The 56,853-nt window shown below is 46.0% G+C and overlaps 7 protein-coding genes across 17 annotated transcripts; 4 read left to right on the top strand and 3 right to left on the bottom strand.

Moving 5' to 3' along the window:
* The first annotated feature begins 2,602 nt into the window (after positions 1–2,602).
* Positions 2,603–8,800, top strand: TMCO6 (transmembrane and coiled-coil domains 6). Of its 5 annotated transcripts, none has more exons than XM_025445080.1 (12): positions 2,603–2,714; positions 3,002–3,114; positions 5,331–5,446; positions 5,552–5,735; positions 5,985–6,089; positions 6,266–6,351; positions 6,582–6,698; positions 6,914–7,025; positions 7,141–7,327; positions 7,477–7,571; positions 7,983–8,150; positions 8,397–8,800. In XM_025445080.1, exons 2-12 carry the CDS (start codon positions 3,094–3,096, stop codon positions 8,508–8,510), a joined length of 1,305 nt encoding a protein of 434 aa, XP_025300865.1. In that variant the 5' UTR covers positions 2,603–2,714; positions 3,002–3,093; the 3' UTR covers positions 8,511–8,800. The 5 variants fall into 5 exon arrangements, with proteins under 5 accessions (XP_025300865.1, XP_025300863.1, XP_035569750.1 ...); XM_025445078.3 differs by having other exon boundaries at positions 2,691–2,853; XM_035713857.2 differs by having other exon boundaries at positions 2,714–2,849.
* On the bottom strand, positions 8,761–10,882 carry NDUFA2 (NADH:ubiquinone oxidoreductase subunit A2). The gene is made up of 3 exons (XM_025445086.3): positions 10,676–10,882; positions 10,447–10,553; positions 8,761–9,063 (listed from the first exon to the last, which is right to left on the bottom strand). The coding sequence occupies exons 1-3, from the start codon at positions 10,774–10,776 to the stop codon at positions 8,972–8,974; spliced, it is 300 nt and encodes a 99-aa protein (XP_025300871.1). The 5' UTR covers positions 10,777–10,882; the 3' UTR covers positions 8,761–8,971.
* Positions 10,883–10,964: 82 nt separating this feature from the next.
* Positions 10,965–23,497, top strand: IK (IK cytokine). Its single transcript, XM_025445069.3, has 20 exons — positions 10,965–11,105; positions 11,644–11,710; positions 13,536–13,628; positions 14,102–14,161; positions 14,973–15,140; positions 15,339–15,453; positions 15,907–15,977; positions 16,073–16,119; positions 17,365–17,528; positions 18,760–18,868; positions 19,219–19,258; positions 19,419–19,614; positions 19,869–19,887; positions 20,751–20,829; positions 21,107–21,187; positions 21,452–21,509; positions 22,624–22,712; positions 22,909–23,017; positions 23,188–23,222; positions 23,307–23,497. Exons 1-20 carry the CDS (start codon positions 11,090–11,092, stop codon positions 23,332–23,334), a joined length of 1,644 nt encoding a protein of 547 aa, XP_025300854.1. The 5' UTR covers positions 10,965–11,089; the 3' UTR covers positions 23,335–23,497.
* A 1,864-nt stretch (positions 23,498–25,361) lies between these two features.
* WDR55 (WD repeat domain 55) lies at positions 25,362–30,584 on the top strand. Its single transcript, XM_025445082.3, has 7 exons — positions 25,362–25,657; positions 28,794–28,894; positions 28,977–29,064; positions 29,155–29,334; positions 29,431–29,530; positions 29,616–29,785; positions 29,870–30,584. The coding sequence occupies exons 1-7, from the start codon at positions 25,461–25,463 to the stop codon at positions 30,189–30,191; spliced, it is 1,158 nt and encodes a 385-aa protein (XP_025300867.1). The 5' UTR covers positions 25,362–25,460; the 3' UTR covers positions 30,192–30,584.
* DND1 (DND microRNA-mediated repression inhibitor 1) lies at positions 30,421–33,375 on the bottom strand. 2 transcript variants are annotated; one of them, XM_025445083.3, is made up of 4 exons: positions 33,084–33,375; positions 32,834–32,951; positions 31,983–32,444; positions 30,421–31,360 (listed from the first exon to the last, which is right to left on the bottom strand). In XM_025445083.3, exons 1-4 carry the CDS (start codon positions 33,105–33,107, stop codon positions 30,903–30,905), a joined length of 1,062 nt encoding a protein of 353 aa, XP_025300868.1. In that variant the 5' UTR covers positions 33,108–33,375; the 3' UTR covers positions 30,421–30,902. The 2 variants fall into 2 exon arrangements, with proteins under 2 accessions (XP_025300868.1, XP_035569752.1); XM_035713859.2 differs by having other exon boundaries at positions 32,834–33,375.
* A 134-nt stretch (positions 33,376–33,509) lies between these two features.
* Positions 33,510–48,774, bottom strand: HARS1 (histidyl-tRNA synthetase 1). 3 transcript variants are annotated; one of them, XM_025445070.3, is made up of 13 exons: positions 48,600–48,774; positions 48,237–48,326; positions 41,516–41,635; positions 38,862–38,957; positions 38,103–38,228; positions 37,316–37,423; positions 37,068–37,166; positions 36,746–36,839; positions 36,405–36,532; positions 36,069–36,311; positions 34,566–34,682; positions 34,241–34,391; positions 33,510–33,930 (listed from the first exon to the last, which is right to left on the bottom strand). In XM_025445070.3, exons 1-13 carry the CDS (start codon positions 48,687–48,689, stop codon positions 33,854–33,856), a joined length of 1,539 nt encoding a protein of 512 aa, XP_025300855.1. In that variant the 5' UTR covers positions 48,690–48,774; the 3' UTR covers positions 33,510–33,853. The 3 variants fall into 3 exon arrangements, with proteins under 3 accessions (XP_025300855.1, XP_025300856.1, XP_048957864.1); XM_025445071.3 differs by having other exon boundaries at positions 34,245–34,391; positions 48,600–48,773; XM_049101907.1 differs by lacking the exon at positions 34,241–34,391.
* Positions 48,771–56,424, top strand: HARS2 (histidyl-tRNA synthetase 2, mitochondrial). Of its 4 annotated transcripts, XM_025445074.1 has the most exons (14): positions 48,771–48,885; positions 48,978–49,128; positions 50,323–50,397; positions 50,836–50,955; positions 51,077–51,172; positions 52,131–52,256; positions 52,364–52,471; positions 52,728–52,826; positions 53,115–53,208; positions 53,531–53,658; positions 53,753–53,992; positions 54,354–54,470; positions 54,675–54,821; positions 55,631–56,424. In XM_025445074.1, the coding sequence occupies exons 2-14, from the start codon at positions 49,018–49,020 to the stop codon at positions 55,688–55,690; spliced, it is 1,521 nt and encodes a 506-aa protein (XP_025300859.1). In that variant the 5' UTR covers positions 48,771–48,885; positions 48,978–49,017; the 3' UTR covers positions 55,691–56,424. The 4 variants fall into 4 exon arrangements, with proteins under 4 accessions (XP_025300859.1, XP_025300860.1, XP_048957873.1 ...); XM_049101916.1 differs by lacking the exon at positions 48,978–49,128 and having other exon boundaries at positions 48,833–48,885; XM_025445075.3 differs by lacking the exon at positions 52,728–52,826 and having other exon boundaries at positions 48,809–49,128.
* The last annotated feature ends 429 nt before the right edge of the window (positions 56,425–56,853 follow it).

The following is a 56,853-nucleotide window of genomic DNA, read 5'->3' on the forward strand; positions in this document are numbered from 1 at the left end:
CTGAAGCCTGGCTCCTTAGCAAATATTATCATTTTAGGGGAGGCACTCTGGATGACAGTTACAAGCGAAGAGGGGCAGTGATGATTTTGCAAACATCCCTGACTCACACTTTGATTCAACAAATATCTATCATTTATCTACCAAGTGTCAGGACTGATACAAAGCCCAGGGATGCAGACATGACTATCACACAGTCTCTCAAGTATTCCAATAAGTGGGGGAGGCAAACACAGATCCAGACTAGTCCACAGGGAAAAGGACTCACAGAGGAGAAACTAGGGACTTGTGGAAGCTGTGGAGAAAGGAACAGCTAGCTCTGTATTAGAGAGGACATGGGGCTGTTTTTTACAGGGTTGACAGGGCAGATAAGTACAAAACAACAACAACAACAAAAAAACAAAAGCAGGATGGGCAGCTGTAACGGTCTGGGCAGACATTTTGCCTGGTAACTTGTCTTACCTCCCCTACCAAAGGAAATATGTAGGTGTTAGAAACAGCCTGTCTGGTGACAAAGGAGATAAGACTCAGACTCTATCCCCAGCCAGAGCATGGTGCACAGCAGTTGCTTAGTAAATGGCTATTCTGGAGCTAGATGGATGTTGGGCCTGGAAAGATGTAAGGGTAGGATGTTGGTCTACAGATATTTAACTAGGCAGTTTGTGGAAGAGATTAAAGGCAATTGACTCCAAGAGGTGGAATTAAACTCTAGGAAAGGAAGTTTGGTTTGCAAGTGCCAAATCCTAACCACTAGACTACCAGAGGAAGTTGATTTGAAGAAGTTTCCTTTCTTGGATTTGTTCTTACTTGTACATTTCCCTAAGTAATAGCTTTCTAAAAATTGGGGACCTCCAATAAAAATTCTTTTTTTAAAGTTTTTTTTTTTTAAGATTTTATTTATTTATTCATAGAGACAGAGAGAGAGGCAGAGACACAGGCAGAGGGAGAAGCAGGCTCCATACAGAGAGCCCGACGTGGGAGTCGATCCAGGGTCTCCAGGATCACGCCTGGGCTGCAGGCGGCGCTAAACCGCTGCGCCACCGGGGCTGCCCAGTTGTTTTTTTTTTTTAAATATATTCATGAGAGACACACACACACACAGAGAGAGAGAGAGAGAGAGAGAGAGAGAGGCAGAGACACAGGCAGAGGGAGAAGCAGGGTCCATGCAGGGAGCCTGATGCAGGACTCTATCCTGGGACTTGAGGCTCACGCCCTGGGCTGAAGGCAGGCGCTACTGAGCCACCCAGGGATCCCCTCCAATAAAAATTCTTAAGTGCTACCAGGACTCTATTCTGTTGGAGGTGTGAAGGGGGTTTGGGGAGGAAATAATTACACTGTAACTTCATGACAGTAAAAAAGGTTATGAAGTATATGGTGCTATAGGCTCTTAAGACCGGGACAGAGGTCCAGTAGTTCTGAGTAGGGGACATTGGGAATTGAGATATTGAGGGTGGTATTAATTAAGGGAAGGGTACTGGTTGGGGGGCCCCCAGGCAGAGACAGAGCTCTAGGCAGAACAACAGCCTGGGCAAAAGCCTGGAGAAGGAAAAGAGTAGGGTTTGTTTAGGGAACAAAGAGAAAATCCCAGGAGAGGTGAATAAGGCGAAGTGCCCTTCCAGTGAAGAAGCTTATTTTGTCACAATGCAGATTCTGAGGGTGAGGAACACGGTTTTTAAAAAATTCATCAGTGTTTTCCCAGTAACTAGTAGTTAGCGGTGCTCAAAATTTGGTTTAAGATTTACTTTATCGGGATCCCTGGGTGGCGCAGCGGTTTGGCGCCTGCCTTTGGCCCAGGGCGCGATCCTGGAGACCCCGGATCGAATCCCACGTCGGGCTCCCGGTGCATGGAGCCTGCTTCTCCCTCTGCCTGTGTCTCTGCCTCTCTCTCTCTCTCTATGTGACTATCATAAATAAATAAAATTAAAAAAAAAAAAAAAAAAAAAAAAAAAAAAAAAAAAAGATTTACTTTATCCCCAAAATAATGCGAATCACTTTGGGGCACAACAGTGAAATAATTGTATTTGTCTCATTTTCTTCATACGAACATAATAGGGATAATTGTCGTCGTGGAGAATATTCAAAAGGGAAATACAAATCCAGCGTTCATCAGTTGGAGTCCAGTTTTGGGTGAAATCTTCCTAGAATTCGGAGTAGTTTTGAATGTTCGTCTAGGGTATGTTATGTGTGGGGAGGTTATATTTGTTGAGTGGAAGGTGACGCATTGGACCCGTACGACGTTGAATTTCTTCCCGGAAATGGGAAAAAGAAAGACGTGAGGGCGCCTGTCTTGGGCTCAGGGCGTGATCCTGGGGTTCTGGAATCGAGTCCTGCCTGGCGCTCCCTGCAAGGAGCCTGCTTCTCCCTCTGCCTGTATCTCTGCCTCTCTCTCTCCTTCGGTCTCTCATGAATAAATAAATAAAATATTTTTAAAAAAAAGAGAGAGAAAGAAAAGAAAGACTTGAGAAGGAGAAATACCAATCAGAAGCAGAGGAGGTGCTGCGGGTCTCGCCCGCTTCTAGCTGTCGCCCCGCCCTTCCCTGCTCTTGCCCCACCCCATTTTCCCCTCCCTTCGCCCCGCCCCTCCCGCGGTCCGGCCCGCCGCACCCCTGGCCCCTCCTTCTCGCCCCGCCCCGCCTCCATTCTGAGCACCTCCTCTGAGCGCCCACTCGCACCTCCTTTTCCGCCCTGCGCGGCGGCTGCGCGGTCCGTGCAATCTTGTAGGTTCGGGCTTCCGGGTTCTGGGCTCGGAGCGAATTTTCTCCAGCTCCGCTATGTGGAGCGGCCGGCAGGGCCGCCTCAGGCCGGTGGGCTGCGCAGTGGAGGAGCTACGGTGCCGCTGGAGGGAGCGGGAGGCAGGTGCGGGAGGGCGAGGGAGACGGGAGGATGCGGGGCGCGGTGGTGGTGGTCTGGCGGTTGGGGTTTGGGTGAGGGGGCCTCCGGGTCGCTGAAGGGATTCAGGGTCCTAGGTGCCCCTTCTACGTTCAGCCGGCTTCTTTGTCCCCAGCGCTGCGGAAGGCGCGGAGGGAGCAGCAACTGATCAGTAAGAGGCTGCTGAGAGATGACGCCCTGGAGGAAACTGAAGGGGGATGTGTGGCCATGACCCTCGGAGAAGCCGAGGTGAGGGGACCTGGTACGCGGTGAGGTCTACGCCGCCGGGCGCCAAATTCCTTTAGAGGTCCGCGCCAAACCTGAACGCGGTCTCCTCAATAAATACCTCCATCCAGTGGGCCAAGCCAGAAACTGGGAGATCATCCTCTACAACTCTGTCCCTTGTCCCCACAGCAGTACGTCGAGCCCTAGCCGTTCTTCACCCCTAAAGAGCCCTGGCACCTTTACGATGGTGTACATCGCAGCTACCACCATCCTCTGCTCCGTAGACTAATAATTGCCTTCTAACAGGTCATCTGCATCTATGCTTTGCGGACTTCAAGTTCATTCTCCATATATCAGATGTCTTAAAAATCCACATCTGCTTCCTTCCTAGATGTATGATCTAACGTTTGCCTACCTCCAAGTTTGCCAGTTTACTCATCTGAGCCAAAGTTCCCCCTTTTCCATTTTTGAAAGACATATTGGGCTCTTTCCTATCTCAAGGCTTTACTGGGTCCTTTTTTGTGTTCTGTCTTGACAGCGTGTTTGCAGAATATAAATTGTACTAATTGTTTGCTTGTTTATCGTTTCTCTAACTAGACTTTAAAACCCTGGGAGTCTAGACCCCATCTTACTTTTCATTGAAAACTCAGATACCCTATAGTATCTGGCATATGGTGGATGCTCATTATTTATTAAGTGAATGACATGATTAGTTTTAGCTGATTTATTCATTCAGCAAGCATTAGGTACTCCCCTTATTTATATTGCCTGTGTTTATGTATGTTGTTTACATAAGCTCTCATGCCTAGGTTATACCATTGGTTCATTTTGTGCTTACTTTATGCCAGGACACTGATGGATATTGAGGTACACAGACAAGGAGAGTCCCCCCCCCCTTTTTTTAAAGATTTTATTTATTAGAGAACAAGAGTGCACCCCTCGGATGGGAGCTGGGGGAGGGGGAGGTCAACAGGGACCCCATCCCAGGATCCATGGGATCATGGGATCATGACCAGAGGCTTAACCAACTGAGCCACCCAGGTGCTCTGTGGAGAGTCCCTTTATTTGCGGTCCTAACAGCAGCCCAGTGAAGACACGTGCTACCACCTGTCATGAAGGAAACATGAGGCACAACAGAAACCCCTAAGTCTTCGAAAGGAACCCAGAAAGGGCTTATTTCCCAGATATCTGAAGGGAGTGGAGGGCCTGGGGAGGGTATCCCAAGGAAAAAAAAAAAAAGTGTGTGCAAAAGCTTGGAAGCATTAAAAGAACAAGTCACATTATGCTAGGTGTTGTTGGAGTATAGGTTGCATGGGGAGAATGGCTAGTGGGGTAGGTTGTGCCATCCTGAAAGGTTTTTTTTTTTTTTCTATTTTTATTATTTCTATTTTTTTATTTTAAAAGATTTTATTTATTTGAGAGAGAGAAAGCACAAGTGAAAGCAGAGGCAGAGAAACAGGGAAAAGCAGACTCTCAGCTGAGCAGGGAGACCACATGGGATTTGATCCTAGGACACTGGGATCATGACCTGAGGCACCTAGGCATCCCAAGAAAGGTTTAAATGTTATCCTTGAAATAGCTCTAAGACAGCAGGGAAGATGTTATTCCCATTTTTCAGGTTAAAAACAGATTTAGGGGACACCTGGGTGGCTCAGTGGTTGAGCATCTCTTCTGCCCAGGGTATGATCCTGGGGTCCCAGGATTGAGTCCCACATCGGGCTCCCCGCAGGGAGCCTGCTTCTCCCTCTGCCTGTGTCTCTGTCTCTCATGAATAAATAAATAAAGTCTTTAAAAAAAACAGATTTAGTTCTTGTAAAGGAAGTGGCAGGGCTGGTATTAAACCCAGTTCTGGGATCCCTGGGTGGCGCAGCGGTTTGGCGCCTGCCTTTGGCCCAGGGCGCGATCCTGGAGACCCAGGATCGAATCCCACATCAGGCTCCCGGTGCATGGAGCCTGCTTCTCCCTCTGCCTGTGTCTCTGCCTCTCTCTCTCTCTCTCTCTGTGACTATCATAAATAAAATAAAAATTAAAAAAAAAACAAAAAAACAAAAAAACCCAGTTCTGATTCGCCCTTCTTTCTACTGCAAGATTGATGCATATTAGCCACGTTAGTGTGAATGACAGGTTCTAGAGATGGTGGGACATTGGAGAGCTCACAGGTGAAGTGGGCAGAGTAGGACTATGCTTGCTTTCTGGCAACTTTGTGTTGCTGTCTCTCCCCTCCCTGCCCTGTGCTCCAGATCCAGCAGTTCCTCGGGTTAGCGCAGCGGGGGACAGAGGAAAAGGAGAGAGAGAAGGCTCTGGTCAGCCTTCGTCGAGGCTTGCAGCATCCTGAGACACAGCAGGCCTTCATCTTGTGAGTGGGGGTGGCGTGAGTGGGGGCCTGGGCCTCTGAGGGATGGACAGGAGTGTGGAGGGGATGGGCCACAGGCTGAGCAGGCTCTGGTACTCACTCATGTAGGCTGGAGGGCAGCATGCGGACCTTGGTCGGGCTTCTGACCAGCAACCAAGCCCTGTTGCAGCTTGAGGCCGCTCGGTGCCTTCATGAGCTCTCTCATTCTGAGCAGTCTGCGGTGGCTGAGGCCTGCCTGCCAGCTACTTCCTACCTTCTCACCTACCTCTCCAGTCACAGCTCAGACTTTATAGTAAGCCCTGTCCCTTCCTACCTTGTTCTTGGTTTGGATTTAAATATTGTACTTTTGTGTCTAGTTTGAGCTGGCACAGAGGGGGAGGAAAATTGGTTTCCCTTAATGTCCATAGCATTACATACACCCATCATCTTCCACTCCCTTTTGCCCAGAGCCTCAAGGGCAAGACTGTTGATCCTCTGCACTCCTACCCTCACTCTTGCTTGAGCCAGGCCATGCCCCGTGCTTTTGTTGTCCCACTCGCAGGAGCTCTGTCTGTATACATTGGGTAACCTGATTGTGGAGAGTGAGGCTGTGAGAAGGCAGCTTCTGCCACAGGGCATCGTTCCATCTTTGGCCGCCTGCATCCAGGTGAGCATCCATCTGCTTTTTCCCTCCTTGGGCAGCCCTCCCCTATCATGTCTCTACATGGCCCTCCTGCTTTGTTTAGGCAGCTCCAGCCTCTGCCCTGTGCTAAGGAGTTGAAAGTCACAGGAAATCTTATGACCCTGCTTTCAGAGTCAGATCTCTATCCTATCTACTTCTAGTCTCCCCATCTGACTGTGCTGGAAGCCCTTGGATATGCCTTGTCCCAGCTCCTGCAGGCTAAGGAAGCTCCAGAGGCGATCATCCCGTAAGTAAAATTGTGTCTTCAGATGTGGAGGCAGGCATGACCTACTTGGTGATGTAGCCTCTGGACACCAGATCCAGTCTTGTTTCCAAAACCTGCACATTTTAGCTTGATGTGTCTGGCTGGGAGAGATTTGAGTTTGGATACTTTCCCACCTGCTATTAGGGTTTGGGAAGAATGACTGGCATCTTGCCTTCTGTGGTTCCAACTCATAGCTCTCCTTCTGCTGGCAGCTCCGTTTTGGGCTCCACTCTCCCCCAGCATATCCTGCAACTGTTGCAACCTGGCCCAAAGCTGAACCTTGGAGTCGCTGTGGAGTTTGCCTGGTGCCTGCACTATATCATCTGCAGGTAACACAGACCATTTGCAAAAGTGCCACAGATCTTCCCTGGGGCTCCCTTCCAGGACACTCAGGTTTTTGAACTATGTTTTCTGGAAGCGCACTGAGTTTTCTTCCTTCTGTGGTCTTCTCTGCTTGAAGCCCAGGAAACCCACAGAACTAGGCCATTTGCCATCTTAAAAATGGGATTGACCTAGTAGTGACTACTTGCTTTCTATTGCCCAGCCAGGTCAACAATGCCCTGCTTATCTCCCATGGTTGTCTGTCCACTCTGGGCCTGCTGCTATTAGACATGGCTGGGGCTGTCCAGAGAACTGAGGATGCAAGGATGGAGCTGGTAGGTGAAAAGGGCAACTCACGATCTGGGCTACCCTTTTTCCTACTTTGTTCCCCCTCCAGTATGTAGGTATCCTCTTCCTACTGACAGGATACTTCCCCACTTGTGCTTGTAGCTGGCATGCCCTGTGCTTCGGTGTCTAAGCAACCTGCTAACAGAAGCAGCAGTGGAAGTTGTGGGAGGGCCAAATCAGCTTGAAGATGAGCGTGTCGTGGCCGCTTTATTTATCCTCCTGCAGTTCTTCCTCCAGAAACAGCCCAGCCTTCTCCCTGAGGGCCTCTGGCTCCTGAATAACCTCACTGGTATGTACCGTAATGCGCCTAGGCCTAGACCTTTAAGATTCTGGGTGTGCACCCTCATTGCCTGGGCTGAGGTGGGTAGGATTGGAGCGGGGCAGGGGGACAATTTCAGGCCTAGTTTAAGGGACTTTACTCTGAATTTTCCCTTCCAGCAAATAGTCCTAGTTTCTGTACCTCCTTGCTCTCCATGGATCTGATTGAGCCCCTCTTGCAGTTGCTGCCAGTTTCTAACGTGGTGAGCGTATTGGTAGGTATTGATTGGGGTCACTTAAGTCCAGGATCTTGTGGCAAAATAAAAACATTGGGAGCAGGCCTTTGTACTCGGAAGTACTCTTACCCAAGAGCTGGCAGGTGGTATGGTATGGATGACATTAGGGTCAGACCAGTCTAGGTGTGAGTCCTTAAACTGTTTTACTAGTTACTAACCTTGGGCAAATCACCTTACCACTTTGAACTTTTTAGTTGAAGTATAATTTTTTGAATTTTAATTCATACTGAGAATAGCAATGCTATCTGAGGGCAGCTGTGGGGATTACAAAACATGCATCTAAGTGCTTGGTACAGTGCCTGGCTGTGTGCTCAGCACTCCATGTATCTTAGGTATCATTAGTCTTTAGTTTTCATCTTTTGTGGGGACTATGTATACATGTCTCTGCAGGTGCTCACAGTTCTGTGCAATGTGGCAGAGAAGGGTCCTGCTTACTGTCAACGTCTGTGGCCAGGGCCCTTGCTCCCCTGCTTGATAGGCACGCTGGCCTTCTCTGACACTGAAGTAGTAGGCCACAGTTTAGAGCTGCTGCAACTGTTGTTCCTCTATCAGCCAGAGGTGAGTTTGGGCCCTGGTACCCCTGCTCTGAGGCCTCTGGTCTCCCCATGGCCCCTTTCCTTCCCATCCTATCTGTAGTCACTTCTCTGGGCCTGGCAAGCCTACATGGACTCCAGGTCAGAACGTCCCACTTCTTATTGGGAAGGCACTCTTCCAAATAGAGGTGGGCTAACCTGTAAGGCTGTGGGAATTGAATGTTGGGGCACAGGGCCCCAGGTGTTGAATCTTTTTCTTTCCTTCTTTCAGACTGCAGAGGCCTTTCTGCAGCAATCAGGGCTGCAGGTCCTGGAGAGGCATCAGGAAGCAGCACAGCTCCAGGATCGTGTGCATGCTCTCCAGAAGACAGCTCTTCATAGGTGACCTGCTTGATGGCACTCATTCTACTCATCACCGCCCCCCCCTTCCCCCCCGCCACCAGCTTTCTTGCCCATGGATCCCCTTTTGAGGATTTAGAACCATAATGACATCTAATGCTTTCTGTTCCTATGCCTAAGACAAGACCTTCAAAGCTCAGTTCCTTCTCTTTGACCCAGTACTATCCAGGCAGGAGGACCAAAGGGAATTTGATGTGGGCCTTCAAATCTTTTCCCTCCCCATTAGCAGCCAGTAGTTGTTGATGGGACAGAATAAAGTTTTATTTTTATATTAAACTGTTTTGCCTCAGTGGTTGCAGGTTAAGGGTTGAAGGGTAAAACGAGTATAAGAACATCCAGAGATAGCATTCTTCGGCACAAGAACAGAACACATTTTTTCACATTTTACTCAGTCCAACAAAGCCCAAGTTGTGGGGCTGTTGTTGCTCTTAACAATCAGTGGAGGCTTCAGGCTTTGCCACTTAGCACATTCTCCACGGCTTTGGTTACCTGATCAGCACTCAAGTTGTTCAAGGAGACATTCTTCTCTTGGCCAAATGCTGAGGGGAGAAAGAGGGGACTAAATATCTAGTATGCTCTGTGGGGGCAACCAAAACATTAATAAAAGGTCTTTGTCTTCAACTTAGTCTTGTTAGGATAGGAAAAGTAGTAAAGAGATATGATCAAGGTGTATTTGGGATGCCTAGAATATCCAGTGGGTCTCAAACACATCTAGGAAGCCCAGGTCCAAGTATTATTTTGGCTGATTCTGGGTGGCCGCAATGTGAAGGAAGATGTTTTAGGGCCATTTTTAGGGGCCTGATAGGTATTTATTATTAATCACTGTGAACAGTGCTTTGCGTGAGCCTAGCCTTGGCTGGGTGCGAAGTCTATGGCTCCTACAGTCCTAGTATAATATACTAATCTGTGTCCATCTCCTTCCTTAGTCTACTGGCTTTTCCTTCTTCCAATTTTTAACGCATACTACAGTTATCTACTGTTAGAACCAGTCTAACTTAGGTGTGACTTCCACCCGACATTCCTAGAGGGAAGGTGTAGTTAAAAGGTGATTACAATACCTTTATTCAGTAAGTGTAATATGTCCTGTGTGCTCACTACGAATCAAGTAATATGACAGTTAATTTTCAGATTGTGGTAAACTTAAATAGAGAATATGACAAAATTGAGCTAAGGACAATGTTACATAATTTGCCAGGGAATACCTCATTGAAGAGGTGATAAGTAAGTTCAGATCTGAATAACAAACACGTGAATTCTAACCAATTAGCCATGAAAATCTGGTAGAAGTGCACCCTAGGAAGGGGGTACATGTGTAAAGGCTCAACTCTGTTGTATCCTAGCTATGTAACAGTTATGTCCCATAAAAATATTTTTGGTAAGCTCTGCCTAACATGGGGCTTAAACTCACCCCAAGATCAAGAGTCGCATGCTCTACTGACTGACCCAGCCAAGTGACCCTGTTCCAAAACAACGATTCACCTAATCTCTACAATGAGAAAAGAAAGAATATACCCCCTCATATTAGTTAAGATTAAACGAGATTTAGGCAAGAAGATTCTGAAGTCATTATATGTTTGTATTACGGAGGGTATCACACTACCTGAAATGACATTTTCCACCTAATGTATAAGGACTCACGTCAATGGAAGTTGACAAGCATCTCTTTCTTCTTACCCATCTGAACCCTGTCTTGAATTAGGAAAACGACGGTTCCTGGTCCCCATTCAAGACAGGGCCCGCCTCCACAGTGATGTTACTCCAGATACCAGCATTCTATAACCTTATATTTCGATAAAATGTAAATTTATCTGAAACAACGTCAATAGGAAGGCCGAAGTCCCGAGTTTTAGCCTCCCTACAGGTTTTTGCATGACCTTGGATGCCCTTCTCACGGTCCCAGGCGGCCCGCTTCTCTTGCTCACCGTAGCGGGCCCAGAGTTTGGGCTGCACATCGGAACACTCGCGGATTAGGATTGGCAGGTCAGGGTTCGCCTTCTTCAGCTCCACATAGTGTTTCTCGATGAATTCCCTATGGGGCAGGAGAGAAAGCAGTGCGTGCGGTCTTCGCACGGGCCTCCCCCAAACACCCGGGAGGTAGAGGTCATGACCTGGCGCCCCGAAGCCTACCGGCCCCACCACCTTGCACCTCACCTGACGCCCTGACTGCCGGACGAGCGCTGGCACAAGTGGACGCGAATCTCACGCAGGCCAACTTTAGCCCCAATTCTCAGGCTCGCTGCGGCACCCGCCATCTCCGCTGGTGCCTAACTCCCAGCCCAAGAACTTCCGGTCAAGTTCTCCAATCCGACCAGTCCCGGTCCCTACAGTTCCCGCGAGAGTTAGATGACGTAGGGCGCGGTAAGAGTTAGCCAATGCCTTAAAAGGATTGCAGAGGGAGTGGTCCGCTTTCTCTCCAATTTCTTCGCGAGTGGGCGGTGGCGGAAAGGTTTTGGAGCGCAAAGCACTGTGGGCTGGTTCCTGAGGTGCATGGTGGGAAAAAGCTTATCCCGGCTGTGTTGTCTTTGGAGCTTCAGTCCCTGCTGGCGTTGAAACACCGCCGACGAAATGCCGGAACGAGACAGTAAGGCTCGGGTCATCTGTCCATTATTACCTGCAGGATTTGGGACGCTTGGCACGTTGTTTTCACTTCACAGTTTAAGCCCTGTGTAGGTGGTGTGACGCTGGGACCTGGCGAAGCCGTTGGGTCTCGAATGAAGCCAGGCAGCTCCGGACTATTGTCTTTCTAAGCGTTGTCCTTGCCCCAAATAACCAGGGGTGTGTTTGTGAACTACTCGCTACCGCCAGCACCTGACTTTGGGCTGCGCCAGTTGATCTTAACACAGAGTATATTAGATGTCATTTTCCGGAAGTATCTGCTAATTCTCCAGCGCCGGTTTAGGGGCCCACTTCTCTGCCCCAGCAGCTCCTTGTATTTTCTCTCTTGGGCATTTATTACGTTGCATTGTCACTGTCGCTGTGTTTTTCTTCCTCATTAGACTGAGCAATTTGACACGAAAACATCAGTGTTGTTTACTAATAGAGTCCCAACTTTGGCACAGGAACTGACACGAAAGAGATTGATTAAATTAACGCCAATTTTTCTTTTTTTTTTTTTTTAGGTGAGCCGTTCTCCAACCCTTTGGCTCCAGATGGCCACGATGTGGATGATCCTCACTCCTTCCACCAGTGAGTGTTCCAATATAGTACTCTGGGCATGAACTGAGGGATGAATAGAGTGGTGTGGTGATGGTGAAATAATTCTAAATGCCTTGTCAGCAAGGATGGCGAAAAAAAATGTACCCTTTCCCCTTTATCTCTGAACTTTCATTGGATCAGGTCAACTGCATGAGAGTATTAGAGGGAAAATTCTGGCTGGGAGGGTGCCAGTTTTTAAAGTTAATGTTTAATTACGCATGATAATAGTTGATTCTGGTAGAAAATTAAAGTAGAAGTGAGGGAGGGTAATGATGTGTTTGATAATAATCCTAATTCCAGTTCCTTTCTTAAAGGTAACCACTGTTCCTTTTTTACGTCTTTTTTACCCCCTTACTTAAAAAAAAAAAAAAGGAAAAAAAGTAGTCTGTGTCACTGCCATGAAAATCATCTCCAGGATGGAAAATAAGCAAGTGGCAGTAGGTGTTTTATTTATATATACAAATAAAATAATGCTACTTAATTTTAATATTTCAACTTACAAATAATAAAGTCTTTTCCAACATGCATATACATATATATAAAGGGATTTTTATTTTTAAAGATTTGTTTATTTCTGAGAAAGAGAGTATGTGTGAGCAACACAGAGGGGCAGAGGGAGAGGGAGAAGGGAAGCAGACTCCCTGATGAATGAGGAGCCTGACGCAGGCTTGATCTCTCCAACTGGAGACTTGGAGATCAAGATCTGAGCCAAAACTAAGAGTCGACACTTAACCAACTGAGCTACCCAGGTGCCCCAAGGACTTTGTCCTTGACTAGACTTTCCTCAGGCTTCTCTGGGGTCTATTTTTGACTAGTCCTGCTAGGCTCAGTTTTAGCAAAGAATGCTGCTAAGACAATTTATGGAGAATCCCCTTAAGTAATCAAGTAGATTCAGTCAAGGGCCTCCCCCTCCCCTCCCATGGCTAACCAAGTTCCTCTTAGTGATTTTCTTTATAAATCCCCAGTTGTCCCAGTTTGTATTCAGAGTTGAGTTTCATTCCCTCTCCCCTGTTGCAGTAGTCTTTATTCCTATTACAGTAAATGTCTTCCTTGGGAACACTTAGCAGGATTCTTTGCTCAAACTGGGCATAGCAGGCTAAGGGGCAGCCTGTCAGAAGAGGGCTCAACGGGGCCTGACTAAAGTTTGGTCAAGGAGTGAGTCTTTGTCACTGTACCGATTAAAATTATCTTTTTTTTTTTTTAAGATATTGTTTATCTATTTGAGAGTGTGCACACACATACAAGTGAGAGGTGGAGAGGGAGAAGCAGACGCCATATAGGCATTGAGCCACAGGGCTCAATTGCAGGACCCTGAGATCATGATCTAAGCTGAAGGCAGGCAGGTGCCCCTAAAATTATCTCTTTCATTGCTCTTTGCCTCCCATTTGGGAAACACTGTTACCATTTAGTCTCTAGTTAATGGACATTTAGGTTGCTTTCAAGTTTGTATTACTTTCAAAGCTGAAATTGAACATTTTTTTACAAGCCTTTTTATACACCTATGCCAGTGATTATCGAATCTAAATATAGGTGAATGGTGTTGCTAGGTCATAGGATATACACACTTAAATTTTGATACAGGCAGGTTGCCGTCCCATTGGCTATACTGATGTACATTCCCCTTAGCGGAATATTCATTTCCCAAATTCTCACTCATACTTGATTTATCAGACTTTTTAATAGTGCTTTGAAGCATTAAGAGTGCTATGTTTTTGTTTTATATTTTCCTGATTTCTAATAAAGTTAACCATGTATTTTACATACTCCTTTCCCAATTCTTATTGGGTACTAATTTTTAAAATTTTTGCCTTCTAAGATCAAAACTCACCAATGAAGATTTCAGGAAACTTCTCATGACCCCAAGGGCTGCACCCACCTCTGCACCGCCCTCTAAATCACGTCACCATGAGTAAGTTCTGGGGTTTTCCAACCTGTTTCGCATCTCCTTTTTTTCCCCCCATCTCCTTCCTACAGAAAATCTACCAAACTAGTTGTCTTAGGAGCTGGAAGGCCAGTTCTTTTTCAAAGCCTATGATTCTGATTCTCTCCGACTGGAGATTGAAGCTCCAGTGAAGATGAGGGTGTTCTAAGATCTGACAGTGTGTTCCACACACCACTTGTACTATTAGAGTTGCTGCTAGTGTTTAAATGGGCAGCTTCCAGGGTCGATTCCAGCCCTGTAGACTCAGATACTTCAGGTGGTTGTGATACTTTCTAAAGCTTAGGACCACTCACCTACAAATGTAGACCTGGATCTCTGCATGGTTGAAGCTGTTGCTTTGTTCCATAATCTAGGCCTTTCTTCATTCTTCAAGGCCACTTGTTGGGGTTTTCTGGGGCTCTGGCAATATTTTGCCATTAGTGAATTTCTCTGTCTTCTAGGATGCCAAGGGAGTACAATGAGGATGAAGACCCAGCTGCACGAAGGAGAAAAAAGAAGAGGTGAAGGAAAGATAGAGGAATGTTGGGCTATAGATTGGATAGTGTTTGAGTGAAAGGCATAGGGGCTAGTAGTTATGAGGCTAGAGATTAAGATTTTTCTGTATTGTCTTGAGGTTCTCTAGTGGATAGGAGTGATAAGTGGGAATTTAGGACTTTGGAGTCAGACTGCAGGATTTCAGTCTCAACTTTACCAGTTCCTGAAAAGACAAAAGATAACTGTGGGCATAGTCCCTAATATTTCTAATTCTTGATATTCTAATGGGTAGAACAGAGAGTGATTTCGTAACTTTCATCTGGTTGTCAAGAGGATCAATTATGATAGTGCATGTAAGCATTTAGTGCCTGGGATATTTTAATTACCCAATAAATCCTATCTGCTGTTGTCACCACCATCATTATCATCATTATCTATAAGATACTAAAATTCCTGGACCTGGTATTTTGCTGGCCTTTCTTTTTGGGGAAGACCAGCAAGGAATGACTTATTTTTAGTTGAAATATGGAAGGTGATATAAATTTAGATAACTTCTTAGTTGTCCTATGGAAAAGTCTCATAACCTGTTAGAGACTCAGTGATACGGCATTAAAGAATTCTGAAGTGACATGGAATGTCCTGAGGCAGCATTGAAAGAGTATCTCTCTGAACTGGATGAAGCCATAGTTCTGATTTTGAGGATTATCCGAGGGTGACAGCAGTACTATCAGGACATATATGAGCTTTCACCAGACAGTTGGATGAAATAGGAAGAATTCTACTGACCTTGGGATAGCAGCTGGTGAGCCTTATGCATTTGCTTTTCCGTGGTCACAGTTATTATGCCAAGCTTCGTCAACAAGAAATTGAGAGAGAGAGAGAGCTAGCAGAGAAATATCGTGACCGTGCCAAGGAAAGGCGAGATGGTGTGAACAAAGATTATGAGGAAACGGAGCTGATCAGTACCACAGCTAACTACAGGGCTGTGGGCCCCACTGCTGAAGCGTGAGTACCCAGGCTGCCAGGGCATGATTCCCTCAGCCTCCAGAGTCTTAAAGTCACAGTGTGAATTCTTCCTAATGAAAAATGAGCTTTCCCCACTTTGGAGCCCGAGCTGGGCCATTTCAAGAGAGACACTTGAAAGGCACTTTGTGAGAGGCACTCACAAAGGACTGTTTTAATGTGGCTTCTTTCATTATACAGGGACAAGTCAGCTGCAGAGAAGAGAAGACAGTTGATCCAGGAGTCCAAGTTCTTGGGTGGTGACATGGAACATACTCATTTGGTGAAAGGGTTGGATTTTGCTCTGCTTCAAAAGGTGATCCTTGGTGGGTGGGTGGAGAGTAATCATAGAATGCTGAATGCTCTTCTGTGGGCCTTTCAAGGTGAAGGAGGGGAGACTGTTAGCCCACACCATAGAGAAGGGCTAATGGTTCCTCCTATGTAGGACTAAGTGCTACTCATCCTTCAAGTCTCAGCCTCAAGGGTTGTATTTTTGGGGGGGCAGCCATCCCTGATCACCCAAGTATGGTTAAACCCCACTCCTCACTTCCCACTTCCTGTACCCTCCATATCTCTCTTATTTCACATATCACAGTTATCACATTTTTTCATTTGTCTCTTCTGCTGTAAGCTCCATTAGGGCAAGGACTGTATTGTCTTGTTCAGTTTTAAGTCCTTGGTTTCTGGCACAATGTGGTAGATAGTGGTGTTAGGTAAATGTTTGTAAAATGAATAAATGTCTAAACCCTACATGCTTTTTTCCTGTTAGGTACGAGCTGAGATTGCCAGCAAAGAGAAAGAAGAGGAAGAACTTATGGAAAAGCCTCAGAAGGAAACTAAGTGTGTAAACATCAGGGAAAGCTTCTAAGTTTAGGTGAGTGGGACTTAAAGTAGGAACACATTTGGCTAAAAGGAAAATTCTTTTGTCTTTTCAGGAAAGATGAAGATCCTGAGAATAAAATTGAATTTAAGACGCGCTTGGGTGAGTATAGAATTTCTACACTAGAGGTTGTGCATTTTAGGTAAATTATAGGGAATTTAATGCTCTGGGCAGAATATGCTTCCCCTTCGTGTCATACTGTTCTCTTTCTTGCCCCCAGATTAGTGACTTCTCTTAGAATACTCTACTAGAACTCAGATGTGGGGTTAGTCATTTCGTGTATGTTATTAATGTCTTAATTAGGTTGGAAGGTCTTGCAGATTGTAGCTTATGCATTAAGGGAGGTAGCTTACAGCTTATGCATTAGAAGAGCTAGCGTGGTTGGTGATTAAAAGCTCAGAATTTGGGACACCTGGGTGGCTCAGTGGTTGAGCGTCTGCCTTTGGCTCAGGGCGTGATCCCAGGATCCAGGATCGAATCCCACATCGGGCTCCTTTCAGGGAGCCTGCTTATCCTTCTGCCTGTGTCTCTGCCTTTCTCTGTGTCTCTCATGAATAAATAAAGAAAATCTTTAAAAAAGATTTAAAAGATTATTCATGAGAGACAGATAGAGAGGAGAGGCAGAGACATAGGCAGAGGGAGAAGGAGAAGCAGGCTTCTCACAGGGAGCCTGATGTGGGACTTGATCCAGGGGCCTCCGGGATCACGCACTGAGCCAAAGGCAGATGCTCAACCGCTGAGCCACCCAGGCATCCCAATAAAGAAAATCTTTAGAAAAATAAATAAAAGCTCAGAATTTACAGTCAAAGACTGGGGTTTGAATCCTACTGATAAAACCATATGAGGCATGTGATATTAGGCAACTGACTTCACAAGTCTCAGTGCCTGTTTGTCTATCTGCAAAAATGGAGTTAATTCACCTCATGGCAGCAACAAAAAACAGTATATGCATTGTAATTATGTTGCACATGTAGCTGAGCTGATTTTCCCATCATTGTCAGTATCCCCTTAAGCCTCATCCTTCTTCCTCATGGGACCTAATACAATGTGAGGCCCATGGTACTTTTGAGAAGGCAATGTAAAAGAGTGGATAGGAGCTCAGGCTTTGGAGTTAGACAGGCTGGGCCCTATTCTTTATTCCGTTGCTTAGTAGTTGTGTGAATTTAGGTAAATTGCTTCACTCTCAGCTTGAGTATTCTGATCATTTAAAAGGAGATGATAACATGTACCTTACAGGGCTCTTGTGAAAATTGAGGCAATAGTATGTGGCACAGAGTAAGCACTTGCTAAATGGCAGCTGTTGTAGAAGTTTCTCAGTGGCTATGCTTCCTCCTCTTCTTTTCATAGGCCGCAATGTTTACCGCACACTCTTTAGGAGCAAGGCGTATGAACGGAATGAGCTGTTCCTCCCAGGCCGCATGGCCTATGTGGTAGACCTGGATGATGAGTATGCTGACACGGATATCCCCACCACACTGATCCGCAGCAAAGCAGATTGCCCCACCATGGAGGTAAGTGATCCAAGTCCTGAGAGCCTGTCATGTGGGCCTCAGACCTGGGAATCAGCCTCAGTTCTACCCTGGGCCTCATCCACCACATTTAACCCATCACTATGAGCCTGTTCACTTTTTACTTTGTAAATTTTCATTGAATCCATTCACTTATCTCTATCAACATTCCAGTTGAAGCTATCGTGTCTTATTGGAACTATTAAAAGATACCCCTATTTTGTTTCCTCACTTTCACTCTGGTTTCTTTCTACTATTTTATTTTTATTGAGTTGTAATTCATGTTTCATATAATTTGCCTCTTGAAAATGTACAATTCAATGGCTTTTAGTATTTGTAGAATTACGCAGCCATCACTCAGCGTGAAATATTTTTCATCACCCCCCCAAAAAAAATACCTCTGTACTTTTAATCATAACCCCACAATCTTCCTAACCCCTTTTCTATTGTGATTTTTACATATGGCCAGTGTGATCTTTTCAACATGTGAATTTTTGTCTCACCACACTTGAGAAGCTTTCAGTGATTTTTCGTTATTAGTATAAAGAGTAAAATCTTTGTTGTGGCCTCTGAGCTCCTGCAACGTCGGCCTTCTGAGCTTCTTTTTACCATGATTCCCTGTTTGTTCTCCAGTGAATCCCATGTTCTTGAATATGCTAGATTTACTGTTTTGTTTTTAGAGAGAGGGAGAGTGTGGGAGGGAGGGGAGGAGAGGTTGGAGGGGCTGAACGAAAGAGAGTCTTAAGCAGGCTCCACACCTATTGCGGAGCTTGATCTCACAATCGTTAGATCATGACCTGAGCTGAAATCAACAGTCAGATACCCAACCGACTGACCCACCCAGATGCCCTAGATTTCGCTTTTGACCCAGACCTTCATATATGTTACTCTGTGTGCCTGGAATGTTCTATGACACCTGTTTTCCCTATTTTTTACCTGGTTGATTATAATTTATTCTTGAGGGATCCCTGGGTGGCGCAGCGGTTTGGTGCCTGCCTTTGGCCCAGGGCGCGATCCTGGAGACCTGGGATCAAATCCCACGTCGGGCTCCCGGTGCATGGAGCCTGCTTCTCCCTCTGCCTGTGTCTCTGCCTCTCTCTCTCTCTCTGTGTGACTATCATAAATAAATTTAAAAAATTAAAAAAAAATAATTATTCTTGAATTCGTTGAATGAAAGAATGAATGAAGAGATTCTTGCTTTATGGGATAACACCCTTGCTGCTTGGGGTTTCAGGCCCAGACCACACTGACCACAAATGACATCGTAATCAGCAAGCTCACCCAGATCCTTTCATACCTGCGTCAGGGTACCCGCAATAAGAAGCTCAAGAAGAAGGATAAAGGTAACCTGGAGGGTTATGGAGAGAAACCTTAACCCTGGAGGGACATTATTGGGTGGAACCGAGGTTTCCTGGAGCCTTCTGTGTCCAGAGCATTGTGAGGCTCCAGAAGAGGAGAAGAAATGGGAGCATTGGAACATTAACAAGGAGATGGTTACTTCCAGGTTCTGTCTGTTTGACCTACCCAGGAAACAGTGGTCCACTTTGAGGCCTGAGGAGGGAGAGTATCGGGAGCTTTTGTTATCCCACCTTCTAAACAGATGTTTAAATGGGCATTTGAAGGTGGAGAACATGTTGGACTGAGTGGGAATCAACTCAGGAATGTTTTCTTTACTACTCCTTGTACATTTTAGGGAAGATGGAAGAGAAGAAACCCCCTGAGGCCGACATGAAGTATGTATCCCAGCCGTGTCACCTGATATGTGTGAGAAAAGGGCTCTGTGTTTCTTGTCTTTGGCATTTTGGGGAGGCCTTGACCTGAGAATCTGGAAAAATGGCCATGGAAAACGGAAGTGTGTATGACTTTGGCAGCTAGTGATCTCTGTTTTTCTAGTATATTTGAAGACATTGGGGATTATGTGCCATCCACAACCAAGACTCCTCGGGATAAGGAGCGGGAGAGATATCGGGAGCGAGAGCGTGATCGGGAGAGAGACCGGGAGCGGGAGCGGGACCGAGACCGAGAGAGAGAGAGAGAGGAAGAGAAGAAGAGGCACAGCTACTTTGAGAAGCCGAAAGTGGATGATGAGGTGAGAGATGGCCCTGGTACCAAGTGGTGGAGCTGCCCATCTCTGTGCCTGCCCCGCCAGATACAAGATTCATTTGTTACCTAGGTGACTTATGGCTCTGTAGTGGCAACGGGGCCAGCTAATCCAGGGTGGGAAGCATCCTGGAAATGAGGCAGGAAGTGGGTAGGGAGTTGATTTACAGATAATCAAGCAGGGGAGGGATGAGCGTGAATTCGTCATAGCACTACTCACTTCAGTTTCTGTTTTCTTTCCAGCCCATGGACATTGACAAAGGTGGGTGATACATGAGACATCTTGCGTTCGATCTGGTGGTCTTGCTTTCCCCTGGGCTGAGTCTATCCTAGAGCTCAGAGCTGGCAGAGGTTGAGACTGGGACTTCCTGGTCTGGGTTCTCATTAAGATGCTTGTCTGGCGGGCAACCCTGGTGGCCCAGCAGTTTAGCGCTGCCTTCAGCCCGGGGTGTGATCCTGGAGACCCGGGATCGAGTCCCACATTGGGCTCCCTGCATGGAGCCTGCTTCTTCCTCTGCCTGTGTCTCTGCCTCTCTCTCTGTGTCTCTCATGAATAAATAAATAAAATCTTAAAAAAAAAAAAAAAAAAAAAAGAATGCTTGTCTTGCTCCATAGAATAGAAAGATGAGCCTGGGTTATCTGCATCTTTTGGGCAATGGCAGGGCATATTTGCTCTGTTAGATACAGTTCCTCCAGTGGTGGGGTTCTGAAGACGTGAGTCAGGTCGAATCAGCAGTATTGTGTGTACACAACTCCATCTTAACCAGAGTAGCTCATTATTTTTATTGTAATTTTTTTTCAAGGATTCATTTATTTTAGAGAGTATGCACACACAAGTGGGAGGAGGGGAGAGAGAGAGGGAGAGAATCAAGCCAACTCCCCAGTGAGTGCAGAGCCTGACATGGGGCTGGATTCTACTGCCCTGAGAGCCCTGGAAGCCTGCTGCTCAACCAACTGAGCCACCCAGGGGCCCCAGAGTAGCTTATTAGTTGGAATTTGATTACAATTTTGTTAGCTAAAAGTTTTTTCTGTTGCCTAAAAAAAAAGTATTATAAAAACATTAAAAGTGTGTTGGGGGGTGGTGCAGAATTTGTAAGTTCCTTGTTTCATGATCTTTTCCCTTAGGACCTGGATCTGCTAAGGAGTTGATCAAGTCAATCAATGAAAAGTTTGCTGGGTCTGCTGGCTGGGAAGGCACTGAGTCATATCCTTTATTTCACTATGTTGCTGGATTCTAGAATAGTGTTATCCTGTTTTCATTCTAATTCCACCCACCTCCCTGCTTCCCCAGAACCCCCAGCCCCCACTTCACGCTTTGCTTTTTATGCTAAATTTTGACAGGGCTGCAGTCATGTCTTTCCCATTTCTCAGAGGACCCATTCAAGTCCTTAAAAGTTTTCATGTTGGGGCTTCTGGTTCTTGGCCCTTCCTTTTTGAAGCTTTCTGCTATACGTAGAATTATTTTCTTTAACATAGCATATGCTGAAGAAGCCAGAGGACAAAAAGCAACTAGGAGACTTTTTTGGAATGTCCAACAGTTATGCCGAATGTTACCCAGCCACGTATGTAAGACTGTTAAAGGAGGCTGAAATGATTGGAGAACAAGTTATAGAGAGGGGAATGAAGTGTAAACTTGATTACCTGGGACACAGGGATACTTCTTACTTAGATGAATTGTTCTTTTAGGTGCTGAGTGGGAGGTCTTGGGTTGGGGTAGGGGTCATTTTTAGGCATATAACATCTTAGCTGGGTAGGTTTCTGAATAAACTATAGGGGTCTGGGTCTGTACCATCTGTTTAATGTTTTTAACTGTTGCTTCTCTTTAGGATGGATGACATGGCTGTGGATAGTGATGAGGAGGTGGATTACAGCAAAATGGACCAGGTGTGGAGTTGGAAGGATGGGTAGGGATTCTTGGGCAGCTATTCTTCAGCACATACCCCCTTCCTGACTCCCAACAGATCTTTGTCTCATATTCTGGGCCATAACCTGCCCTCAGCTGACAGTAAGAGCAACAGCATTGTGGAGTCATAGGAAGCTTACCTTTTTTAAAAGATTTTATTTATTTATTCGTGAGAGACAGAGACAGAGAGGCAGAGACACAGGCAGAGGGAGAAGCAGGCTCCATGTAGGAAGCCTGATGTGGGACTTGATCCTGGAACTCTGGGATCATGACCAGAGCCAAAGGCAGATGCTAAACCGCTGAGCCACCCAGGCATCCTGAAAGCTTACCTTTTAAAGTGTCAGTATGAAAGCAAGTGAGATAGGCCAAAAATAGATTTTTATTTTCTACAAAGTGCTGGGCTTTGATTTCCATACTTAGGGAGTAAGCAAGACTTTAGTGCATAAATAGAAAGGGTAGAAGGAATTTCAGTGTTTACAAAACAAGTGAGTTTTATTCTAGCCAGGATTGAAGTGTTCTTAGTCTTAAAAATAACCTCATGGCACTTGGGTGGTTCAGAGAGTTAAGTGTAAGACTCCTGATCGCAGCTCAGGTCTTTTTTTTTTTTTTTTTTTTTTTTGCAGCTCAGGTCTTGATCACAGTGTCATGAACTGAAGCCCCACATTGGGTTCCATACTGGGTGTGGAGCCTACTTAACAAAAACAACCACAGCCCTGACAAATAACACCTTTAATGGTGAAGAAATTTCGTCTCCTTTTTCCTTGTTTCTCTTTATTGCAGTGCTTGAGCCTGGTTTAATTCCATGTTGGAGACTTGCTTACCCTGGTTCTGCCATTTATCAGTTTCATGACCTAGTTTCCTCATCAGGAGAATAGAGAGGAATATGGTTCTCTTTTAATAGAGTTTGAGAGAATTAAAAATGTGTTTGGTGTTCAGAATAATGTCTGGTACTAGTAAGCATTTGTTATTATTTATTAGGGTGGGATTTATGAATAATGAAACAGGATTGTGGGAGAACCTGGCTTTAGGTAAGGGCTAAAGAATTGTTTCCACTGACATTTCTTTCTTCCTTGTTCCCATTCTGTCTTCTAACAGGGTAATAAGAAAGGCCCCTTAGGCCGCTGGGACTTTGATACCCAGGAGGAATACAGCGAATATATGAACAACAAGGAGGCTTTGCCCAAGTGAGTCAGTACTAAATATGGCCAGGGAGTGATGAGAGGGATGATGAGGGGATGGGCCAGCCTTAACCCGAAGGTGTAGTCTGGCTGAGGCATTCCTAAATAGGTTCTTTAGTCACAGGGCCATCTGGCAATACCTTGGTACTGCTGTGCAACCTCTGATGCCTTCTTTCCTCCAACTGCCCTTTATTTTTCTCAGGGCTGCATTCCAGTATGGCATCAAGATGTCTGAAGGGCGGAAAACCAGGCGCTTCAAGGAAACCAATGATAAGGCAGAGCTTGATCGCCAGTGGAAGAAGATTAGTGCGGTAAGTGAGATCACCTCTTGGGTGGATTTCATCTGGGAGGAGACAGTGGCCTACAGATGAAGGAATAGGCAGGGTTGGAGAGCCAAGGAAATAGGGGAGAGGTCAGCCTGGTACCTCATGTGAGCTTAGATGGACAGCATAACTGTTGAGTGTAACTGTTCTTTTTGTAGATCATTGAGAAGAGGAAGAAGATGGAGGCCGATGGGTGAGCAGCAGTACTCTTCTGGGGCACTGTGGGAATTGCTTAGAGTATTGATCTTACATTGACTTATTTCTCCTTCCATTGCAGAGTTGAAGTGAAAAGACCAAAATACTAATCTCCAGTTCCAAGTCTAAAAATGATTCCCCAAAAGGAATGGGCTCACAAGTGCTTGCTTTCTGCAATTCCGAAAAAAGTTGCAAGGTCTCTTTGAATGTATATAAAATGTTATTGTATAATCATTTAGTTCCATTAAATCTAGTTGGGGAACAAAAATGGAATTATGTCCTCCTGAGAGCTTTAGAAATTCTTAGCACACATTGCTTGCTGCTTCTCTGACTGAAGGGATAATCTCGGGGAGGAGTCTTGGGGGATCCCTGTGTTAAGCAAGGTTTGGTGCTCATCAACACCCTGAAATGTCTGCCAAAGCCCAAGATGGATCCCTTGGCTTCTGTTTCTGTTTTTTTTTTTTTTTTTTAATTTTTTATTCATTTATGATAGTCACAGAGAGAGAGAGGCAGAGACATAGGCAGAGGGAGAAGCAGGCTCCATGCACCGGGAGCCTGATGTGGGATTCGATCCCGGGTCTCCAGGATTGCGCCCTGGGCCAAAGGCAGGCGCCAAACTGCTGCGCCACCCAGGGATCCCTCCCTTGGCTTCTGAATCATTCTGTCCCCAACATTTCCTCCTTTCTATTCATCACAAGCACTTTGGCCTGGTTCTCATAAGGGTTTTTTTCTGGCTGGATCCCTACCTGCCACTGCCTGCCCTAAGCCTAAGACTTGTAGGATCAGCTCATACGAGGAAAGCTAGAAGCCCCCCTTAACCTTTGCCTTTGGTCACTTTCAGCTTGATAGGGCAAGAGTGTTTGAGGAAGCCAGCTTTGTGCATGGCATTTAGGAGACTGAAATGGGGCGCTCTCTGCAATAGCACCCTGAATGCCTAATATGAGACAGTAAAGGACACCCTGGTTTCATGGTTGTAGACAGTGTTCCCAGTTAAGAAAAAGATCACAGAGACCTGGCTTAGATGAAGATACCTAGAGAGTCATTAAATTTAAGACCTGGGGGTTGGGGTGCGTGGCTGGCTCAGTCTGTAGAACATGACTGAATCCTGAGTTCAAGCTCTTCCACATTGGGCATAGAGGTTACTTAAAACAACAACTAAAAACAACCTGGGGGTTGACTGTCCATTTAAAATCAGTTTCTGCAGGGGAGCCTTGCTGACAGAACATGGGACTCTCAATCTCAGGGTTGTAAGTTCAAGCCCCACACTGGGTGTTGATCTTACTTAAAAAAAAATAAAGTCAGTTTCTGCAAATATCACCAAGCCTGGTGGACATGCTCAAGGTCCTCTGGTTGGTCATATGGTGAGTCACAAGGACCCCGAACTTCACATGGCAACTTTTCCATTCACACAGGACATACAGCTTCTCTGAGGTCCCTCGCCTCACTTTCACCTCTCCTTAAGCGGGTTGGGCATCAGCATATAAGATGTCTTAGAAGGCCTAGTCACACAGTGATGTGAGGCTCCTCTTCAGTCCCAGAAGCTTGTGTCCTTACTTGCCCCACCAAAGAGTGCTCCCATCTTTATGGAATCTTTGGTAACCAGAATGTTAACGTCGACAGTTGTGCCCATTTTTCTCTTCAGAACTCCTTGCCAGCTCTGAGCACTGCTGGCCTGGCCCACTTGAGGGTATGCAGCCAAAGTGAAGAAACCGCCAGGGCGCTGTTCCTGTTTCCCCAAAGATGTTGAGCACAGACCGCCCCAGTTTAAGCGCGTCCTCGGGCTGCCTACTGTCCACGACCTCTGCAAATCACATTCTCGCTTTTGCTGCCTCTGGACTAAGCTGAAGGCTGCTCTTTGGGTGTCACCAAGCCAGGAAAGGCTGGGGTCCCCTTCTCCTCTGCTCAGGGCAGTAAATCATTCCTACTAGTCACAGGAGGGAGTACCACACTGTCAGCATCGATCAAGATGAGGGAAAAGGACTTACAGTTCCCAAATTTAAGTGATGTGACCAAGGACAGCACTGATAGTACGGACATCTACTTGGTCCAGGAAAGGGCGGGTCCGGGGATTCGCTCCACCCACACCTACTCGCCAGCCGGCCCCGCCCGTTCCCGGCCCAGCGCCACTTCCGGCTCCGCCCCCAGGCGGAAGTGGCGTTTCGGGCCCTCCCCCAGTCCCGTGGGAGGTTTTTGGGCCCACAGCTCGGGTGCGGAGTAGCGCGGCCTCCTCCGGCTTATGGACCACGGTCGTGCGTGTGAGGAGAGGCCAGCCGAGGATGGGAGCGACGAGGAAGACCCCGACTCCACGGAAGCCCCGGTCCGCATCCGAGAAACTCCGGAAGACATCGTGCTGGAAGCACCGGCCAGCGGGCTGGCGTTCCATCCGGCCCGCGACCTCCTGGCGGCGGGGGACGTGGACGGGGACGTGTTCGTGTAAGTGTGGGGCAGGGCTCGGGACTGCGGGATCTGGGAGCTCCATAGGGATGGAGGCGGAATGAGGAGAGAAAGGTGCAGGGAGACAAATCTTTCAAGACACTTCTGGTCCAATTCGTTCAGTAACGTTTGGTTTTAAACCAGTTACCACACAGTCTCTTGCAACAACTGAAAGGAAGACAAAATGGCTGGAGTGTCCTGACAAAGCCCAGAGACAGTACCGGGACAAAAAGCGTTCAGGACAGTTATTTTTCACCGGACTGTATAAAGCCTGCCTGAAACGGGTGGAACACGCCGCACCTCCTCCGCCAGCTTTGCTTCTTGCCGGCTTTAATCTTTCAAAAACACAAATCCAACCACCTCTTGATTAAAATTTTTTTAAAAGATCTTATTTATTCATGAGAGACACAGAAAGAGAGGCAGAGACATAGGCCGCGAGAGAAACCGGTTCCTTTCCTCACCGGGAGCGTAATGAGGGACTCCATCCGAGAATCCCGGAATCAGGACCTGAGCCAAAGGCAGGAGCTTAACCACCGAGCCACCCACGTGCCCTCTTTCCTGATTAAAACCCTTCAATAGTTTACTTTTGTTTTAAGGGTCTTGGACGTCCAGTCCTCGCTCATTTTCCCCTTTAATTTCTGTGTTCATTCATTCTTACCTTTCATGTGGACCTTAAATCCACAGCTCTTTCGCAGGTTATTCTTTCTCTTGGAAAACGTTTTTCTCCTCACTTGTACCCAGTGTCCCTCAGATCTCAAGATCTATCTCTACACTCCTCCATTCCCGACTAAATGAGATTACCCTTTAGACTTAGCTACTCTGGCACCAGGTAATTTTCCCTCCTAAATTTCATAATGGTTTGTAATCCTACATCCATTTGTTTAATTATCTGAATGCCTGTCCTCTCAACTAAAACATTTTTTCAAAATTTTTTGACTTCACCCCATACCAGAAATACTTTATATATTATGTGTGATGCACCCTGATGTTTTCTGGCTTATTACATTTTTAACTGAAGGCACAAAGACCTAAAATGCTAGTTGCAGCCAGCTAATAGGTCATAACTAGAGTTTGAAAAACACTTTTCTGTAATCTTTAGTCTGTTTTATTCTCCATTATGTCTGCTTCTAGACCAGGCTAAGTGCTCAAAACATATTTGACTTTGAATAAGAGAAGTAGGCTGGAAGCAGTGAAAAGTCATTGAAGGTTTTAACTAGAAGAGTTGTGCTGTCATATTTACCTAATGACATTAAACCTCAACCTCTTCAGTCTCCTTGGGCAATTTAACGTCCGTATTTTCGTCTTCAAAAACGGGAATAATAACACAGGCATACCTCTGAGATATTGCAGGTTTTGCCCAGACTATTGCAATAAAATCATATGAATCTTTTGGTTTCCCCATGCATGTAAGTATACACTATACTGCAGTCTATTAAACGTGCACTAGCATTATGTCTAAAAAATAATATACATACCTTAATTGAAAAATACCTTATTGCTAAAAAATGCTAACCATCACGAGTGAGTCAATTACTAGTGACAGATAATCCTAATAAAAAAGTTTGAGGGGATCCCTGGGTGGCTCAGCGGTTTAGCGCCTGCCTTTGGCCCAGGGCGCAATCCTGGAGTCCCGGGATCGAGTCCCATGTCGGGCTCCCGGCATGGAGCCTGCTTCTCCCTCCTCCTGTGTCTCTGCCTTTCTCTCTCTCTCTCTCTATCATAAATAAATAAATAAATCTTAAAAAAAAAAAAAAGTTTGAAATATTGCAAGAATTACCAAACTGTGACAGACACACAAAGTAAGCAGATGCTGTTGGAAAAATGGCACCAATAGACTTTCTCTAGACAGGGTTAGTACAGACCTTGAGTTTGTAAAAAAATAAAAAAAAAATAAATGCAGTACTTGTGAGGCACAATAAAAGGAGGTCTGTCTATATCCACCTTGTAGAGTGGTCAAGTGTATAGTATGGCAAAAAAAAAAAAGTGTATACTCTGGACCTCGACTTTTACGCACCTCACTATTACTGCAGTTTGTCTCCTTCTCTCTCCCCAGCCATGCCCATTTGGTGGGTTTCTGACCTCTCCCGTGACCATTCTTAAGAGGTTCCTTTTCCCATAGGATTAAATTCATTTTTGCTTGGCCAATCAGGTCTCAAGTCCAGTTCAACCCATCTTTCCAGATTCAGCCATTTCACTCTCCTGCAGCTGGAACCCTCATTCCTTGTGTCTGCCCTAGAAGGGACATTGATATCTGCCTCCAGTATCTGCCAGGTGAACTACTTACTCTTCATGACCCAACTCACATCTTTACCTTAGCTTTCCAGGGCTCTTTTCTCATGCTAGGCACTGGGACAGAGCAAACAAACGGACCCAGTTCTGCTCACCTGGTACTCCTCAGCAACTAAGCCCTTTTCATCTGGCCCCTTTGAAGATCTGCTCTGAGGCAGGCACTGGGGATACACTCTGGACAGGTAGTTGCCTCAAAACTGAACTTCCAGGCTGGTGCTTTTCTGTTCAACTCCATTTTGATTCTACCTCCTTTTCAGCATGTGGACACAGTGTGCTGTAATTCGTTTTAACTTTTCTTTAGCTCCTAGAGACCTGGAGTACAACAGCCACATCTTGTTAATTTTTATATTTCCAATTTATGGGGCTGTTTTTTTTAACATTTTTGATTCTGTATTTGAGAGCCAGAGAGCACAAGCTAGGGGAGTAGCAAAGGGAGAGGGAGCAGACTGCCCCCCCCACCCCCAACCAGAGAGCCCAATGAGGGGCTGGCTCCATTCCAGGACCCTGGAATCATCACCTGAGCTAAAGGCAGATGCTTAACCAACTGAGCCACCTAGGGGCCCCTGTTCTTCTTCTGTCTTTATCAAGTATCTCATGCTCTCCATAGTGGTCCAGATCTAGTATTTTCCCAGGCTGGGTGATGTGGGGTCAGTTCACAAAGAAGTCCTAAACAAATGTACTTTGAGTTAAAGACGGAATATTTGAAAATGGAAAATTGGGATGGCAAGTTCCTTAGGTTTGGTGGTATACAAGCAGCAATTCCTAGTTAGGTGGATGGTTGCCTAGTTGGTCTTTATATTCCATGCTGGCAGGGTCTGGAGCCATTCACTCTCCTCCTCCCCCCTAGCTTTTCCTACTCTTGCCAAGAGGGAGAAACGAAGGAGCTCTGGTCCTCAGGTCACCACCTCAAATCGTGCCGAGCCGTAGTCTTTTCTGAAGATGGACAGAGTGAGTATTAGGGAAGGCAGCCGGCAATCTGGTGACAAGGGAGCAGTGAGCAGCACCATGACCTGAGCACCTTTCCCGCCAGAACTTGTTACTGTCTCCAAGGACAAAGCCATCCATGTACTAGATGTGGAGCAGGGCCGACTGGAAAGACGCATTTCCAAGGCTCACGGGTAAGGGGAACTTACTGTGTGTTGAGGTCAAGGGTAAGGTGGTAGGTTCCTCCTGGGACAAAGATGCTTCAAGAAGCTTTGTGTCTCTAGTGCCCCCATCAACAGTCTGCTGCTGGTAGATGAGAATGTCCTGGTCACTGGGGATGACACAGGTGGTGTCCGGCTCTGGGACCAGCGGAAGGAGGGCCCCTTAATGGATATGCGGCAGCATGAGGAATATATTGCTGACATGGCTCTGGACCCATCCAAGAAGCTGCTGCTTACAGCCAGGTACAACCTCAAAGCTGCATCCCTTTCCCTTCCCTGTTAAAGCTCTCTCCTTCAACAGGAGCTTTAGTCAAGCCTGCTGCTCTGCTCTCTCTACAGTGGGGATGGCTGCCTTGGTGTCTTCAACATCAGGCGACGCCGGTTTGAACTGCTCTCAGAGCCTCAGTCTGGAGACCTGACCTCTGTCACTCTCATGAAAGTACAAGCTGGTTTTGGGGTTTTGGGGATATGCTAGGGATCCATTTTGATGGGGCTCCACAAACAGTTTCCTTCTTTTCCTACAGTATGGGAAGAAGGTAGCCTGTGGCTCCAGTGAAGGTACCATCTACCTCTTCAACTGGAATGGCTTTGGGGCCACAAGTGATCGGTTTGCCCTAAGAGCTGAGTCTATTGACTGCATGGTTCCAGTTACGGAGAGCCTGCTGTGTACTGGTTCCACTGATGGAGTCATCAGGTGAGAGAAGCCAGGACCACCCTCAGATCACACCAGGGACAGACCCAACCAGCCAAGACCAAACACTCTTTTCTCTCTGCCCAGGGCTGTCAATATCTTGCCGAACCGAGTGGTGGGCAGTGTGGGCCAGCATGCTGGGGAGCCTGTGGAGAAGCTGGCCCTCTCCCACTGCACCCACTTCCTGGCCAGCAGTGGCCATGACCAGCGCCTCAAGTTCTGGAACATGTCCCAGCTGCGGGCTGTGGTAGTAGATGACTACCGCCGGCGCAAGAAGAAGGGAGGGCCACTGCGAGCCCTAAGCAGCAAGGCTTGGAGCACTGAGGACTTCTTTGCAGGACTGAGGGAAGAGGGAGAGGAATCCACAGCTAAGAAGGAAGAGGAGGAGAGTGAGGATGACAGTGATTGAGGAAAGAAGTTGACTCTCAAAATAGGACCTCACTGGGCAAGTCTTACATCCTGGGCTGGATACCTAGAGAGGCTCTGAATTTAAAATACTCCGCAGTGCACAAAGATGCATAGCCAGAGGCTCAAGACTGAGGGCAGTGATGTGAGGAAGTACTTGCCCTGTGGCAGCTACTCCTTCTACCAGTGTAAGAGAAGCCCACAGCTGGGGCAAGATAGCACGGACACAGGCGTACACCAACCAGGGGTTTAATATAAATACAAACGGCAGAGAAAAACCCCAAAATCACACATACACTGTAACCAGACTCTTAAGTAGTGAGGACAAAAGGCAGAATTCTGACCCTCTGGCTCAGCCAGCCTCCAAATAAAATTAAAGATTGACAAATCAGGAAAACGAGATTGATGTTAAGCTATGGGAGGAGAGGAAGGGGTGTTTGCATGTGTATCACACAGAGAATGGCTACAGAATACCACAGGGTCAAGTCAGACCCTGGGCTGGGAGGGGGAGAGCAAAGTCCCTCCCCACACTTAGCCAAACCTGAGCTTTCCCAGGTGCCCTGGGGCCTTGCCCCAGCTGGGAGGCTGTGTCAGAGGTAGGGCAGGACCTGTGGTCTCCCTCCTTGAGATCAGATGGTGGCTGCCCAGGCCTGCTGGGCTGGGGACTGACACAGGCTCTGCCCATGTGTTCAGGCTGCCTGTGAAGAAGACAGGGTCACTGCTTAACCACCATACCTGCCTCAGCCCCAGCAGACCGGAAGAGGCCGGCTCCAGACTCCCTCAGTGCCTCTAGCAGCCTTGCAGACACAGCATCCTTAGCCACTTCATGCCCTTCCTGCCCTTCTGGAGCCAGCACAACCCAGATGAGGCCGCTGAAGGGCACCGGGTGTCCCGGGATCACCACCTGGTACCAGAAGCGGTGCCAGCCTGCAGGGCCTGTGCCCAAACACTTGGTTAGGAACACTGGGCTACCCAGCTTCATTTGTTGGCACAACAGCTGCAGGGTAGCCCGGGCCCCTTGGGACTCCAGCTTGTCCCTGGAGGGGGCCAGTCGACTGCCCTCTGGCTGTAGGCCCTGCAGGGAGGGGCCCATGAACTGCTGGCGGAGTCGCTGCTTCAGGTCTGGCTTGAGCCATTCGACCGACACCTGCTCTCCACAGAGGCGTGACTGCCCTGCAGGAGAAAGACAAGAGGAGATCTAAGCCCTGGATCCAACCCTTTAGAACCTACATTGCCTGTTTAACTTCTAGCCTTCCCATTTCCTGGTGGTCTGACCTGGAGTTCAACTTCTCCAGGCTTCCAGTGTTTCTTTGAAAAGAAACTGCTATCTTCTAAGTTTCCTTGTTGGGAGTACTGGCTGATGGAGGCTTTGTCTACCTCATGACCATCACAATAGCTAACCTTTACTGTGACTACCTTTACTGTGAATACTAGCCAAGAATCAGGGAATGTGTTAAGTGCCACCTAATTCTCACAACAGCCTTAGGGAGGCAGTTTATAGTAGATAAAAGGTAGACTCAGTAAGACTGCCTAGGGCAAATCAATTTCTCTCAAAACCCTCTCTTCATAACTAAAGAGGGAGATCATCCTGTGTAACATTGGAATGTTGGAGAGTAAGTTGCGAGATAATGCATGGGAAGCGTCAACATGTGTGGTGCCGGGTAGCACCAACGGAAATTAAAAATGTATGACGTCTAAAACTCAGGCGTTCTTAACCCTAAGATCCTGCTTTACCTTCTATGCTGACAGGTAAAGTATGGCATCATAATGTTTGGCCGCAGCCCCGCCCCCTTACCTTCCACCAGGGCTTTTTTGGCCATGGCGGCGGCGCGGTGCGAGCTGAACTTGAGCAGCGCAATTTGCGCGGGCGCCGGCCCAGGGCTGGGCATCAGCAGCGCCTCCTGCAGGCCGGGGCCCAGGGGCTGCAGCGCGAGCAGCAGCGCGCGGCGGCTCAGGCCCGGAGGCAGCCCGTCCACGCTCAGCTCGCACTTCTCCGTGCTGCGGCACACGAGCAGCGGGCAGGACGGCCGCAGCGGGTGGTTGTGCAGCGTAGCGATGGCCGCCTGGGCGCCGCGCCGCGAACTGTAGCGGGCGTAGGCGAAGCCGCGGTTCAGGCCGCTGAAGGTCATCATCAGGCGGAACTCGTAGAGGCGGCCCACGCGCTGGAACAGTGGGATCAGCTGGTGCTCGTACACGTCCTGCGGCAGCCGCCCGATAAACACCTCCGACCCGGCCGGCGGCGGGCTGCCCACCCAGCCTGGGGGAAGGGGCGGAAAGGGGCACCGTCATCCTCCCGGACGGTTCCGGGTTCGGGCCCGGGAACCCAGCGCGAGAGGGCCTATGAGCAAACGTCTATGAAATGGGTGCAGCAGTCGCACCCCGAGTCGCCAGCATAACTGGGTGCCTGAGCCCACTACAGCGCTGGCAGGGTGGGTGCACCGTGAGGCTGGCTCCCACCCTCGAGGGGGGCAGGCGGGCGGAGAGCCACAGACAAGTTTCCTCAGCTGCTTGACCCGAGGGGGGGCGACGGATAGGTAAGGGATTTCCGACTGCAGAGCGCTGGGGCAGGCCCCTCCCCCAGGCGGTGCCGGTCGGGGCCGTCGAGGCTGGTGGAGCCCGACGGGCGTAGAGCTGGGACTACCGTACCTGGGGGTGGCCCGCCATACTTCCTCTGCCCGTTCACCTGCACCAGGCGGATGCCCGTCTCCCTGACCCACGCCTCCAACGCCGCCTTGTTCTCAGGATTCACCCTCTCACACCATAGCTGAAGGGGAAACGGCAGGCTGGAATGGCGGATCTCCACGCCCGTCCCCACCGCGACTGGGCAACTGCAGCCCAAGGAGCCACTACCCCCTGCGCAGCTAGCGCTTGTTGAGCCCCCTTGCCAGCCACTTACCTCACACTCCCGCTTGGACTGCATGACTCTCACGGCTGCCCGTCGGCACCCCCTTTATAACCTCCTCCCCAAAGGCCTCTGGAAGCTTCCCTACCCCTCCTCCCCGCAAGCTCTCATTGGCTCTGAGCACGACCCCGCCCTCCAAGGGGGTGGGGGTACCCACTGCACGTGCGCCTCGGGAACCTGACTTTCAGGTGAAAGCTAGAAACCTAAACCGGTGAGTGTGCGACCAGCCCCAACTCCTAGGGCTTGGATGTGCGCTGGAGGCAAGAGCCTCAAGGGCACCCTTCACCCTGGGGAAGAGCCCGTGGGGTCTACTGTAGAGCCTCCCCGCCCCTTCCCCCCGTTTTCGCCGCTCAAGTAGTTGGAATAGGAGGCCCAAGCTCCCACAGAGAAGGCAGGGCTAGGCCATAGTGACACACAAGCTCCAGTGGTTGAGTCATTTTATTGGACCTTTAAGGGTTGGTTGTGGGGAGCATTCCCTCCATTTGGTCAGGGTTCTGCATAGGGGTCCTGCAGGGGAGACCAACTTAGGCTCCATCCCTGGAGCAGAGACTCAGCCCCCAGGATCTCTTATGGAAAAATGGTGTAATACCTGGCCATTTTTGCCCGTGATTACCAATAAAGTATTCATAATAAAAAATCTCTGTTCTGACTACTGTGGAGGTCTTCCTGCTGGAAAAGAAGTGTGCAAAGCTGTTCGTAGTACATATGCAGAGTCTTGTTTTAGCCACAAATAGTGCCAGTCCCACTTTCCCCTGATAGTTTGCTCAACTCAGCAGATGCAAAAGGGCTGGCTTGTTCTCCTTTTGATTTCTTCCACAAGGTCTTCTCTTGGGACGTCCACCTGGCCAGGATGGGTAAAGAAGATGGTATGAGCATCTCTGACTCCACTGCTCCCAAGTGCCCACTCCTTCCTCTAGTCACCAGGCTTGGCTCAGCTGGGAGCAGGAATGCAGGCAAAGGAGCCAGAGACACAAAGTATGGTTGCAGATGGGACTCCTATCCTACTATGACAATAGTAACAGGTTAATAACCCTTTAGTCTTTTCCGAGTGGGTATTAACATGAGTTCCAGACTTTTGCTTGGGTCTTGAATGAGCACAGCCTGCCCAAATGGCATACATTCCCCTTCCCTCAGCCTCTCTAGCCACCTACCTACCTCTTCCCTGCTGGCCACTGATCGGAGCTTGATGACCCCATCCTTGAGCTCCTGCTCACCAATGATGGCCACCAGTGGGATGCCTGCCTCCTCACAGTATTGCAACTGGTTCAGCAACTTAGGGTTCTTCTTATAGAGCAGCTCTGCCTGCAGGGGACCAGGGCAGAAGATGAAGGCTGGCTTCTACTGTTCTCAGGGACAACTTCCTTGGGGCCCACGTGCTCTTAGCTCTCCTCCACGAAGCTGCTATGGATGAGCTTTTATTTAGGCTGTGCCCAGCACTCCCAAGTTCACTGCCACCCTGGAACTGGCCTCCTCTACCTTGATCCCAGCATTCCAGAGCTCTGAGACAAGCTTTAGTCTCTCCTCCAGCAGCTTTTTCTGTGCAGATGCCACAAGCACTTGTGTCTCTGTGGTCCGTACTTTCTCCTCCGTAGCCTGGGGAAGGGTCAAATAAGAGTCCGAGCTGGGCTACCTTCAAGCAGCCAAGCGAGCAGGCTGTTGTCAGGATTCTGACCTATCAACTACGCATAAGGTAGCTCCTAGAAGGTATAAGAAACGAACTGCCTGGCTTGTACGTATAGCTTACCAGAAAAGATAACAAAGGGCAAGAGCCAAGGTAGTTTATGTACATAACTTCAAACTTGTCTCCTTCTAGTACCTTAAGGGGCCATGAGAATATTCACATAGAAATGATACTGTGAACTCACCCGGTCCCCATATACTATCAGCCCAGTCAAGGGACTGTGCCTCTTATACTTCAGTCATAGGGCCCAACCCAGGGTATGGGTGGATAGGGGTAAAGAGAGAATGCTGCTGCTGCTGCCCATTGTCTTTTTCTTGTAAACTATTTTCATAGTTCTTAACAACATACAATGCCTACTGGAACACTGACCTCAATTGGGAAACATGGTTTCCACTCCAGAGAAAAGGATGGGAGCACTGGGAAGATTACTGCCAGAGCATTCCCCAGGGGATGAAATGCATCCAGCCAGTTAAAAGCAGCATCAAAGGAGTGCTTGAGGTCATGAGGGCCTTCCCTCTAGAGGCTAGAGAGTCAAGATAGCCATCTGAAGAATCCCAAGGCCTAAAACACATGCTTACCACTTAGAGGTGATATCAGAGGAGTTAGGAGCAAGACTTTGGAGTTAGACTGCCTGGATTTGCATTCTGACCCTGGTACTTAAAAGTTTCACAGCTGGGGCACCTAGGTGGCTCAGCCAGGTCATGATCCCAGGGTCCTGGGATCAAGCCCTGCATCGGGCTCCCTACTTGTCAGGGAGCCTGCTTCTCCCTCTTTTTCTGCCTCTCCCCCTACTTGTGCTCTGTCTCTCAAAATAATAAACAAACAAACAAATAAATAAAATATCAAAAAAAGGTTTCACCACCTTGGGCAAATTATGACTTATAGTGCTTCAGTTCCCTTGGCTACAAAATGCAGATAATAAAAGTAGCTACTCTCAGAGGGCTGTGCAAGAATTTTAGTAGATAATGCATGAAAAGCACTAAGCACAGTGCCCAGCACACAGTAATAAAATATTAAGCATTCTGTATTCTGAAGATTGATGTCTTTGGATATACCACCCCATGACTTCCGACAGTGCTGAGGGAAGTAGGGACCCAGAGGAAAGGATTCTGGGGAGAATGAAGGATCCAAGATCCATCAAGTTGGCCTACAATGGAGTAGAAGTCCATTAAACACAGCAACCATCTTTTCTCCATTTCTTTCCAAAGATGCTCCTTGCCCAAAACAGTACCATTCGCCCCCTTGAAGAACAAAGAAAACAGCTCATATGCCAGTAGCTGCCTGCCCCCAGGACTTACCTCTAGCCTCTGCTCCACAATGGAAAAGATCCGCTCCACCCCAATGCTGAGCCCCACGCATGGCACCTTGCGTCCTTTAGGGTCGAACATGCCCACCAGCCCATCATAGCGTCCTCCAGCAGCCACACTGCCCACACCCAGGGGCTCTTCCCCTGCCTGCACTGGGGTTTGTAGCAGCACCGCCTCATAGATCACCCCAGTATAGTAGTCTAGCCCTCGAGCGAGGCTTAGGTCGAAGGAGATCTATGGGGACAAGATCATAGTCAGTACCAGATAAGGATCAAGGATCTGAAACCTCACACCTCAGCTAAAGTGTCCACTCCCAACCTGACTCACCTTGTCAGCAATGCCAAACAGGGTCAAGTATTCAAACAGTAGTTTTAGGTCTCCCAGGCCCTCCAAGGCCTGTTTGTTTTGGGACAGTTCAGGATCCTGGAGCAGCTGTTCCACTAGGGATATCCCACCTGGGGAGACATCATTTGTGAGCCAGACTGAGTGACAAAAGGAAAAAAGCAGAGGCTCTCTTTACCTTTTTCCCTGGACTACATGTAGGTATGCATGCTTGCATACACACACACACACACACACACACACACACACACACACACACACAGTGTTGGCCTAAGAGTTAAGGCCAGTGAGATGGCTGTTGGAGAGAGGCAGGATCTATTTCTCACCATGCTGCTGGACGTAGTCCCCAATGTGGTCAGCCACCTCGGGTGCGAGGCCCTTCTCTCCCACCATCTCATTCTTTACTTCCTCCCAGGACACCTAGGCAGACAGATGCCAGTAAGGGACCCCTGGGAAGCTTCTCCACTGCAGGGCAAGTGTGGGCCCTCCTGAGGGGGCAGTTTGGGAGAAGTTCCTTTCAACCTATATTCTGGGGCCAATCTTCCTTTGGTGAGCACAGAGGCAGGCCCCTCCCTCTCTCCTGATCTTGTTTTACATTTCTCAGAGAAGGTGGGATGTACGAAAAGAGTGAAGTGTTTAGCTCATTACCTTGTCCAACTTGTCCACTGAGGAGCAGATGGTACGGAACTTGCTATCAGGAACACCACAGATGGCAAACATCCCATCTAGGATGCGCCTATCATTTACCTGTAGGGACCCAAGGCATAGTGAGGAGGGAATCTCTTTATATGACTGTCAATGGTCTTGTCATTTCGCTATTGGTCTCTCTGCACAAGGATATTTTCTTATGACAGGCTAGGCCCAGCTTTGCCCTTCCAGACCCATTCAGCTCTGACCTTGACTAGGAAGTCGCCTATCTGAAGGGATCTCAGGATCTCACACATGATCTCCAGGCACTCTGCATCAGGGATCATGGGGTCAAATTGTCCGGCAATGTCAAAGTCCTGCAGGGAGATGGGTAGTTATAGTTCTCAGGGTTTTAACCTACTTAAGCAGGGGAAGGCCTGGGGGGGGGGGCCGCTAGGGAGACGGGGGGATGGGCTGGTCCTGGGAGCTCTGTTCTCTCCCTATAAACACCTGTTTGCACTCATGCATACACCACCTTCTTCATTATCTGTCTGACCACCCACCCAGAGGAAATGCCCAGCATTCCTGGTTTTCTTAACCAACCCAGGTTTCCTTTCTGTCTACATTGCTTCATTATCTCACTCATCTACTTTCCCTTATTTCCTCCTAGCACCACGGGGGCAAATATATGGCTTTAGTCCTTAGCCATTTTCTCTATTCAGAAGCTCTGCCACCACTCTGGATGATCTGATACTTCAAATCCAATTTCTCCATCCTTTGCTGTAATCCTATCACTGTGGTTTAATACAAAGCACTGGACTATGAGTTCACTTCTGACTTTGGCTTTCTTATCCTTATGATCTCTTCATCTTGCTGAGTCTCACATTTACTTGTATGTAAAATAGGGAGAATCATCCCTATCCTCTACATGAAAATATTAAAGAAATGTAACAGCATGATTTGGTGAATCCAGTTTGTTCAGAACACCATGAGTACTCAGTAGATTCTACTAAGTTGATGGAGGGCTATGTTCCCCGTCATGCCCCACATACTCACACACTGATAGAATTCCCGATACCGGCCTCGGGTCATGGCTGGGTTATCGCGCCGATATACTTTGGCTATGTGGTAGCGTTTAATGTTGGTCAGTTTATTCATTGCCAAATATCGAGCAAAAGGAACCTGGTAACAGTTAAGGAGAAAGCCTCCTCCTCACACAGTCTGGCAGTTGATTATCACCACCACCAGAAGCTGTGGTCTAACCTCTCTGTGTGTGTGAGTAAAACCACAACCTGTGAGATTAGGAGCATTTCTGAACATCAGGAAGAATCAACTTTGTGACCACAAGGGGCAGCAGAAGTCTCAAAAAAGATTAAGGTTCCTTTCTTTTTGGTTAGTGTCTCTCCTGGGCTATGCTGAGCAAAGCCGGGAGCCAGGGAGATGGGTCAGAGAGCAGAAAAAGGTCTTCATGTAGGATTTCTGAGGAGATGATTCTCTGACATAGCTTGGAGATAAAGAAAGGAGAGCTCTGTCCACTGGACAGGGCAGGGGAGAGATATTCTGGAGCCAAGGGATTATTGAGTTGGAACTGGTTCCTAACATAAAGTCTCACTCAGGATTCAGAAGACTTTTAAGGCTATGTTCTGTTTAGCCAAAATCTCATTCCTAGTTTAAAGAAATAAGTTCCCTAATTGCCACAAGCATCATATTTAATCCCACCCATGTCTGGCTGTCCCCAAACCTGAGACTAGAAAAAGCCCAGGCCAATAAGAACTAATTGATCCAAAGTACCAAGAACCCAAGTTAGAAAGATACAGTGAGGTCATAGCGAAGGGACAATAGCTCTCCACCCTGGTCCTTCAGATCATAGATAAGCTTAGAGTCTTCTCCATACTTTCCAGTCAGTGTTTCCTGGAGAAAATATAAAGAAATGTGATCACAATGATAAATATAACAATTTAAAAGGAAGTTGTTGGTTTTTTTTTTTTTATTTTTAGATTTTATTTATTTATTTGAGAGAGAGAGCGAGTGAACATGTGCACAAGCAAGGGGGAGGAACAGAGGGAGAAGCAGGCTCCCCGCCAAGCAGGAAGCCCGATGCAGGGCTGGATCCCAGGACCCTGGGATCTGGAGCCAAAGGCAGATGCCTATCCAACTGAGCCACCCAGGCACCTAAAAGGAAGTTTTTTTTTTTTTTTTTTTTTTTTTAAAGATTTTATTTATTTATTCATAGAGACACAGCTAGAGAGAGAGACAGAGACACAGGCAGAGGGAGAAGCAAGCCCCATGCAGGGAGCCCGATGTGGGACTCGATCCCAGGGTCTCCAGGATCACACCCTGGGCTGCAGGCGGCGCTAAACCGCTGCGCCACTGGGGCTGCCCTAAAAGGAAGTTTTAAAACAAAAACACTATCCTAACATGCCTATTTCAACTTGTCTGTATTTCTGCTGCTCTCTATCCTAATGCTTATGTATTAAGTGTTAATTATAATCAAAAGAAAATACCAATTTCCATTTGGGGACACAATGGAAGTATTATTTTTATTTATTTTTTTGGAAGTATTATTTTTAAAAGCTGCATTATACTTCAGTGAGAAGCAACTCTGTATTTTCTTCCTTCCTGGTATTAACTGTTAACTGATTAGGTTTTTCCAAAACATTTATTTGTTTTAAGATTTTATTTATTTGTCAGAGAGAAGGAGAGAGCACGTGTGTGCACAAGCAGGGGGAACAGTAGGCAGAGGGAGAAACAGGGTCTCTGATGAGCAGGGAGCCTGATGTAGGGCTCTAACCGAGGACCCTGGGATCATGACCTGAACTGAAGGCAGACACTTATCCGACTGAGCCACCCAGGCACCCTGTTCTTTAACATTTCAATAAATATATTTTGGTATATAGTTTTTTCTTTGGAATATATATTTTTGAAGATTACCTCCTAAGAGTGGATTATTTGATCAACAAACTTTTATGATGCCTATAGGTTGAACAATGTCAAAAGGCAAAACTGACATAGCAGCTCTTGCCATGTGATATCTTCAATAAGGTGATAACATTATTTCACTTACCAGAAAGTTTAAAAAGCCTGGAAATTCCCAGTGTGTAGAATTAGAAACACTTATACATTGGTTGGTGTTATGGGCTGAATTGTGTCCCTTTTAAAATTCATATATTGTAATCCTATCCCCCAGTAACCTCAGAATGTGACTATATTTGGAGACAGGGTCTTGAAAAGGCATTTAAGCTAAAATGATGTCGTTAGAGTAGGCCCTAATCCAACAGAAGTCCTTATAAAAAGAGGAAAATTGGACACAGACAGAAGGAAGATGATGTGAAGACACGGGGAAGACACCACCTACAGCCAAAGAGCAAGGCCTGAAACAGATCCTTCATGACCCTCTGAAAGAACCAGCCTGCTGACACTTTGTCTTGGACTTCTAGCCTCCTGACACTACATTTGTTGTTTAAGTCACCCAGTCCCTGGTACTTTGTTATGGCAGCCCTAGCAAACTAATATAACTGGTAAACATAAATGAGTACAGTCTTTTGACCCAGCAATTTTCTATGAACTTACCCTGCAAATGAATGCCCACCAGTACCAGACATTGCTCTAAGCACTAAATATACATCAGTGAACAAAACAATAGTAGTCTATGCCCTCATGGATCTTTCAGTATGAGGGAGAACAGGCAGTACACCAATGCAAGGAAACAAATTAACAGATAATTTCAGTTAGTGATAATTTCTCTAATGGAAATAAAACAGGTCGAAGTGATAAACAAGGGATACTTTGGACAAGATAGTTGGAGAGGACTATTTGAAGAATGGCATTTTAGTGGAGTCTGAAATTAAAATCCTTAATCTCTAATTTAATCTGAAATTCTAGGGGCAAGGGAGTTTAAGAAAAGGGAAGAGCAAGTACAAAGTCCCTGAGATAGAAACATTTAGAATGGTGCAGGAATAGAAAAAAGACCAGAATATGGGACACCTGGGTGACTCAGCAGTTGAGCATCTGCTTTTGGCTTGAGGCGTGATCCCGGAGGCCTGGGATCGAGTCCCACATTGGGCTCCCTGCATGGAGCCTGCTTTTCCCTCTGCCTGTGTCTCTGCCTCTCTGTATCTCTCATGAATAAATAAATAAAATCTTAAAAAAATTAAAATAAAAAAAATCTTAAAAAGAACTAGAAACCATCCCAGGGTCCATCAACAGGAGACTGGTTACTTATTTACCCTTTATATGTATGGTTCATATATATCTAAAAACATCTCAAGTACATAACAAGAAGGGCTCTCTCGTGGAAGCCACTAGCCGTGATCACGGTGAATAAAAACCAGGCCTGTCTTCCTGCTCATCGGAAAAAATCCTGGTCTTTGTCCGCAACAGGGGAGACACCTCTCACTCTCTTGTCATCTTCTTTGTTGTTTGTATATCCACTCTCCCACCGTGCAATTTCCCCCTCAGTCATCCCTCACCTTTAGTTCGAACACAGGTGTATCAATTACTTCTGCACCATGACGCTTGAAGCAGCTGATGATTACATCAAACACCTTCTCTCGAACGGCCATCTGCCGGGGACTGTAGTCTCTTGTACCCTTGGAGTCCAAATCAGCCAAAGAACCAGGGATGAGATTTAAAAACAAACAGGGAACATTAAGGTCTAGAAATATAAAAGGTCTAGAAATATAAAAGCATGACCTCAAAGATGACAAATGCAAATACTGCCCCAAACTCAGATTTTGGGCTACAGATTTGTAAAGCCAGCATGAACAATTCCCTAGTAATTATCACACCCATTTGCATTCACCCTTCTAAATTCCATCCCCTTTTTAGCTTGGTTCTATTTTCTAGAATTCTTAGAATGCTGTTTTCTTTCTTTCTTTCTTTCTTTCTTTCTTTCTTTCTTTCTTTCTTTCTTTCTTTCTTTCTTTCTTTCTTTCTTTCTTTCTTTCTTTCTTTCTTTCTTTCTTTCTTCTCTCTCTCTCTCTCTCTCTCTCTCTTTCTTTCTAGAACAGTATCTTCTGAGAAGTTCTTCGAAAAACTTTTTCTGTGATACCAGAACATTTCCCTGCCTAACAGAAAATACCTACCTGATGACAGGTATATAACTGACTCAAACTGGCTTAGCTAGTTGAATTACAAATTTTATAATTAACATTTCCCCCAGAATAACTTAAAAAAAAATTCTAATAAATACTATTCATTCTCTAATTTGTTTTTTTCTTTTTTTTTTTTAAGATTTTATTTACTTATTCATGAGAGAGAGAGAGAGAGAGAGAGAGAGAGAGAAGCAGGCTCCATGCAGGGAGCCCAATGTGGGACTCGATCCCGGGACTCCAGGATCACGCCATGGGCCGAAGGCAGGCGCTAAACCACAGAGCCACCCGGGGATCCCCTCTAATTTGTTTCTAATAGTTCTATGACAGAGGCTGGGCAGATACCTTTTATGGATGAATTACAGGATATAGAGAGGTTAAGTCATTACCTAAGGCCACTCAGCAGGTTCTTCCATATCAGACTGTCTGGTCTGGGTGTTTACACCCTATCAAGTCTTTAGTCTCAGGACCTCTTTAAAACCTTACTATTTATTTATTAGGGACCCCAAAGTGGATTATACCTGTCAATGTTTATTGTATTAGAAATTAAAACTGTGAACATTTAAGAATATTTATTAATTCACTTAACAAATAGTAAATCCATGCACATTAACATAAATAACATTTTAGGAAAATGTTATTTCCCAAAACAAAAAAAATTTGGTGAGAAGGGTGGTGCTGATTTACATTTTTGCAAATCTTTAATGTCTTGCCTGAAAGAAGACAACTGAATTCTTATACATGCCTTGTATATTCAGTTGTTTGTGAGATGTTGTTCTAGTTAAATAAAGAAAATCTAGCCTTACAAAGGTGTGTAATTGTAAAAGAAGGAATATATTGTTTTTATTTATTTTTTATTGGAGTTCAATTTGCCAACATATAGCATAACACCCAGTGCTCATCCCATCAAGTGCCTTCCTCAGTGCCCGTCACCCAGTCACCCCCACCCCCCACCCACCTCCCTTTCTACCACCCCTTGTTCGTTTCAGGAATATATTTTTTTTAATATTTTATTTATTTATTCATGAGAGACACAGAGAGGCAGAGACATAGGCAGAGGGAGAAGCAGGCCCCATGCAGGGAGCCTGAGGTGGGACTTCATCCTGGGACTCCAGGATCACGCCCTGGGCCGAAGGCAGATGTTCAGCCGCTGAGCCACCCAGGTGCCCCAAGAAGGAATATTTTAATAAACTTTTCAGCTAACTGTAGATATTCTTCTTTAATGACACCCAAATCCAACAAATGGTAGTTTTTTAATGATTGGTTGCAATGTGGAATCTGAAAACTTTTCACATTGTTATATTGAAATCTCTTACTTGCTGAGTGAAGTAAGTCAGTCGGAGAAGGACAAATATTATATGTTCTCATTCATGTGGGGAATATAAATAATAGTGAAAGGGAATAGAGGGGAAGGGAGAAGAAATGTGTGGGAAATATCAGAAAGGGAGACAGAACGTAAAGACTGCTAACTCTGGGAAACGAACTAGGGGTGGTAGAAGGGGAGGAGGGCGGGGGGTGGGAGTGAATGGGTGACGGGCACTGGGGGTTATTCTGTATGTTGGTAAATTGAACACCAATAAAAAATAAAAAAAATAAAATCTCTTACTTTTATATGGTACCCAGAATTCACAGAAACAGAAAGTAGAACAGTAGTTCCCTGGGGGCTGGAGGGAGGGAGGGTAGAGGGGAGACTTCTTTTTCTTTTTTTTTAAAGATTTTATTTATTTATTCATGAGAGAGACAGAGAGAGAGAAAGGCAGAACCACAGGCAGAGGGAGAAGCAGGCTCCATGTATGGAGCCTGATGTAGGACTTGATCCCTGGTCTCCAGGATCACACCCTGGGCTGTAGGCGGCGCTAAACCGCTGGGCCACGGAGTGGGGTGGTGGTGGGGGGTGGAGGGGGTGGGGGGTGGAGGGGGGGTGGAAAGTGGGGGGGGATGGGGGGGTGCTGCCCGGGACTTATTCTTAATAGGTACAGAATGTCAGTTTGGTATGATAAAAAACTTCTAGGGATGAGCTGGGGTGATGGTTGCACAACAATGTAAACCACTTAATGCCACCAAACTGTATACTTAAAAATAGTTTAAAAAGGGGACACCTCTCAGTGGTTGAGCATTTGTCTTTGGCTCAGGTCGTGATACTGGGGTCCTGGGATTGAGTCCCACATTGGGTTCCCCACAGGGAGCCTGCTTCTCCCTCTGTGTCTCTGCCTCTCTCTCTATGGCTCTATGAATAAATAAGTAAAATCTTTTAAAAGCAGGGGGCACCTGGGTGGCTCAGGCTGTTAAGCATCTGCCTAAGGCCCAGGTTATGATCCCAGGGTCCTAGGACTGAGCTCCACATCGGGAGCTCAGATGAGCTCGGATGAGCAGGGATGCTCATCCAACCGTACCCTTCCATACTCTCTTGCACATGCTGTTGTCTCTCTGGCAAATAAATGAAATCTATTTAAAAATGGTTAAAATGGCAAATTTTTTGTTACATATATTTTACCATAATTTAAAAAACATCTATTACTCCATCTTGGACTTTGAATGAATCTTTTACCCATGCATGATTTTATAACATTATACATTGATCATGTGAAAAATAATGGTTCATTGATAAATTATGCAGATCTTCCAAATATTACACACTTCATTATATCAGAAGACACACTTGTTAATATCAACACAGATATTGCCAGGAAAGTCTAACTACTATACTGGGGAGCTGTCTAGCTCATGATGAAAGACACAAGTTTCTTGAAATCCCTACTTTCACCTGAATGCTTGAATGTTATCATTGGTAACAAATATTGTCAGAAGTTTTCCTTGAGGTGACAAAGCTCACTTCATTCATTTTCCTCAAGATGTCTCTCAAATACCAAATCTTTTTTTTTTTTTTAATTTTTATTTATTTATGATAGTCACACAGAGAGAGAGAGAGAGGCAGAGACACAGGCAGAGGGAGAAGCAGGCTCCATGCACCGGGAGCCCAACGTGGCATTCGATCCCGGGTCTCCAGGATCGTGCCCTGGGCCAAAGGCAGGCGCTAAACCGCTGTGCCACCCAGGGATCCCTCAAATACCAAATCTTTAAAGCAACATTTGTCTTTCAGTTTTTCTTTCAAATAAAAAAAAGGTGTTGTGTGAAGAAAGTAGCTAGTTAGCTTAAATTCATGCAAGGGCCCAAGAGTTTTTCCTACTTTGGAATGCAGCAGGAGTGCTTTATGTATACTTCCAATTTCATCACATGGAATACTAAAAAAGAATGTAGTCAAAGGTTGACCTTCAATAAAATGAGTAATTTTTATTGTTTTATCAAGGAAATTCCTAAGTAAAACTTACACACACACTCACACACACACATGTATTTTTTTTTTCTGCAAATGCATGGAAGAACATGATGTCTATTATTAGTACAATGTAGTGCCACTGTCATGTTTCATGCTAAGACATCAGCAGTTCTACTTTTCAGTGCTTTTGAATCTTCATAGCAAGTGTGGTCACAAAGGCAAGTAATGTTTCAGTATTATAAAAATAATTCTGACTATAAAACCTTTTGAGAGTTCTGTCCCCACGATATTGAGTTTTCTGTTAATATAAATCACACATCAAAAAATTGTGTTTCAACAAACTAAAGTGGATATTAATTCTCCAGTATAATCTTTCTTTTAAAATAGTATAGAGGGACACCTAGGTGGCTTAGCGGTTACACGCCTGCCTTTAGCTCAGGTTGTGATCCTGGGATCTGGGATTGAGTCCCACATTGGACCCCCCTGCAAGGAGCCTGCTTCTCCCTCTGCCTATGTCTCTGCCTCTCTCTCTCAGCAGTCTTTGCTGCTCATGAATAAATAAATCTTTAAAAAATAAATAAAATAGTATAGAGATTTTCAAACACACAATATAGGGAATAGTATCACAGACCACCATGCATCTATTACCCAGCTTCAATAACCATCAGCATCTGTTATTTTTATTTTATCTAAGCCCAACATCTTTTTTTCTGGAGTATTTTAAAGTAAATCCAGACACCATATCAGTTTGTCCATAAATATTTCAGTATGATTTTCTAATGCACAAGGTTTAAAAAAAGCCAAAACACTATAATACCTTTATTACAACAAAACAAACAGCCACCCATTCATATTACCTAATACCCAAGCCATGTTTAAATTTCCCCAATTGCCTCAAGAATAAAGGGAAAAAAATGAGTGGGAAATATCAGAAAGAGAGACAGAACATGAGAGATTCCTAACTCTGGGAAACGAACTAGGGCGGGTGGAAGGGGAGGTGGGCGGGGGGTGGGAGTGACTGGGTGACGGGCACTGAAGGGGGCACTTGATGGGATGAGCATTGGGTGTTATTCTATATGTTGGCAAATTGAACACCAATAAAAAATAAATTTATATATATATAAAATTTTTTTTTTTATGGTTGGCTCACTTGAATTAGATTCTAAATGAAGCCCAGTCACTGTATTTGTCTCTTTATCTATTTAATCCACGACAGGTTCCTTTCCTTTTTTTTTTTTTTTTTTTAAGTGCCATTTATTTGTTGAGGAAATTGAATTATTTGTCTTAAAGAACTTTTCATATTCTAGATTTCATTAACAATATATCCAATGTGTCACTTAATACATTCCGCCATCTCCCATATTTTTGGTAAACTGATGGTTAGGTCAAAAGGCCTGATTAGATTCAGGTTCAATTTTTCTTGGCAGGAAAAGTTCATAGGTGGTGCTGTGTACTTCTTATTGCATCACATAAGGTGAAACATAATGTCTGGTTGCCCTACTTTTAATGATGTTAAGATTGATTGTTGGGTTTACGTGAGGCCAGCCTGATCTATCATAAATTCCCCATTAATCTTATCACTAGATAGTTTGAAAAAACTATGGATACCACTGTTTTGTGATTTTATTGTCTCTTTAACCTCCAATATTAGTTGTGTGTAGAAGGGAATAGCCCAATGAATTTAGGAGCCCAAAGAATGAACCTAAAAAGGCGACACCTCAATGCATGGAAGACTCCTCTTCTTTGGAATCCAATTTCACAATACATTTATTGACTATTTATTCAGTTCCAGATACCTACTCTCAGCCTCTCAGGGTAAATAAACCATGTGAATAACTAAAAGTCACCAAGAAATGCAATAATAGAGATATATATGAGGTGCCTAGGGAACCCAGATGAAACAGTAAATAGTTCTGTTTATAGAGCTTACAAAGAATGATATCTAAACTAAAATCCTGGAGGCTGGACTAGTAATCTACAACCTCATTCCACTCCACTCCACTCTACTCTCCCTCTATATTTGGTTCTACTCATACAGGTCTTTTTCTAGTTCCTGGAAACTATAAGCATTCTTCTCTCCTTCAGGATTTCCATACTCTACCTGAACTTATCTTCCTTACACTCCTCCCCTGGCTACTTCCCATTCATCCTAAGTCAGTTGGGTCAGTTAGTACATTACTTCTTCATCGAGGCTTTTTCAGACTCTCTAGTTCTTTCCTGTTTATCTCAGAATTCTTGTTATTTCTTTATTTTTTTATTTTTAAAGATTTTTATTTATTTATTCATGAGAGATACACAGAGATAGGCAGAGACACAGGCAAAGGGGGAAGCAGGTTCCTCTCAGGGAGCTGGATGGGGGACTCCATCCTGGTACCCTGGGATCACACCCTGAGCCTAAGGCAGATGTTCAATTACCGAGCCACTCAGGCATCTCTTGTTATTTCTTTATATAATTTATCACAATTTATAATCACATATTCAAGAGTGGGATTATTTGTCCCGAGTCCATTTCGTTCAGTAGAATGTAAGCTCCATGAGGGCAGGCTGTATTGTTCACCATGGTATACTCACTGATTCCTACAGTGCTAGGCATATAGTAAGCACTCAAAAAATATTTACTGAATGAAAGAAAGAATAGGTGTAGCTGGCATACTACTAAGCACCCAGTTTGTCTAGTTTCTGCCATCACTTTGCTATCCCAGAACGACTCGGACTCCAATTCAGCCCAGCACCCAGAACAACTGTTCAGGGAAGCAGGGGCATCCACGTTTGGGAGTGGAATTAGGGGCCTTCGCAGAAGCTCCTTAATGGATTTGTATTTACCTTGGGGGTTTTGAGCACAAACTTCTGTTTCCCTTCATCAGGGCCCAGCTGCGCCTTCAATTTCAGTAGTTTTGCTACCTCCTCCTCGATCTGTGGAAGTAAAATAAGTGCTGGGCGATCACGTCTGCCACTCCCTTCCCTCCTCCGCCATTCATTCAGTATCCCTCCCTCATCAGAATCTGGGCAGATCTCTCCCCTCAGTTGTGCTTCTGTCGGGTTCTACCCGGGACACCTCCCCATCCTGGCCCTGCTCCTTCCTATCCGCCGGGTCCCTTTTCCTACATCTCTTTCCTCTATGCAGACCACCTAGTTCCATGTCCCCCCCGGTCCTATTTTGGTCTCTCCCAGCCACCTGGGTCGCACCTGCTCAGCGCTGGCCTTCTGCTGCTTGAGGCCCCGCACGCGCTCTCCCTGAAGTCGCACTAGCTCCTCCAGTGCTGCACGTTCTGCCATATTGCGGCCAACTGGCGCTGAGGGCTGTCTAGACCCGCTGTGGTTGCCGCAGCCTCAGCTCGGATAACTTCCGGCTATCGAGTCACTGGACCGCACGCCTAGAGGGCCCCCGTCGAAACACTTCCGGCTGCTCCCGGAAGTGCCGAAGCTGAGACGGTGCCTGAAAGGTTCGGAGCCAGCCTTCAGGCTTTGGAAGGTAAGGAAGTGATCTTTTCGCTGGTGCTACGGCTAACCTCTACAGCGCTCTGCACACTTACTGCGGTGGGGTCCGACCTGCTTCGTCCCCAGGTCTTTTGGCTCTTGTCTCGGAAAGGCGGCTTCCTGTTACATGATGCCCCCGTTCGGACTCCTGCACCGGAGGGCCTGGGCTTCACTGTTTGGCCAGCTCCTGCGGCCGTCCGGTCTTGTGTGCATCGGGGAGGTCCATTTTCATAGCCAGGTGAGCCAGACTGAGTGGTCTGTCGGGGCAGGATATTCAGGTCTGAAAGTATGGACTCTCGGCCTGCGTTCCAGTAGTACAGTTGTTTTTTGTTTTTGTTTTTGAGTGGTTTGCTGGTACTGAGCCAAGTATTTTAGATACTTAGCCATTTAATCCTCATAGCAATTTTGAGAGGTTGGGATTATTTCCATTTTACAGTTGAGGAAACAGTCTGCAAGGTTAAATGACTTATCTACAAATATATAGTAAAGGGAGCATTTTTAATACAGGCCCACAATCCCTTATGGGAACCTCTTGGGGGTCAAACACATTCTTAAGCAAAGTATATGAATATCCCCATTAAGTGAAATGACAGAAGACCATAAGTAGACTGAATTCACATTAGAATTTATCTTAAAGTGAACTCTGCGCCCCCCCCCCCCAAAAAGAAACCCCAAAACAAACCACTTTCTGTTTTTTAAAGATTTTTGGATTTTGGAATTGCATATGGACTTAAACTGCCATCCTTTGGAAGAGAGAATTGCCAAAATATGGAACTACCACACTATGTTTGTGAAAGGGCGTACAGCCTGCTGCTAATAAATAAAATTATCGGTTCAGTTTTACTTTAGGAAAGACCCTAGCAGATGCTTTGTGCTATCATGAACAACAGGGCTCAGGTCTTTTGTTATTAATTTTCAGTCACAGCATCTTACCAGTCTGATTTTTTAGTTCGACTTATTTAGTTCGATCCATTCTTGTTCATTCCATAGGCGTATTGTATGTTTTGGGCTGGTTCTCCTGTCTTCGGGTTACTTTTTCCATGTCTCTAAGCCTAATGACCATTGATTGTTACCTTATTAAAAATTCATTTATTGCTCTTTGAGTAGGAACTAAGAATTGGAGATCATACTAATCCCTACTCCTTGATGGTTGGTGGCAGTAATGGTGGGTTGTCCTGTGCCTTCATTGTTCTCAGGTGCTTTTCCAGACATTAAAAACTCCGAATATGATAAAGACCTGACCTTATGTGTATTACATATATAGTGCAAATACAGTGTATATTTTGGAAGGAGGCTGAGATTGAAATAGATAAAACAGTAGTCAGGCTGTGTGTTGCTCAGGGCCAGATGTCTTTGCAGGTCACTTGCAAAGGTGTCTGTCCTAGGCCTGACCAGTCTTGTGGCTCACATCTCACATTCCTTTTCCTGCCAGGTTTCAGAGGCTGTGTTAATATCCCAACTGAAACCACATCAAGAAAAATCAAATTTTGTTATCAAGACCCCAAAGGTAATGCCTTTTGCCTCACCGTATCCTATTAGATGCCTTGAGGATTGCCTTCTGCTCCGCTTGTCTTTTCCTAACCCCTTTTAATGTCTTTTTAGAGTAATTTCATTATGCTTGAGGTACTGATTGGGCTCAGTCATCTGAACTCAAAGGGATTTTAACTTCAGATTTTCTTGTATAGATTTTTTTTTTAAGATTTTATTTATTTATTCATGAGAGACACAAAGAGAGGCAGAGACACAGGTAGAGGGAGAAGCAGGCCCTATGCAGGAAGCCGGATGTGGGACTTGATCCCGGGACTCTGGGATCATGCCCTGAGCCAAGGGCAGACGCTCAACCACTGAGCCACCCAGGCATCCCTAGTATGGCTTTTTAACCCTTTGTCTTAAATGGATTTGTTTTTTTGTCTGTGTTTTCAGTATGGCTGCTTTTGGTTTCCAGGGCACCAGAGATCTTAGTCCCCAGCAGATGGTTGTGAGGGAGAAAATTCTTGATATGGTTATTGACTGCTTTAAACGTCATGGAGCAAAGAGGCTAGATACTCCAGCATTTGAGCTTAAGGTAAGAGGAGAGAGTGCTGGAACTCCCATTTCTTTATCTGCCTTTAGTTTCCTGAAGAGCTTTTAGTCTGTGTTCTGGAGTCCTCCTTTGAACTTTGGTGGGTTTTGTTTGATTCCTGCAGGAAATGCTCACTGAGAAATATGGAGAAGACTCTGGACTAATCTATGATCTGAAGGATCAGGGTGGAGAGCTACTGTCCCTGCGCTATGACCTTACTGTATCTTTCTGAGTGTTAGAGACTGACCTCTCTTTCCAAACCCAGGGGAGTTTCTTTGACAAAAGGGACAACTGTGCATCTGGAATCCCATAGGTCTTTTTGCAGCAGCCTTTACTTCCAGTTCCTCCCAGAAGGCAATTCTACCAGCAGAGCCTGGCCCAGATCACTGTCACTTAACTTTACTGTGTATCAGACTCCCTTGGGGAAGATTATAGAAATACCAGGTATCTGGTGCCTAGCCCCAGATATTAATTCTGTACCTGATGTGGGATTCAGCAATCTGCATTTTATTTTTTTAAATATATATTTTTTTATTTATTTATGATAGTCACACAGAGAGAGAGAGAGAGAGAGGCAGAGACATAGGCAGAGGGAGAAGCAGGCTCCATGCACCGGGAGCCCGACGTGGGATTCGATCCCGGGTCTCCAGGATCGCGCCCTGAGCCAAAGGCAGGCGCCAAACCGCTGCGCTACCCAGAGATCCCAGCAATCTGCATTTTAAACAGGCACCTGGGGTCATGAAGAGACAGGTGGTTCTTAGCCTATACTTAAGAAACAAGGACATTAAAAAAAATAAAGAAACATTGACATAGAAGTTACAGGCAAATCTAGGTTCTCAAACTTGACCATTTTGAAATGGTTGAGAATTGATCTGAATGGGAAGGGAACAACCCATACTTGGAGTTCTTGGGTCATTTCTCTTTCAATAGATAGCAGGCCAGCTTCCCTTGTTCTTTTACTGAACTTGCACTTTCGCTTGGTGGGATTCCTTCATTCCTTTATATTGAATGTCAAGTACTGCTAGACCTTGGGGATAGTGGGAAACAAGACAGAGAAGGTTCTTGTTTTCATCCTAGTGGAAGAGATCCAATTGGTAATGGCCCAGTCCTCCAAATGTCTGTACAGTGGGCCTAAGCTTTGGATGCAGTAAACTTTCTCCTTAACCTGTTTATGTGAGGTCCCTTTTGCACGTTATCTCGCCATGAATAAAGTGAAAAGGATGAAACGCTACCAAGTTGGAAAGGTATGGCGACGAGAGAGCCCAACCATAGTCCAAGGCCGCTACAGGGAATTCTGCCAGTGTGTAAGTGACCTGATGGAGGCAGCAGGGTTTGATAGTTTGAGGGGCTACTACCTAGGAACTGGCTGCTCAGTGAAGATTTTTTCCCCCCTTTTTCTGATTTGCTGTAGGATTTTGACATTGCTGGTCAGTTTGACCCTATGATCCCTGATGCAGAGTGTTTGAAGATCATGTGTGAAGTCCTAAGTGGTTTGCAGCTGGGGGACTTTCTCATTAAGGTGAGACCAGGACTGAGGACCGAGTGGAGAAGTCTGGATTTGGCCTGATGCTGTCCCAGAACATCAGTGACCCCAGCCTTTAAGCCTATAGATCTGGGACTTTCTCAGTAGAGCTGTTGTCTTTTATCTATATCTATATAGTCACCCTATGGAATTTTCTTTCTGCACCTTTTATGAGACAGGCTAATAGGGACTGCCATTGTTTTGAGGGAAAGGCATTGACAAGGCACTTGGGTTATTTCCACTGAGTTCACAGGTCAATGATCGGCGGATTTTGGATGGGATATTGGCTGTCTGTGCTGTTCCTCAAAGCAAGTTCCATGCCATCTGCTCCTCTATAGACAAATTAGACAAGGTAACTAAAAACACATACTTCAGTAGACCATATTAAAGTCTGTGCCCTGCCCTCAAATCTTTACCCCTAGAGGAAAATAAGGAGATGGTGACTGGAAGTGAGCTTTTACTGGGGAAGATAAGAAGACCTTCTGAAGCAAGACCTGTGTTTATTGTGCAGTGTATTGACTATGCCTGCGTTTCCTAAGCTGCCTCTGACTTTGCTGCGTGTAGTGTTAGCTATTTGTGACCTTTCCAGTTAGATGAAGAAGGATCTTGGAACTGGGTTAATGTTTGGGTGTTTGCACAGATACCTTGGAAAGATGTGAGACATGAGATGGTGGCAAAGAAAGGCCTGGCTCCTGAAGTGGCTGATAGAATTGGTGACTATGTCCAACGTCATGGTAAGAACCAGCGTTTTCAGAGCTATGTGATAGAACTGGAGTAAAGGGGATGTGTATACAACTTCTATCTCTGAAACAGCACCTTTCCGAAGATATGCTAAGTGCCAGAGCCTGGCCTGAATTTAATTTCCCTTTCACTTAGTGTAATGACCGCTTTATGTCATCAGATGGCAAAGGCAGAAGAGGAGTCTAGTCATTAGAGATCAGGATTTTTTTTTTATAAATAAGAAAATGAGGATTCGTTGGAGCACATGAGGTATAAATTTGGATAAAACACCTCATTGAATAGCACAGACCTTATTTCTCCCATATGTCTCCACAGGTGGGGTATCCCTGGTAGAGGAAATGTTCCAGGATTCTAGACTATCCCAGAACAAGCAGGCCTTAGAGGGTTTGGGGGACTTGAGGTTACTATTTGAATACCTGACTTTATTTGGAATTGCTGAGAAGGTAAGCTGAGTTGAGAATGGACTTCCTGCTGAACTTTGGGGATCTCAGCGTCCTAAGTCTTTTTTGGGGACTTACTGTGGTCTTATTCCCACAGATCTCTTTTGACTTAAGCCTAGCTCGGGGCCTGGACTACTATACTGGAGTGATCTATGAAGCAGTGCTACTACAGACCCCAGCTCAGGCTGAGGAGTGCCTCAATGTGGGCAGTGTGGCTGCTGGTGGACGCTACGATGGGCTGGTGGGCGTGTTTGACCCCAAGGGCCACACGGTGCCATGTGTGGGACTCAGTATTGGGGTGGAGCGAATCTTTGCCATTTTGGAAGAGAGGATGAAGGTAGGTCCTAGGTAGGGGTGCATTTGGGCTGGAGACTAAAGACTCATGTTTGGGCAGCCCCAGTGGCGCAGCGGTTTAGTGCCGTCTGCAGCCTGGGGCGTGATCCTGGAGACCCGGGATGGAGTCCCACATCGGGCTCCCTGCATGGAGCCTGCTTCTCCCTCTGCCTGTATGTCTGCCTCTCTTTCTCTCTGTGTCTCTATGAATAAATAAATAAAATCTTAAAAAAAAAATAAAGACTCATGTTTGTGGATATACAGTTAGACTGTTTTTCTGATGATCCTTTTGTCTTTTTTTTTTTTTAAGTAGTGATACACAGGAGTTTTTTATTAGTTTTGCTTTCCTTTCTCTCTTTAATCAGACTGCTGGTCTGAAGATACGGACCACAGAGACCCAAGTGTTTGTGGCTACACCACAGAAGAACTTTCTTCATGAACGGTTGAAGCTAATTTCAGAGCTTTGGGATGCTGGGATCAAGGTATGGTAGAACTGGTGTCCAAGTCATTGAGGTATATATGGCCATTCAGGTGGCCATTTCTACCTTATGCCTAAGATGGAACTCAAGACTTTTCTGGCGTTTACTAGAGTGTCTTCTAGTAGGAGGGCTAGCTCCTCATTTCTTTGGAAATGCTTGAGTAATGTGGTCGCTTCTAAGCCCTTACTCTCTCTTCACCCTTTTCAGGCAGAGCTGCTGTATAAGAACAACCCTAAACTACTAACTCAGCTGCATTACTGTGAGCACATGGGCATTCCACTGGTGGTCATTATTGGTGAGCAAGAACTGAAAGAAGGGGTAATCAAGCTTCGTTCAGTGGCCAGCAGGGAGGAGGTGAGTGGGAAATAGAACCAAGTGTTTCTACCTTTCTTAGATTCTTTTAAGAAATATGTATCTTATGGTTGAGGAAATATCTCCAGGGTTAATAGTGGTAGAGATGAATGAAGACCCATTCAGGCAACCCTTTAGCCAGTGAATATTAGCTAGGAGGGCAGAAGGACAAATGAAATCTTAATGGGTATTTTGAGACCAATCCAATGAAATCTTTTTTTTTTTTTTTTTTTTTAATTTTTATTTATTTATGATAGCCACACACACACAGAGAGAGAGAGAGGCAGAGACACAGGCAGAGGGAGAAGCAGGCTCCATGCACCGGGAGCCCGATGTGGGATTCGATCCCCGGGTCTCCAGGATCGCGCCCTGGGCCAAAGGCAGGCGCCAAACCACTGCGCCACCCAGGGATCCCCCAATCCAATGAAATAAACATAGATCAGTTGTTTGACTCTCTCTCTCTCTCTCTCTCTCTCTCACACACACACACACACACACACACACACACACTCACTCTCACAAGATTTTATTTTTTAAGTGATCTCTCCACCCTGCTTGGGGCTCAAACTCACAACCCCGAGGTCAAGAGTCACATGCTCTACCAATTCAGCCAGGCAGGTGCCCCAGATATGTGAATCTCTTTAGTCTTGAAAGCGTAATTCTTCAGTTCATCTTGAAGCCCACACTTCTTCCTACTGATTACATAAAGTAGTGGGATCAGATACAGGGTAAAATGAATCTGGAAAAGCAGTGACTAGGAATCTAGAATCACTTTCTAGTTTGTCACATGAAGGTTCTCTTTTGTGTTACAGGTGGCTATTAAACGGGAAAATCTTGTGGCTGAAATTCAGAAGAAACTATCTGAGTCTTGATCCTTGCCTGCTTGCCATCTGCTGCTCTTTCTAGAAGACGTTTCTTCTAGGACTGAGTTCCTGATGGACTTTGCAGTTGCTGGCCAGGATGGGTGACAAGTTCCTCTGCCTCCTCCATCCTTTCTGGGTACAAAGCTGTAGGAGGTCCTGAGGACTCCTGGGCTAGTGTGAGCAGCTATTCTGCATGGGTGCAGATGGCTGGTATGTGAAAGAGACATGCTCTAACTGCAGAGACAGATGGCAGATTTGAAGTGCCATGGAATGCTGCCAACAGGTGCTGAGATGGTTGCTTTGAGCAAGGCTCTAGGAAGGTTGCCCCAGGCTGGGACCATTGAGATAAGAAGTCAGATACGTGGCCTTCCATTGTGGCTTCTGAACCAGATTCTGGGAAATTTGTCCACAACCTGCCCTTGGCTTGTCCAGGGAGTATTGGGAGATAGCAAGGAAGGGGCAAATGGCTGCCTTCTCCTTTTGAGGACAGAGATGCTATCCTAAGGGCATAGGAGTGCTCATGGTTGTGGCATCTCTAGCTCAACTGCTGTTAGTAGAGTGAGGCTGTCTGTTTAGTAATTTTGAATGTTGAATTTAATAGGTGACTTGACAAGATGGTCTAATCTTTTGAGATTTTGGAGACCATTTCCTGTGCCAGAATTACTGCTCGACTATGTTCCATGTTGTCCTATGGAGGTGGCTGTTCTAGAAATGATTGGATAATAAATAAAATACTAAATGTAGTAGTTTGAGTGATTTGTTATCAAGAGATTGGTTTGCATAGGCCATAGAAAACCCTCAAGTGTACACTGCACAATTCTGAGAACTAGGAGCAACCTCCCTGGGGTGATGCTTCTGGATTCAGTGAAGGAAACAGTCAGTTTTCCAGTGCCCCCACTCCACCCCCCATCAACTTGGAAATACAGTCACGTCTAAATGAACATAGTGAGATGCATGCCAGAGTTCACCCTACAGCGTTGCTGATGACTGGCCTTTCCAAGTCCCATCATGTTGATTAAATTGTGCCCTATTGATTGAATGATTATAAAGTTCCTCAGTTGAAAGAAAAATGATTTAACCGAATGATGATAGCATTGCTTCAAAATAAAGAGTGTGCAAAAATTGCTTTCTATATATGCGCTGGAAAGGCTGCAACTTAGAAACACTGGGTG

The sequence above is a fragment of the Canis lupus genome, chromosome 2 (genome assembly GCF_003254725.2).
Source record: "Canis lupus dingo isolate Sandy chromosome 2, ASM325472v2, whole genome shotgun sequence".
Lineage (NCBI taxonomy): Eukaryota > Metazoa > Chordata > Mammalia > Carnivora > Canidae > Canis > Canis lupus.

What these genes read in the sequence shown, in the direction of transcription:
- TMCO6 (XM_025445078.3), top strand. Translation starts at nt 2,769, where the DNA reads ATGTGGAGCGGCCGGCAGGGCCGCCTCAGGCCGGTGGGCTGCGCAGTG. An exon ending in CTGGAGGGAGCGGGAGGCAG is followed by an intron (nt 2,854 to 3,001) that starts GTGCGGGAGGGC and finishes CTTTGTCCCCAG; the next exon opens with CGCTGCGGAAGGCGCGGAGG. An exon ending in ACACAGCAGGCCTTCATCTT is followed by an intron (nt 5,447 to 5,551) that starts GTGAGTGGGGGT and finishes TCACTCATGTAG; the next exon opens with GCTGGAGGGCAGCATGCGGA.
- NDUFA2 (XM_025445086.3), bottom strand. Translation starts at nt 10,776, where the DNA reads ATGGCGGGTGCCGCAGCGAGCCTGAGAATTGGGGCTAAAGTTGGCCTG. An exon ending in TCCGGCAGTCAGGGCGTCAG is followed by an intron (nt 10,554 to 10,675) that starts GTGAGGTGCAAG and finishes CCTGCCCCATAG; the next exon opens with GGAATTCATCGAGAAACACT. An exon ending in CAAACTCTGGGCCCGCTACG is followed by an intron (nt 9,064 to 10,446) that starts GTGAGCAAGAGA and finishes TTCTCCCCTCAG; the next exon opens with CATTTGGCCAAGAGAAGAAT.
- IK (XM_025445069.3), top strand. An exon ending in CGAAGGAGAAAAAAGAAGAG is followed by an intron (nt 14,162 to 14,972) that starts GTGAAGGAAAGA and finishes CCGTGGTCACAG; the next exon opens with TTATTATGCCAAGCTTCGTC. An exon ending in AACAAGGAGGCTTTGCCCAA is followed by an intron (nt 22,713 to 22,908) that starts GTGAGTCAGTAC and finishes TATTTTTCTCAG; the next exon opens with GGCTGCATTCCAGTATGGCA.
- WDR55 (XM_025445082.3), top strand. Translation starts at nt 25,461, where the DNA reads ATGGACCACGGTCGTGCGTGTGAGGAGAGGCCAGCCGAGGATGGGAGC. An exon ending in GTGGACGGGGACGTGTTCGT is followed by an intron (nt 25,658 to 28,793) that starts GTAAGTGTGGGG and finishes CCTCCCCCCTAG; the next exon opens with CTTTTCCTACTCTTGCCAAG. An exon ending in CTTTTCTGAAGATGGACAGA is followed by an intron (nt 28,895 to 28,976) that starts GTGAGTATTAGG and finishes CTTTCCCGCCAG; the next exon opens with AACTTGTTACTGTCTCCAAG.
- DND1 (XM_035713859.2), bottom strand. Translation starts at nt 33,107, where the DNA reads ATGCAGTCCAAGCGGGAGTGTGAGGTAAGTGGCTGGCAAGGGGGCTCA. An exon ending in GTATGGCGGGCCACCCCCAG is followed by an intron (nt 32,445 to 32,833) that starts GTACGGTAGTCC and finishes CCCTTCCCCCAG; the next exon opens with GCTGGGTGGGCAGCCCGCCG. An exon ending in CAAAAAAGCCCTGGTGGAAG is followed by an intron (nt 31,361 to 31,982) that starts GTAAGGGGGCGG and finishes TTTCTCCTGCAG; the next exon opens with GGCAGTCACGCCTCTGTGGA.
- HARS1 (XM_025445070.3), bottom strand. Translation starts at nt 48,689, where the DNA reads ATGGCAGAACGTGCAGCACTGGAGGAGCTAGTGCGACTTCAGGGAGAG. An exon ending in TTGTGCTCAAAACCCCCAAG is followed by an intron (nt 41,636 to 48,236) that starts GTAAATACAAAT and finishes TTGGACTCCAAG; the next exon opens with GGTACAAGAGACTACAGTCC. An exon ending in TTGTGGAGCAGAGGCTAGAG is followed by an intron (nt 34,683 to 36,068) that starts GTAAGTCCTGGG and finishes ACCCTTCCCCAG; the next exon opens with GCTACGGAGGAGAAAGTACG.
- HARS2 (XM_025445074.1), top strand. Translation starts at nt 49,018, where the DNA reads ATGATGCCCCCGTTCGGACTCCTGCACCGGAGGGCCTGGGCTTCACTG. An exon ending in ACAGGGAATTCTGCCAGTGT is followed by an intron (nt 52,257 to 52,363) that starts GTAAGTGACCTG and finishes GATTTGCTGTAG; the next exon opens with GATTTTGACATTGCTGGTCA. An exon ending in CTATAGACAAATTAGACAAG is followed by an intron (nt 52,827 to 53,114) that starts GTAACTAAAAAC and finishes GTGTTTGCACAG; the next exon opens with ATACCTTGGAAAGATGTGAG.